This window comes from Vombatus ursinus, unplaced genomic scaffold (genome assembly GCF_900497805.2).
Source record: "Vombatus ursinus unplaced genomic scaffold, bare-nosed wombat genome assembly UNPS02014782.1, whole genome shotgun sequence".
NCBI lineage: Eukaryota > Metazoa > Chordata > Mammalia > Diprotodontia > Vombatidae > Vombatus > Vombatus ursinus.
The window spans coordinates 989,472-1,061,560 of record NW_020954560.1 but is presented as its reverse complement, the minus strand read 5'-3'; the positions used below and the strand labels follow the sequence as shown (position 1 = coordinate 1,061,560).

At 42.3% G+C, this 72,089-nt stretch overlaps 1 protein-coding gene and 1 pseudogene across 2 annotated transcripts; both read left to right on the top strand.

Moving 5' to 3' along the window:
* Nucleotides 1-16,013: 16,013 nt before the first annotated feature.
* Nucleotides 16,014-60,271, top strand: ZNF697 (zinc finger protein 697). Of its 2 annotated transcripts, XM_027866785.1 has the most exons (4): nucleotides 16,014-16,159; nucleotides 45,425-45,519; nucleotides 55,010-55,270; nucleotides 56,812-60,271. In XM_027866785.1, exons 3-4 carry the CDS (start codon nucleotides 55,045-55,047, stop codon nucleotides 58,215-58,217), a joined length of 1,632 nt encoding a protein of 543 aa, XP_027722586.1. In that variant the 5' UTR covers nucleotides 16,014-16,159; nucleotides 45,425-45,519; nucleotides 55,010-55,044; the 3' UTR covers nucleotides 58,218-60,271. The 2 variants fall into 2 exon arrangements, with proteins under 2 accessions (XP_027722586.1, XP_027722587.1); XM_027866786.1 differs by lacking the exons at nucleotides 16,014-16,159; nucleotides 45,425-45,519; nucleotides 55,010-55,270 and adding an exon at nucleotides 55,395-55,554.
* Nucleotides 60,272-66,815: 6,544 nt separating this feature from the next.
* LOC114046403 lies at nucleotides 66,816-68,203 on the top strand (annotated as a pseudogene).
* Nucleotides 68,204-72,089: the final 3,886 nt, after the last annotated feature.

Below are 72,089 nucleotides of genomic sequence, written 5' to 3'. Positions count from 1 at the left end.
TCATTTCTATGAGAGATGACAGCTAGGATTCTATTTTTTCATGAGTAATCAAGTGGCTGATTATTCATAGGGATCATAGAATTCTGGTTATCAAGGTGTTTTGTGCTACATAGTATGCTTCGAAAGATTCCAGCAAGTTCTCCCCTCCTTCACCTCTACCTACTTCTGTGAAATTCTGCCATTATAAATTTATGCCTCTGGGTATGAGTGACTGAGCCTTGACATGCACTCTAATAACTCCCAAGTGGGAAGTATGACCATTTGCTGAGAAAGCACAGCCCTGAGAGAATGGGGGAAGAAGAGGAACATGACAGAAAGAAGGAGTTGGGGAAAGCCGAGAAGAGGTTGTGGAAGGAGTCAGATGAACTTTGCGTACTTCACAATTTTTGCATCAGACTTGACAACTCTGGAAATTCTTGAATGTACATGTAAGTAGGGAAGAGGAAAAGACTTTTAACAACATACACTCTTGTTCCAAAACCTTCCTGCCATAACCAATCCTGGCTTCTCTCTGTGTAGCATTCCATTTTTTCACCCAATAAACATATATAAAACTTTGCTGAACGACCAAGATGGAAAATGTGAAATCTGTTATCTTTTTTCTCAGCGGAAGGGCAAAAAGAACCATGGGAACATGTTGGTCCAATGTCCTATGTTCAAATGCACATAATAATAAAGGCTAAGAGTTTTGAAAAGGTGTTAGTCAACTCTGCCACCCTTAGGTACCAGCATACCTCCTTTTCTTGGCTGTTCTCTCCTCTTTTGATTTATATGCACTACCTCTGCTTATCTACCCGAGCTCTGGCTCAGTCTCCTTTGCTGGATCATAAGCCATATAATTCTTCCTAACTGTGAGTGTGGTCCAAGGTTCTAACCCATGACCTGTTTTTTTCTCTACGCTTTATCACTTGACAACCTCATTGGCCCCCATGGGTTCAATATATCACTCTTCAGATGAATCTTACATCTAATAGGTTCAACTCTAGTCTCCCTCCTGTGTCTCACATCACCAACTGCACATTGAACATTTCGAACTGAATTATCTCAAAGCAACATGTCCAAGATGAAGTTCATTATCTTTCTGACAAAACCTACATCTCATCGGGACTTCCCTATTTTTGTCAATTACATTACCATCCTCCTAGTCACCTGGGTTCTGAACCTCGGTGTTATTCCCAGGTCCTTATACTTATTCGCTCTATAAATCCAGTTGCTGGACCTTGTAATTTCTATTTCCATGATGTATCTCACATCCTTTTCTCTGCTAGTGTTGACAATCCCCAGTGGCCTGAACTACTCCAATAATGTCCAATTGAGTCACAATACCTCACATGTCTTCCCTCCCCAATTCATCCTCCTCACAAAAACAAAAGTGATTTTCCTAAAGCACAAGTCTGACAATATCAACCCCTACCCCCAATAAGTTCCATTAAATCTTAATTATCACTAGGGTCAAATACAAGCCCCACTTGTGGAATTGAAAACCCTTTCCAAGCTGGCCCTAACTTACCTATCCAGCTTTATTATATGGAGCAGAATGGAGTGGAGCCCCAAATGCAGTGAAAGAGGGTAGTGGGTAATTACCCTCAGCTCAACCAAGAGAGAGAATTGATGAACCTTTACAACTTTTATGAACCTTTAATAAACTTAATTGGACCAATGCTATATAGGAAGTGAATTAAATTTGAACTTAATCTCTTCCCCTACCCCCAGTTCCAAATGGAGGTAGTATATGGCAGGAATTATGCCTGCAAGGGGATGGGGGAAGTGTTTGTATGTTTATTCTTTGTATATCTTTGAAGCAAAGGGCCCTTTGTATAATAATAATAATAATAAGTGCTTAAATGGAACTGGCATGCTATTCATTGGTTCCATAATATAGCCAGTGGGGCTTAAGCTGCTACCAGAGAACAAAAACATTCCACCAAATCCTCAGAGTACCAGGACATCACTAGGGGGAAATGCAGTCTCCCTATCTCTGAGAAACTAAGGCCAGGACACATACTACATGCATGTGTGTATGTGTGTATTATAGATAGATAGATAGATAGATAGACAGATACACACACAGAGACACAAAAATACACTATATTGTATTGTGTGTATGTATATGCATGTATATATGTACTGCATACATGTGTATACTATGTGCATACGTATACTGTGTTAAATGGTATATGTATGCAGACTTAGATAGCTATATCAATAGATACAAATGGATGATAAAAAGATAGATCCCATTGGTAAACATGTAGTCTAAGTAGTTCAAAGATAGAAAATAAGAAATGTGTGAATATGTGTGTATTATGTATGTAGGCCCCAAGTATACATTATGAAAAATTCATTCCATCTATATATTCATATGTATTTGCACTTTATGTACCTACCTATGTATATATGTGGGCAGTGGAAATGTGTGTGTGTGTGTGTGTGTGTGTGTGTGTAAAACACATATGGCACAGTGGAAAGAGAACCATATCTGGAGTCAAAAAGACTCATCTTCCTGAGTTCAAATCTAGTCTCAGACTCTTACTAGCTGTGTGACTCTACACAAGTCACTTACCCTGGTTTGTCTCAGTTTCCTCATCTGGCAAATAGCTAGAGAAGGAAATGGCAAACCCCTCCAGTGTCTTTGCCAAGAGAACCCCAAATGGGGTCAGAAAGAGTCAGACACAAGCAAACAACAACAAATGTATACATACATACATATGCATAAATGTGTATACATAAACTTCATTCATGGGTCTATGTACTCCCAGAGACATGTGTGTATATATATATATATATATACACACACACATATATACACATATATACATATATAATTAAAATATTTAGCACTCTTGTAACAGCAAAGAAATATAAACAATAATTAAGGATCATAGTACGTAAGTATAATAGAATTTTACTACATCACGATAAACAGGTCATATGAAGAATCCCAGGAAGCAGGGGAAGGCTTAGAGGGACAAAAGGGAGTTAGCAAAACCAAGAAAATAACCTACAGGACTACTACAACAATGTAATGTAAAGAACAACAAGAAAACAAGCCAAACTCAGTATTTTGTACTTTGAATGATCACTCTGGATCCCAGAGAAGAGGTGAAAAAAATGAGCCTTCCTCCCTTGCTTGCAGATGTGAGGTGCCATGTATGGGAGACACGGTCATAGTCACTAAACATTTATTATGCTCCTACTAGTTCTCAAAGCTTTTAAAGTTGTTTTGTATAAATTGTTGTTGTTATTGTACAAATTGTATAAATTACTTTAACTCCACATCAGTTTATAGAAGTCTTTCAAATATCTTTTTGAAATTATCTGTTTATGGGGCAGCTAGGTGGTGCAAAGGATAGAGTATTTGGCTTTGGAGTCAGGAGGCCCTGAGTTCAAATCCAGCCTCAGATATTTTATACTTACTAGCTGTGTGACCCTGGGCAAGTCACTTAACCCCAACTGCCTCACCAAAAAAAACAACAACAACAACAACAAAGAAATTATCTGTTTCCTCATTTCTTACAGCATAAAGTGCTCTATCACATTCAAATACCACAACTTATTCATACATCTCATCATTGATGGGCATCCCTTTGGTTTCCAGTGTTTTGCCACCACAGAAATAGCTACTATAAATGTTTTCCTGCATTAAAGACCTTTTCCTTTTTCTATCATCTCTTTTGGGTATAGACCAAGCAGTGTAGGCAGCTAGGTGGCAAAGTGGTTACAGCACTGAGCCTGGAGTCAGGAAGATTCATCTTTCTGAGTTCAAATCCAGCCTCAGATACTTACCGGCTGTGTGTGACCCTGGGCAAATCACTTAACCCTGTTTGCCTCAGTTTACTCATCTGTCAAATGAGTTGGAGAAGGAAATGGCAAACCACTTCAGCAAGAAAACCCCAAAATGGAGTCGTGAAGAGTCGTGAAGACATGACTGAAAAAGCAACTGAACAAAAACAACCCACAGTGGTAAAGCTATATCAAAGTATCTGCACTGTTTTAGTCACTTTGAGTATATAATTCCAAATTGCCTTCCTGAATGATTAGATCTATTTACAGGACCACCAATAGTGCAAATGTGCCTGTTTTCCCACAGCTCCTCCTACACTGATCATTTTCCTTTTTTAGTTTTCTTTGTCACTCTGATACCTGTGAGATGGAATTTCCCAATTGCTTTAATGTGCATTTCTCTGACTGGTAATAATTTGGATCTGTATGGCTATAAATAGGCTGGGTTTCTTTCCTTGAAAATTGCCTGTTCATATCTTTAGTCCATTTAGGAATTGAGGAATGGCAAAGATGTCTCATAATGACAAAGATGTCTCATAAATTTGAACCAGTAATATCTTAGAAATGAGACCTTTATCAGAGAGACATGCTGCAAAGTCTATCTTCCTGGTTAATTTTTCCCCTTTTAATCTTAGTTTGATTAGATTTGTGAGAAAAAAATTTTTTTTAAGTTTTAAATGATCAAAATTATCTATTTTGTCCTTTGTGTTACTCTCATTCCCTTATTTGGTTATGATTATTTTTCCTACCCGTGGATCTGATAGATATTTTTTTCTGTTTCTCTAATTTGTTTATGAAGTAAATTTTTATATTTAGGTCATATCCCTATTTGGAGCTTATCTTTGAATAAGGTGTGACATGTTAGTCTAAATCTAATTTTCTTCCATACTGCTGTATGATTTTCCCAGCTGTTCTCTCCCCGCTTCCCCCACAAAGAGTGAAACTCTATCCCAGTAGCTGAGGTCTTTCCACAAACGTGACATTCCATCTCTCAGCTCAGGGTATTTTCTCTGGCAGTCCCCCATGCCTGGAACACTCTTCTTCCCCAATAGTGAATATTGACCTCCCTTGCTTCCTTTAAGTCCTAACTAAACTCCCACCTCCTACAGGAAGCCTTTCCCAAGTCTACTTATTTCCATTGCCTTCCTTCTGTTAATTATTTCTCATTTATCATGTACATTAACTTGCTTTGTTCATTCATATGCATATTGTCTCCCCTATTAGACTGTAAACTCCTTGAGGGCAGGGACTGCCTTTTGCCTCCTTTGGAATCCCCAGTGCTTAGCACTAAATGTGGCTCACAGTAGACACTTAATGAATGTTGATTGAGTTTATCCAATACTAGAGTATCAGATATATTTGTTTCTGCTTGTTGTATATCTGATCTGTTTCATTGTTAGATCTATTTTTTTCTGCTAGTCCCAAATTATTTTAACAAGTATTGCTTTGTAGTGTAATATAATACTGAAGAGGTGTAGAGGTTTTGGGGTGCCTAGCAGCGCCAAGTCTGCCTGAATGAATTCAACCCAAATCTTCTTCCAGTCAGAAAAAAAGTTTATTAAAGATAAATCACATATAGGCCAGGTTAAGCCTGTGAGGATGAGAGGGCATGAGAGTCTCAGCCTCTGGGCGTGAGAGGTTCTCAGCATCAGAATGGGGGCAAAGGTGAATCTTAAGTACAGAAAGACTGTGGGGAGGGATCTAGGAGTGGCCAATTAGTTTGGAGTGACTGGAGGAGGGATCTAAGGAGATCTGGATGGGAGTGGTTAGCAAGCTGGGGTGAACAGAACTCCTGGGTCCTGGACCACATAGTGCCTAGCTAGGATTGAGGGTGGGAAATGGCCAAGGGCCATAGGAAGGTAAAACAATGGAGGGGAGATTGGGTGTAGCCACAATGAGAAGCCAGTTGAAGGGGGGGAGGTGGTCAGGAAAAAAGGGTCTAGGTGAGAATTCAGTTTGGAAGTTCTGAGAGATTTGAACAGACAATGAGAATAGATAATGAAGGGAACTGGAAGGGGGAAGTTTGCTTTCAAAGGGAGATAAAGAGAGACAAACAGGAGCCAGGTTCTTTCCAGGGCCTGGGAGGTAAGATACATATCAAAAAGGCGAGGCTGAAGCTTTGGAAGGGAGGTAAGGGGAATCTAAAAATCTAAGGGTTTTCAAACTGGATAGTAGGCCCATAACCCCATCAATACCACACTGGTAGGCCCCCTTCATTCCCTTCTCCTTTCATTATTTCTCTTGAGATTCTTGCCCTTTTGCCCTCCAGTGAATTTCTATTATTTTTCTAATTTTATAAAATAGCCTTTGGTACATTGATTTGGTATGGCATTGAATAAGTTAATTGATTTAGGTAGTATTGTCATTTTAATATATCGACTTGTCCTACCCATGGGCAATAAATATTTTTCCAATTATTTAGGTCTGTCTTTATTTCTGTAAACAGTTGTTTATTGTTGTATTTATATAGTTTTTGTGTATATTTTAGAAGGTAGATTCCCCCACTGAATACATTCAGTGGTAACTTTAAATGCGATTTCTCTGTCTCTTCCTGCTGGGTCTTAATATAATATTATATAAAAATGCTGTTGATTTTATGAGTTTATTTTTTTATCCTTCAAGTTTGTTGATGTTATTGTTTCAATTAATTTAGTTGACTCTTTAAAGTTCTTAAAGTATAACATGATACCATATGCAAAATGTGATCATTTTATTTCTTCTTTACCTATAGCTATTTTCTCAGTTTATTTTTCTTGTTGTATTGCAACAGCCAGCATTTCTAATACTACATCAAATAGAAGTGGTGACAATGGACATCTTTGTCTCACCCCTGAATTTATGGGAAAGGGTTCTAGTTTATCTCTGTTGCAAATAGTGTTAGCTTTTGATTTTAGATAGATACTATTCATCATTTCAAGGTAAAGTCCATTTTTTCCTATGGTTCCTGTTATTTTAATAGAAACAGGTGTGGTATTTGGTCAAAATCTTTTGATGCATCTATTAATGTAATCATATGATTTTTTTATTAATATGGTTAAGTTTATCATTTTCCTCATATTAAAACTACAGGCTCTCTTTTATTTCCCCTTTTCTCTCTTCCTGTTCCTGACTATATATCTCTGTTGAGTTGAATGTGTTTCTACATCAAACTCTGGGTGTAAGTCCATGTGTGTGTGGGAGGTAGGGGGTAGAGGGGCGGTTCTGGTCTCTTGACCAGTTAAGATGAAAGTCAAATTCAAATGATGCCCACTCCCTTCACTTCTTTCATGTTTGCATAGGTCTACTTGCATAACCTGATCATACATCTTAATTCTCCTATCTTTTCTCCCCAGTTTTCCTTAGGTATCCTCTTTCCCCTCCATCTCTTTTCTTTTTTCTTACAATATCTTTAAAATATAACAAGGCTATTTATAGCTATTTGTATCTTCTGTCTCAATTGACTAGTCTTGTGAAGCTTTGTGGCATTAGATTCTAAAAGAACTTTTTAACATCCCTCCTTTCCATTCAAATGTAAACAAATGTTATTTATGAAGACACAATACTCTCTCAGAGGAAATGGTCTCCCAGTCTACCAACTCCCTACAGAATGAACCATTCATAAAATCCCCATATCCCATTACAGAAGATACCTTTCTCCCCCATGGGAATAATATTTAATGGGACACCATCCCCCAGTTGGGTCAAGATTTCCCACTTTCTTTCTTCCTGTTTCAATACCTTCTTTTGTCATTTCACTCATTCTCCTATAGTTCCTCTTCTTGTTGAGGGACTATTGTCCCTTAACCAAGTTCACCTGTGGCCTTGATTAGAGGACATCACCCATTCTCCTCTATCCTCCAGCTCCTGTTCCCCCTTTTTTGTACCCTCTCATTTTCAATCAAGTCACACACTGTTTCTCTTGTAAGGTGGATTGGGATCCATGGTGTTTCTGGTCTGGTAGAACATTGTCCCTTCTCCTATTTCTTTAAATTCTACTGTATCTCTAAAAGGTCTCTGTGTTGTATTTTTTTTTCTCTCTCTCTCAATAGGTATCTTTCTTATTCTAGTTAAAAAAAAATTTTTTTAGTAGTGTCTAGAGAAGGGGAAATTTATTGTATTGACTATTCTTTCCTTAGCAGTATTTATTTATGGTTTTTTGTGCTTGTGTTGTTTGAGGGTATTTGTAAGTTGAATAATCTGTTCACATATTTTGTTTTCTAACAACTGTTCAAATGTCTCTTTTTGTCAAATGTTAATTTTTTTCATTGATAATAGGTCTTAGGTTTGCATGGTATGTCATCTTGTGCTTCATCTTTTTTTTTTTTAAGGCAATTGGGGTTAAGTGACTTGCCCACGGTCACACAGTTAGTAAGTGTCAAATGTTTGGTCTAAGGCCGAATTTGAATTCAGGTCCTCCTGACTTCAGGGCCAGTGCTCTATCCACTGTGCCACCCAGCTGCCCCTGTTGTCCTTCATCTTGATCTTTGCTTTTGGGGATGTGTTATTCCACTGTTTTCTGCAGTGTCTGGTGAGTGTCTTCTACTATTTTAATTTCTTTCCTTACATTTAAAAGCAAATCTCTTAGTTCCTTATAGAATTTGTTACTTGTCATTGAAATCATTAAATTTAACCATCTGGGTTTTTGAATTTGAACTATAGGGATTTTTCTACTGGCAATCTGTGGATTATTTTGATAGGCTTTTTCTTCTCTGTATTCAGAAGCTCTGGTCAGCTTTCTTATCATTTATTGAATTGTATTCAGGTTATCTAACTTACATTTTTCTGGGATGCCTCTGATTCTTAAGTTATCTCACTACATCCTGTCTTTGAGACCAATGTACATTCTTCTGTAAGTCAGTTTTATTTTTTTAAATTATTACATGTTGTCTCTGTTCTTCCAGAAGATTGTCCTTCACTACAGCATATTTACATTCCTAATCTGTTATTCTCTCTTTTGATTTTTTTGAAGAGATTCATCACCTTGGTTTCTAGTTTTTCAATTCTGCTAATTATTTCTGCTCTGAAGAAACAAAGTCTTCCATTTGATCACTCTTATATTTTTCTCCCAACGTTCTAATTTGTCTCTTCAACCATTCTGAAATGGCTTCCTGTGGTTCCAAGTACTCTTAGGAATCAGCAGGGTTTCCTTTTAAATCAGGTATTGGTTCAGTTCCTTTGTCTTACAATATTTGTTTAGATTAATTTGTAATCTCTTATATTTTAGTATTCATCCTCCCTTTGGATTTTAGTATTTTCTCTGTTGATTTCTACTTGTACTCTAGGTTTTTAACTGAATTTTCTTCTTTTTACTCTCCTTGATTTTGGTTGTTTTAGCCTTTTTAAAGTTATAGTGTCCCATTGCTCATTTTCTCAATTCTCTCCCATTTTATTGTGGTTTCAAAACTGTTTCAGCCTCCTCCCAAGTTGGGAAACTTATGGCCTTGGTGCCTGCCCCAAATAGCTTGGGGTGGGGCACAGAAATGGGATATAACTGGCCTTTAACAGATTCTAGTCTGCTTTTCTTCAGCCCTGGTACAGCTGAGTATTCTGGACTTGCCCCAGTTCCCTCTGTTCTTTAGTTTTCTGACTTAACTGAATTAATGCTTGCTGTGTTTCACAAGGTTGGGGGAGAGTGGTTATTCAGGTGGCAGGAAACCCAATCTACTTCGTTACAGCTTCTTGTATACCTCATATCCCTAGGAAGGGTTGTATCTAGAGCTAGATGTAACAGAAAGATTGGGGAGGTATCAGTGAAGAGACTCCAACAGGAGGGAAACACCTGATTGGGTCCAAAAACACAAACCCTCAACTCAATTTGTGCACTAGGCTAGAGAGTAGATACTGGTGGGGGAGAGATATTGAATAAGTTTTAAAGTTTAACATTTTCCACTGTTAATTCATAAGGCTATTATATTATTGGACTTATTATTTTTCTGTCTGTGGGAAGAGATGTAATTGATCTACTTCTAATGAATAATTTTTCTCTTTTTTGAGATTTGATGGAGACTAAAGACAATGCTTAGTTCATCTTTTTGGTCATATGATCAGAAGCCTCCTTTTCTCTTTATTATACTGCCTCAAATCTGGCACTGATGATTTAATGACATTTGGGGAATGGCAAGGAAGAATCCATGCCTGTAGGCATCAGGGACATGGGATGTGGCTTCCTAGATTTGAGGAGTATAAGGATTAGAAATATGACTTGAATTGTACACAAGATTACAAGGCCATTTTCCATTGCTGCTGGTCAAAGCTATTGGTACAACAGAATTACTCAACCTTGGAAAGCAGAGAGAGAGAGAGAGAGAGCAACCTTTGCAGCTCTGCATGAGCTGGGCAAGGATGATTTATTTATCAATAGTCAAGGCAAGCAATAGCTCCCCAGTACCAGCAAATAGTACATAAACTTGAGACCTCCCACTCTTGGTCAATTATCCTTTCATTAACATGGTCCCTTTAGGTCACTGAAGTCATCTGTCACATTTGGCCTGAATCCATGGCCCTTCATTCACAGATTCCTGTCTTCCTTACCCCAGTCAGGTATTCACTATTCTATTCCAGTTTAATCTTGGAGGGGGGAAAACCATCCAGTGCTTCACCCAACACAGTAGCACAAGAGTTGGATTAAAGGTGAGATCTCATGGGATAATACTTTGCGAGCCAATGTTTGTATTATACACCGTCGTTGTGAGCCAGCTCTTATTATATACTATCAGCCAAGGCAGCATTATTCCCTGAGAACCTTTCATTTCAAACAACAGGAGTAGATCATCAGAGCTTCCAAATAGCTTCTTGTATCCCTAGGGATAGTATACTAAGTGCTGTTCTGAAGTGATTACTGTAGCTCCTAACTCTAGAAGAGGACAGTTACAATTTATACTCAGGGAGAGGAAAATTCACCCCTATTTGCCAGAGCAGTATCTTGTTCAGATGTAACTGTCCCATCTTCTCTGCAGGAAAAGCCAAATATGCAACAACTCTGGTTGTTCTGAGGAGTGTTTCCTCTCCTGCCTGTGTTTGAGACTCTGTAAACAATTATAGCCCCTTGTATATGGAGCATTTCCCCTTGTGTGTGTTTCTGTATATCATTTGATGCATGGTTCTTGGTTTTTGGATAGAAAAAGGACCTTGAGAGCTGTCCCAACTTCAGGGCTGTTTAGGGATAATGACAGTTATTAAAATTCAGCTCTTACAACTGTGTCAGGCTACCTGTTAGTTTTCTTGGTTATTCTTAACACATCAAAATTCTCTTTCCCTCTAGTTTAGAGTTTTATTTTATTACACACTGACTGCTGTGCACATTTATTGCAGGTCTTGCTTATCTAATGAGTTCCACTGATAAACTTTTCCACATTTTTTTAATCATAAAAAATGGGATGGGAGAAGAGAATGAAAATTGCCTACTAATATGCCAGGTATTGTGCTAAGCACTTTGCAAATATTATCTCATTTGATTCTCAAAACAATCCTTTGAGGTAGATGATATTATTATCCCCATTTTACAGTTGAAGAAACTAAAGTAGACAGAGGTTAAATGACTCACCCAGGGTAATACAGTTAGTAAGTATCTGAAAGTAGATTTAAGCTCAGGTCTATTCTGACACCAGGTCCAGTGCCCTATCCACTATACCATCTAGCTACCTCTAGGCCAACTTCCTTTCTGGTAGCATTTAAGAACTCATATCATTGTTCCTTGGAGTATAAGAAGCTACTTCTTCCTCAGATTTCTATGGAAGATGGGATTTTAGTTGGGATTTAAAGGAAGCCAATAAGCAGAGATGAGGAAGGAACGAATTCTAGGCAGGGGGACAGCCTGTGAAAATGCCCAGTCAGGATATGGAGTGTCTTGTTCAAGGAACAGCAAGGAGGCTCCAAGTCATTGGACTGCAGAGGGGTGGGAGATTTAAGAAGATTAGAAAGGTAATGGGGGGCCAGGTTATGAAGGGCTTTGAATGCCGAACAGAAGATTTTGTGTTTGATCCTACAAGACAGGGAGCCAGTGAAGTTTGAGTAGGGGGTGGGTGGTGGATGGAGTGACATGGTCAGAACTGTGCTTTATCTATCTATCTATTTATTTATTTATTTTTGGGGGGAGGCAAATGGGGTTAAGTGACTTGCCTAGGATCATACAGCCAGTGTCAAGTGTCTGAGGCCGGATTTGAACTCAGGTCCTCCTGACTCCAGGGCCAGTGTGCTATCGACTGTGCCATCTAGTTGCCCAGAACTGTGCTTCAGGAAGATCACTTTGATACTCGAGTGGAAGATAACCTGGAGCTTGAATGACTTGTGGCAGGGAAATCCACCAGCAAATGACTGCAATAGTCCAGGTATCAGATGATGAAGACCTGCATTAAGATGGTAGCCATGTTGGAGGAAAGATGTTCCGAAGGTAGAATCAACAGGATATGGCAAGAGATTGGACATAGGGGTGGGGGTGGAGTAGAGAGAATGAGGAATCATCCATGACACCCAGGTTTGAAGTCTGGATGATTGAGAAGATGGCAGTACTCTCAATAGAAACAGGGAAGTTAGGAAGAAGAAAGGATTTGGAAGAAAGGATGAATTCAGTTTTGGAAATAGTGAGTTTAAGATGTCTATGGGACATCCAGTTGAAGATGTCTAATAGGCAGTGAGAGATGATGGACTGGAGATCAGCAGAGAAGTTGGGCTGGATATGTAAATGTGAACATCATCAGCATAGAGATGACAAGTGGATCCAGAGGAGCTCCCCTCATCACCTGACTCAATATTTTGTCTCTCCCCCACTTCCCCATACAAGACCTCTTACCCTTCCTTCTGTTCTCTTCTGTGCATTAAAAATGCTTCAACAACTTTTAAGTTTCCTTTCTTTTTCTGGTCAACCCTATTGAAACATCCCTCTCCTTGCCATTTCCCCCCAATGAAAAGGGGAAAAAGTACAATTCTTATAACAAATATACACAGTAAAGCAAAACAAATCCCCACATTGGGTATATCAAAAAATAGATGTCTCATTCTTCACCCTGAATCCATCACCTCTCTGTCCAGAGGTGGCCAGCATGCTTCATCATCCATCCTCTGGAATTGTGGTTAGTCAAGGCACTGGTCAGAATTCTTAAGTCTTCCGAAGTGATTTTTCTTTGAAAATGTTGTTGTTATTGTATAAATTGTTCTCCTGCCTCTATGCAGTTCCCTCTATATCAGTTTAATATGAGTCTTGCCAAGTTTCCCTGCTACTATCTAAAGGCAGCGGCTTTAGGGACCCCCCCATTTTGGTGGCAGGAGGATGACAAACTATCAGACTACAAGAGGAACCGGAGAAAAAGCAACCACATAAGTACTGAGAAAACTAGAAGAGAGTAGTGTTACAGAAGCCCAGGTAAGGAAAGCATATCCAGGACGAGAGAGTTTCCAAAATAATTGCTTAATGAATGCTTAAATTTAATCAAATTTATTCAGTTGAATTGAATTAGGTTGGCCAACACTGCAGGAAAGTCAAGGAGGGTGGGGACCAAAAAGATATGTTGAATTTGGCAATAAGAAAGTCATTAGCTTGGGGGGAAAAGTGTTGGAGACAGAAGACAGATTGAAAAAGGTTGAGGAGTGGGTGGTGAGGAAATGCAGGCATGGTAGTAAATGGGCGAGGGAGGGAGGATAACAACTTGAAAGGATTGCAGAGTCAAAGGAAGGTTTTTCTTTCTCTTAACTGAGAACTAAACACGTTTGTTTGTAGAAGGTAAGGAGCCAGTATAAAGGGGATGATCATGGAACAAGGTCAGAAGAAATGGGAGAAGATGAGATCAGTGGAAGCATCCTCCTTGATAAGGAGGAAGAAGGCCACTTTCCTCTGAGACAGGAGGGGAAAGAATGTGTCAGAGCCAACGTGATTTCCCCAAAATTTACATTTGACCCTACCAACCGCCTCTCAATAACTTCCACTGGCTTCCCATTACACCCAGTATCAAATATAGTCATATCTAAAGCTCTTCACAACCTGATCCCTTCCTACTTTTCCAATTTTCTTCCATTCTACTCCCCTTCACAACTCTACAACTCAATGGTGACTTGGCACAGCCCTCCCTCACTTAAATCCAATTCACTTGCATGTCCTGGCATCACATCCCTGACATCATGGTCCTCTTTTCAAGGGAGGACAAACAACCACAACCACAACAATGAGCCCTCTCTCCTCTAGGAACTCTGTTCCATTCCCCTCTGCTGCTAGTGCCATCCCCTCCTCCATCCACTCTGTGTTTGTCTTCTCTGTTCTGATTCATATATGCTGTTTCCTCCGGTAGAATTGTCCTCCTCGAGGACAGACTGTTTTTGCCTATTCTCTCTTTTGTATCCCCAGGGCTTAGTAAGGGCTTAATAAATGCTTGGTGATTAATTGATTGAAGTGGGACAAAGTTATTACTGGAGTATGGTGAAGGGAGGTAAGTTGACAGAAATTATACTCCTTGGGCATCTAGAACTTCTAGAACCAATTAAGCATAGCACCTACACAGCAAGAATAGTTAATTAAGAGGAGTATCACCAGATGCTTCTTCAGGCTACGTGAACTCTCCCACCCCAACTCAGTGGCCTATAATGGGTCCAGCCTGGTGGCTTGGTAGTCTTTCCTCAATTGAACTTGTCTTTAAAAGTTGATTTGAGGGTGGTTCTCATGTTGTTCACATGTTTTGTGAAACTCCTCCTTTCGTGAAAAATGCTAGCTAAGGAGGAGTGTTAGAAGGGACTCAAGTCCCTTTCCATCCATGTCATAAATAAAGTAGGAATCAGGGGAGGAGAAAAAGAAGGGAAAGGGAAGGACTTTAGGATTGGAGAAAATGGCTAAACTTTGTAACTGGCACTGTGGGCAATCTGATAGAAAGCTGATCAGAGATGAATAAAAGGATTGCGTTGTTACTAGGAGAGCCTAGTATAGTAGATACTGGTGTTCAAATCACTTAGATACTACTAACTGTGTGGATCCCCAGGGCAAGCCACAGTTAACTTCTCTGTTCCTCAGATTCCTCATCTATAAAAGGAGGAGACTGGATTCCATCCAGGTCAGCAAAGCTTTTAATCCATGATCCCAATTTAGGTTGGCACTAATTTGTGTGTAGTCCACTGTAAGATTTTTGTGATTTATTCCATATGTTTAATCAATCATAAAGCATTTATTAAGTAAACCCTTACTGGGTGCTAAGCATTATGCTAAGGGCTTGAGAATATAAAGGAAGGGGGGAAAATACCATAATCTCTACTCTCAAGGAATTAACATTCTAATGGGGGAGCCAGCATTGAAGTAAATGGGTGAATATATGTATAGGTATGTGTATACATATACTTGTATATGTACATACAGACATACACACTCTAAGTGACTAGAAGAATGCTCTAGAGGAACAGGACAGCTTCTCAGGCCCCTCCACTCTAAGATTCTGTGATTCATTCAGCTGCCATCTCTGCCTACTCACCCTCTCCCTACCCTTCTTTAGAAGGCACTCCCTTCTGCCTTGGTTTCTAACGTTCTGAAAGGGTAGTAGGTCTATTTTTAGGGGTGAGACGAGTAGGGGCTACCACAGCCATACACAGAAGGTCCCTCAGCATTCCAAGCCATCAGCATTCTTGAAAACAGCAAAGATGGGAATGTCAGAGGGTAGGAGTCCGAAACCAATCAGGTTTGTTTGTCAAAGAAGGTGAGGAACCAGGAGATTCCCGAGACTGATTCCTTTAGATTAATCTCACAAGTACATTGCTTTTAAATTCTTCATGACAGCTCCACCCCCCTCCTCAAGCAGGATTTCTGCGTCTTTAATGTCTTTAATAGAAAATAAAATATCAAAACTCTAGAAATCAAGCCCAAAAAATAACACCCACATCCCAGACACCCCATCTTTCAGTCCCTTAGGAAAGAAAGAAAAGGCTTCCTCCAGTACACTGCGACAAACCCCGCAGCTTGACCCCCTAAATGCTGCGCTCGTAGGGGTCCAGGTAGCGGTGTAGGATGGTGTGGCCACGGCCGGCCGGCCGCGCGTGGCATAGAGGCACAGACTGACGCAGGGCCGCCGCGCTCGGCTGGGGAGGCGTGCGCGGACTGTCCCTGCGGGAAAGAGAGATGCGGCGCCGTGGGGGGCTGCGGGGGGCTGCGGGCAGGAAGTTCCCGGGAACTACAAATTGAGGCATGCTGGGAGCATTCCCACGCCCCTCCCAGGAAATGTCCTTTGTCCAGCCGAACAGGAAGCCCCAGTGAGGAGTCAGCCCGCGGCGGCCGCTGCAGCCGCTGCACAAGGGCAGGAGCTCGGCTGCCGGGGCAGCTGTGGGGCACTGACTGCTCAGCCTCACCTTCCCTTCCTTCTCTCTTCCTCCTCCTTCTCCTCCTCCTTCTCCTCCTCCTCTTCCTCCGTCTTCTGCCCCTGCCGCCTCCGCGCAGGTAAGCGCCGCACGGTCCCCGCGCCCGGGTGGGAGCCCATGAACCCGCCACCCTGGGTGGGCACCGCAGCGATCCCAGTGGGGAGGGGGCGCGCGGAGCCTCCCGACTGCAGGGTGGGGAGGCGGGGTTGGGCTGGGCTGGGCTGGGGGGGGGGCGAGCCCCAGAGAGATGGGAGGAGAAGGGGGGCACCGTGCCGAGGACCACCGAAGGGGGCATCCGAGACCCTTTCAAGAACGGAGCCCGGGGAGGAGCTTGGAAAACAAGGTGAAGGGCTTTGTGTGCGCCTAGCTCTGATGGAGGACTGGCTGCTCTGCCCTTGTCTCACCTCCAGCGGGGCCGAGGACGGCCCTAGGGGAGAGGGCACGGTGGCTGCATTGCAGGGTCCTTTCTCCGTCCCACCCTCTCTGCGCGCTTCCCTTCGCCCCGCTGTGATGTGGCTGTCTTCTTGCCTTTCATTGTATTCTCAGCGCTTGGCCCGGTACCTGGCACACGGGAGGCGCATAATGAATGCTAGTTGATTGTCTGGGAGAACCGTGCAACGGGCACAGGAGCCCGGAGTGGGACGCGGGGGAGAGGGATGGGGCAAGGGGGCAGAGGGCACCTACGCATTTCTTTATTCCAGGTGGGTGCCTTCCCTCTCTGGGAGTGGAGCGTGAACCCTAGGGGCAGAGCTGGGATCTTCACCTTGGAAGACAGCTGGGTTTGGGGTTTGGGGAGTTGGGAACTATGTGGGGAGACGAATGAGGCAATAACTTCATCTCAATTTAACAGATATTGATAAGTGTCTCCTATGTGCCCCAGGAGGATGAAGGGACAGAGTAAACATTTTGCCCGGACTTGACCATGATTTAATCTTCCAACCCTCTTCCGCCCCATTCGTTTATCTTAACCCCTTTTTTGGAACTCTGCGGCTCTTATTTAAATTATTCTCCCTAACTGGACATTGTCTTTTTTAAATTATTGGTTTCATGATCTTAATTTGAAAAAAAAAAAGTCAGGTGATTTTGAAGACTTTGTTTTGGGAATGGGGAGGAAGAAAAGAGAATCTTTAGATTGGATCTCTTCCCTTTTTCACTCCCATCCTCATCCATGGCCCTGATAGAAAAATGGAAGGTTCCACACTGAGGTCTGTTGTGGGGAAACAAAGGTGCCTCTTTGACTTTTCTTGGATGGACCAAGTGACTCTGGGTTGAAAATAGATTCCAAGGAAATGAAGCATTTCAGGCTTTTCCCCCCTCCCTTTTTGCAATGATGGAGGAGTGGATGGGGTAGAGGGCTATTTAGGCTAGAGAAGAGACCCTGTACACGTGAAAGAGGATTGATTTCTTGGCTCGTTTGGAGAGGATCTGCTATGAAAAAATAGGACTTATTCCTGCACCGCAGGAAAAGAGGTAACCAGAAATTCAGTGGAGACAAAATCTAAAATGAAAGGAAACAGCCTCAGATGTCTATACACAAATGTAGAAGTATGAGTAATAAGCAAAATAAACTAGAGTCTAATGCAAGAAGGCAAAGAGACTGAAAATCCTGAGAATAGGTTGGGCTGGGCTTATGGCTGGGGGAGCTGAATGGAAGGCGGTGGATCGAGGCACTAGGTTGATCGCTGCTTAGGTTGTAGTATATAAAATCAACAAGCAGCTAGTATATACCTGGCACTTTGCTAAGGGATGGGAAGACAAAGAAAGACAAAAGATAGTCACTGGTCTCAAAGAACTCAATCTCAGGAAGGAGACAGTGGACTACAGAGGGAAGGCCCTAGCTTTAAAACGGACCAGAAAAATCTTGTGGAAGATGGGATTTTAGCTGGGACTTGAAGGAAGTCCGAAGAGATGAGAGATGAGGTAGAGATGAGAAGGGAAGTGTTACAGGCATGGGGAAATATGAATGCTAGGCCAGAGAAAACCTCTTGTGGGAGGAGCAGCAAGGAGGCCAGGGTCACTGGATCACAGAAGATGGTAAGAAGATTGGGAATACAGGAGGAGGCCAGGTGTGAAGGACTTTAAATGCCAAAAATTTTATGTTTTACATTTGTTCCTGGACATAATAGGAAATTTATTGAAATTTATTGAATGAGGGAGAGACATGGTCAAAGCTGGATGGGACCTTATAGAGGTCTTAGAGGCATCAAACTCGTAGCCCTGCAAGCCACGTGTGACCATAACTCCTGTGCAATGGAACCAGATTAAGATGTAATTGGGAAATATTTAGTAAAATAGATAAAAATACAATAAAACATAGATAATATTATTATATGATTTTCTAAGTCATCATGCAGCCTGCAGGGATCCTCGGTATGGTTTTGTGGCCCTAGATTCAAGTTTGACACTACTGATCTAGGCCAACTTTCTCATTTTACCTCATAGATGAGAAACTGATGTCCCAAGAGTTCAAAGTGTTTGGTCAAGGTTGAAGGTAGTAAGTAGTGATAGGGTCGGGATTTAAACTTTGGGCCTCTTACTCCCAGATCTAACATTTTTTCTTGTGTATCACCAACCTCTTTCATTTTACATGTGAGGAAATTGACTTCTCTGTACCTAGAATTGTCTTCATTTACATAGTTCATATTCTTCCTTGTACTTGCTCCCTGCAGTAAAGTTTTATTGAACTCAATACTGGCTTGAAAGTTTTTCCAATGTCAGATAGACTGGAAGCTTCCTGAAGGCAGGGATCATGTCCACACCTTAAGTTCTAGATTTGTTCCTCAGGATTTACTAGGTAAGGGTAAGGGGTAGGGTAAGGAGAATGGGACTTAATCTTTCAAAAGCCTTTAGATGGTAACCAGCTCTCTCTCTCATCCCCCCCTTCACTGTAAGCCCAGGTAAATCACCAGGGTTTTGGGGGTTTTTTTTTTCCGGGGGGGGGGGAAGCGGAGATAAGGAGGCTACCAGGACATCTTTATTTTCAGACACTTTTTTCTGCCTTTAAGGATCATCTGACCTTTCTTCTGAGTTCCTGGAATCTTTCTACCTCCAGCCCCTTCACCTCCCTCCACCCTAATAATAGTTAACATCCTTTGGTGGGGGAGGTGCTATGGTGGGAAAAGTGTGATCTGCCAACCATTTTCAAACCTCTACCAAGTTTGTCATCTGAACCATTCTATGGGTCTAGTTGGATGGGAAGATAATCATTTCCTTTCTAGGGCCTGTGTTATTTTTAGCAACAAATGAGGGATTTCTGTTTCCCTCAACGCCCCCTCACTCTAGCTGGTAGTTGGATGAGAAACTCTACTGGCCCTTTGTAACTGTAAGGGGTGGGCAGCTGTCTGGTGCTGTCAGGAAACAGAAAGCAGTAGTTGGCCCTAAATCCTTGTGATTGAGAGTGACGGACATGAGGAGGCTGGAAAAAAAACCAGATGGTTCAGTTAAACCCTGCTGAGGGATGACATTCCCCCATACTGTATGGCTACAACTGGTAGGATTTCATCATTGCCGCCATTTCCCTCCTCCTCATTTAACAAATGTGTTTCTTAAGAATCTAAACATTTGCTTAATTACAAGAGTCCATTTAGGGAAAGGGAATAGACAGTTTCAAGTGAAGTCTCATTCTCTCCCCCTCCCTGTTGCTAGTACCCTACTCCAGGAAATTCCTTGTTATATATTTTGTATTTAATTGTTTATGTAGATGTTGCTGCTTCCTTCCTATAGAATAAGCTCTCTGATGTTGCGGTCCATTTCGTTGCCTTCCCGGCATTTGGCCAATTTTCGTCAACTTTGCTGATCTGATAAGTGCAAAGTGACTTGAAAGTTAGAGTTATAAATTTAGAGGCTGCTCACGTGGTAAAGTGAATATCTTACTGATACTGGAATCCCAAAGACCTGAATATGAAATGAATTCTGCCTTACATGCTGACAAGTTGTGTGACCCCCTTCGCAAGTCACTTAACCTCTCTTGGTCTCAGGGTTAATAACATTCACACCAAAGGGTCCTTGGGAAACTCCATCTTTAAATTACTGGAGCACCCTTGGAGTATTTGCTTTTAATTTGTATCCCCAGCATTTGCACAGTGCTTAAATGCTTATCAACTTATTGTTGAGGGGCTTTGTAGACCTGGGAGAGCTCTAGGGTTAGTTACTTTTTATCTGGCTGAGTGAGACCCATAGAAGGTATTTAGCCCATCTCCTCTCATTTTGCAAATGACTGGACTTCCTTGAACGGAGTAACTTGCCCCTGGTTACAGAAGTGATTGAGCTGGGATTTGAATTTGGGTTCTTGGTCTCCACCCTGGCCACTCCTTCTCCACTGAGAGGAAAAACAGCTGTTATCTTCCTCTTCCTACTCCCTGAGCTTTCATTTTAGTCCGAGCCAGAAAGCCCATCCTGTGATGATCCCAAGAAGGCAGGCACTTTGGTGTATTTATTCTCCATGCTGGCCATTAGCACACTTTAGTCAAGTCATGTAACTGAGGCTCATCTGTAAAAGGAAGAGATAGGACTAATGACCCTCAAAATTCTTTTTTTTTTTTTTTTTTTTTTGGCTCTGTAATAATGTGACTGAGAATTGGGAGGTAGGGCAAAAATGCCTTCCTAATGAGAATAGACGCAGTAGACTTTTTTAGCATGGTGTTGGAAGGTCAATGATAGTCCCAGTCTTCGAGGTGTCTGGTATTTAGGAAGTATGAATTGATGGAACAGGCAATAATTAAGCATCCAGGCAGTGCAAACCACTTATCTGTTCCCTGGTATCTGATGCAGCTCACCCAAAGATACCAGTGGAGGTGAACCTGAAGGGATCTGCACATTTTCTTGGTGTGGAATCCAGGTGAATTGGAGACAATTGTCTTCTCAGCTTCTGTTCATTGCTATCTTACCTGACTTTCAAAACAGGTCAGTCTGTGCCTTCTGGAAATCAGCCGGGAAGCATCTGCCACAGTTTCTTGTCTTGACTAATATGATCAAGGAGCATGAATGGGAAGTTTCTGTAACCAAGCAGTGCCTTCGAGTAGGAAGCATGTAGTTTCCACATATTGCGATTATATTCTCCTGCCATTTATTCCAGGAAGGGTCTCTTTGAATTGTGCCTGACTGGAAGGAAGAGAGGATTCTCTGACCCTTCCAAGTGTGGGAGGTTTCAAACCACAGGGGTGGGGAGAGGCCTTGGGAGGGAGAGGGGGAAACATCTCATTGGTTTCTCCTTGAGCAAACTAGTGAGAAAGACAGCTTCTCTGGCTTTTGTCCAGGCTTTAATTGCGGTCATATGTCATGACAGAGGGCTGTTGGGGAATGGTACAGAGATGTATGCTTGCCCTAAATCTTCGGTCGGTCAATCATCACACATTTATTAATCACCTTATACATGCCTGGGCTGGGGGTACAAAATACCAGAAATAGACTCTACAGGAGCTGTGCTTTAAACAGTTTCCTTCTCTTCCCAGTTGCTGTAGATGATGACCAGTCCCAGCAGCCCTGACTGCCTGAGTCAAAGGCTTAGTGGCCCCTGAACAGTTCCCTTTGGAAGGGAATCCAGGAGACTTTTGGGGATGCCTGCCTGTAGGACCGCATGAGTTTCTTGAGCCCTTGAATTATAGGAAAGGGAGTGGGTGGATGGATGACTGCTAAGGTGACCCAGATGCCCCGAGGACACAGATTCTGTTTTTACTGGTGATGAGGCAGGCTCTACTTTACCTCCTGGGCCTTTGGAATTTAAAAGGAAGTAGATTTCAGTATTTGGGTAACAATTCTATTTGTACACATCTTCAGGAAGTTTCTCCTGGATTGAATTAGGGCTTGGAGAACAAAGTCCATTCTTTCTGTGATTCTAAGTAAAATGCTTTCCATATTCCGGTATTTTGTAAATATTGGTGATGATTTAAGGAAGTGGGGGGGGGGGGAGTGCTTAAAAGAAAAAAGAAATTGCCCTTTGTGCGTTACTTTTACATGTCTATTAGCTTGCATGAATTTAAAGAGTAATTTTCATTTTCTCATAACCAATCACATTGCCTAAATGTTATTTGTATGTAGTACCAAATTCTTTTAAGAATCAGTATATATAAAAAAAAATTTTTTAAAAAATGGGGGCAGCTAGGTGTCTAAATGGATAGAGCACCGGCCCTGAAGTCAGGAGGACCTGAGTTCAAATCCGGCCTTAGCCTCAGATCAAACACTTGACACTAGCGTGTGACCCTGGGCAAGTCACTTAACCCCAATTGCCTAAAAAAAAGAAAAAGAAGAATCAGTATATAATCTCACACTAGTAGGGAATGTCTATATAATTCTTATTCACACCTTGGTTAAAGTTGAGGCCGCATTAGTTGTTTAGGATGGAGTTTAGTCAGAGAAGGTTTATAGCATTTTAAAAATCATACAAGTAGGGAAGGAGGGACAGAGAAAGTTTTTAAAAATCATTTACGTGAGTGATTTTTTGATAGAGAGATGAAGGGAGAGTTCCTTTAATGGAAAATGAATAGATGAATCTCTAAATTTAAAGCATTTGATGAGTAGAGACTTGAAAAATTAACTGTTTTTGAGGGGGAGAGCCAGTTAAAATTAACTAAGACACTAATATTTAAACATTATTACTGAACTTTTTTTGTCAGATGGAAAGTACTTTTTTCTTTTTTTTAGAAATTATTTTTATTCTATTAAATATTTCCAATTATATGTAAAAGAGTTCTTAACAATCATTTTTAAAAATTGAGTTCCAAATTCTCTATCTTGAGAAGGCAAGCAATTTGATATCATATGTATGAAGTCACGCAAAACATTTCCATATTAACCATGTCACAAAAGAAAACATAAGGAAAATAAGACAAAGTTTTTTAAGAAGTAGGCTTCCATCTGCCTTCAGAGTTCATCAGTTCTCTGGAGGTAGATAGCATTTTTTTATCATGGGTCTTTTAGAATTGTCTTGGATCGTTGTCTTAATCAGAGTAGCTAAATCTGTCAAAGTTAGTCATCACACAATGTTGCTGTTACTGTGTACAACGTTCTCCTGGTTCTGCTCACTTCGCTTTACAAAATCATCTTGGTCATGGTTTCTTTTAGCACAATAGTATTCCATCACAATCATAGACCGCATCTTGTTGAGCCATTCTCCAATTGATGGGTATCTCCTTGATTTCCAATTCTTTGACACCACAAAAAAGTTGCTGTTATACATATTTTTGTACAAATAGGTACTTTTCCCTTTTCTCTGATCTCTATGGGATATAAATCTAGTAGTTTATTGCTGGGTTGAAGAGTATGCAGTTTTATAGCCCGTTGGGAATAGTTTCAAATTGTTCTCTAGAATGGCTAGATTAGTTCACAACTCTACCAACAGTACTTTAGTGTCCCAATTTTCCCACATCCCCTCCAGTATTTGTCATTTTCCTTTTCTGTCATGTTAGCCAATCTGACAGGTGTGAGGTGGTATCTCAGTTGTTGTAATTTGCATTTTTCTAATAAGTGATTTAGAGCATTTTTTCATGTAACTAGTTATTGACAACTTTGATTTCTTCTGAAAACTTCATATTCTTTGGCCATTTATCAATTGAGGAATGGCTTTTAATTTATAGTTTTGACTCCTGTCCCTATATATTTGAGAAATGAGGCTTTTATCAGAGAAACTTGTTACAAATTTTTATTCTCAGTTTTCCTATTTTCCTTCTGATTTTGGCTGCATTAGTTTTGTTTGTGCAAAAGCTTTATTTTCATGTGATCACAATTACCTATGTTACTTCCCTTAATCCTATCTCTTTTGTTGTATCAAAACTCTTCCCTTATACATAGATCTGACAGGTACATTTTCTCATGCTCCCTTAATTTACTTATGTCAACCTATATTTCTAAATCATTTATTCATTTTAACCTTATCTTGGTGTTGGTCTATGCCTGATTTCTGCCAGACTGCTTTCCAGTTTTTCCAGCAATTTTTATGAAATGTTGAGTTCTTTCCCCAAAAGTTTGGATTTATCAAACACTGGACTTTGTTTAGTTTCAGTCGTGTCTGATCTCTTTGGGTCATTTGGGGTTTTCTTGGCAAAGATACTGGATTAGTTTACCATTTCCTTCTCCAATTCATTTAGAACATGAGGAAACCGAGGTAAATAGGGTTAAGTGACTTGCCTAAGGTCACACAGCTAGTTAGTGTCTGATGCCAGATGTGAACTGGGGTCTTTTTAACTCCAGGCAGGACACTGTATCTGCTTCACCACATTTCATTTATTTCTGTGTATTGTGCACCTAATCTATTCCCTTGATTCACCACTTTATTTCTTTAGCCAGTATTAGATTAGTTTTTGAACTTAAACTATTAATTCTGTTTTCTGGATCTCATTTCAGCGAACATCTATTACATAGCTACATCAATAGACCATTGTGTACTAGGCTCTGTGAATGAATGAAAAGCATTTATTAAAGTGTTTACCAAGTCCCAAGTACTCTACCTCACCTTAAGGAGTTTACATTATAATAGTGGGAGACAATACATAAAGGAGTGGTGGCCTGGAAATCTTGAGGATGCTAACCAAGCCATAGAGGAACTGATTGGCAAGCCTTTTCCCAGTAGCATTGATGGCATTAATTTGCAATATGTAGAGGGGAACAATGACAAGAAGATGGCAAGATTGAGTGACTGGATGGCATGTGAAGACAGCTAGAGGAGAAACAGTAAGTTGTCCTCCAGCCTTTGCTTGAAAACTTACAGAAAGGGGGACCCTGCCACTTAACTAAGGCAGCCCACTCCATTTTTGGATAACTCTGCTTGTTAGAAAACTATTCCTTACATCCAGCTGAAATCTGCCGCTCTTGGGGCTTGTATTCATTGTTAATAGTTGTGTCCTTTGGGGCCAAGCAGAAAAAGACTAATTCCCCTCTCATATAACATACATTAAATGTTTGAAGACATCTATCACAGTCACCTCCTTCTCCTCCTCACCCCACCAGCAACCTTACAGGCCCAGCCTTCTGTGGATTAAATATCCATATTTCTAAACAAAATCCCAATGTAGCATGACCTGAAAGTTCTTCATCATGCTGGTTGCATAATCCGTAGTTTGTCAGTGACCTTGCTAAGACATAGTACCCATTATTAATCAGTGTTTCAGATTTGATCTGATGGGCCATTAATCAGATTTTCATTTCCCTTAGTCCTGTATGCTATGCCTCTCCTAATGCACCCTAAGTTTGCATCAACGTTCTTTGCTGCCATATTGCATTGTTGACTTATTGAGCATGCAATTAACTAAACTCCTCAGGTCTTTTTTTTTTTTTTAATTTTTTTTTTAATTTAGGCAATTGGGGTTAAGTGACTTGCCCACAGTCACAGCTAGTGCATATCATGTGTCTGAGGTCATATTTGGACTCAGGTCCTCCTGACTCCAAAGCTGGTGCTCTACACACTGCGCCACCTAGCTGCCCCTCCTCAGGTCTCTTTTAAGATGAATTTCTGTCTAGCCAAATCTGCTCAACCACGTACTTCTGAAGTTTTTTGTAGAACTTTATATTAATCCCTATTTTATATAATTAGAGTTAATCCCATTATCAGTCTTGTCAGATATTTCAGAATCCTGACTTGTCTGTCACCTGTTAATATAACAGATAATATGTCTGTCCTTTGCAGATTATGCTATGTGCTTATTTGATGATCATTTTTCTTAAGCCTTTAAAAAGTCATTGGTCTGATTTTTAACCCAGGAATGAGTACAGATCCCCAGGATACTTTGATAGAGACCTTAGACATTGAACATTAATGGACCAGCTTCCTCATTGACTGGGCTCAACCAGTCAATCAACAAGTATTTATTAAACACATCCTATGTGCTAGGCACCAGGAATGCAAGTACAAAGAAGGAAACAGTTTCTGCTAGCTAGGATCTTACACTGTAGTGGGTAAAGACACCAAGAGTCCTGGGCTCAACCAATCAATCAACGAGTATTTATTAAACACATTCTCTGAACTAGGCACTAGGAATGCAAGTACAAAGAAGGAAGCAGTTTCTGCTAACCAAGGGTCTTAATGTTCTGATGAGGGAAGACACCAAGAGTCCACCTAATTGTACTGTGATCTAACCCATATTTCTCCGTATTTCCCAAAAGAATAGCATGGGAGGCTATTAGATACTTTGCCAAAATCTAAATAAACCATATTTCCAGCATTCCCCTTATTTCCTAGTTTAGTCATCCTCTCCAAAAAGGAAATGAGGTTAGCCTGGCATGACCTGTTCTCAATTAAGTCATGCTGGCTCTTTGTAATCACCGTTTCCTTTTCTAGATGGTCACTTCCCTTTAATAACACGTTTTAGAATTTTGACAGGACTCATAGTCAGACTCACTGTCCTATAGTTGGAAAGTTTCCTTCTCACCTGCGGTTTGGAAAATTGAGTGATAGTCCCCTTTCTCTGGTTCTGTGGCAATGGCCCACAAGCTTTCAGAAGTCCCCAGGAGTGGCTCAGCAGTTGCTTTCAATACCCCTGGATTGTATGTAGTTCATCAGGGCCAAGGAACTTGAACTTATCAAGGACAGCCAGGGGTTTTCTTAATATTTTCCTACTTATTTTGGCTGTCAGCTCCCTAATGGCCATTTTTATTTCACGCTGTCCAGTGTAAAGATCATTCTCCTTGGAATATGACACAAGCAGGTTAAGACCTAAGCTGTTCTGTCCCATCCACTTGGAGCAGCAGCTCCATTTTTTCTTAGATGTTCCTTTCGTCTATAAGATAAATTTATTATATATTATATTTAATAATATATTGTGTATTATATAATGATATATAGGTCAAGAAGGAGCAAAGGATGCCTCCATTGTCCATTTCTATAAAGGAAAAGATTGTCCTCTGACAGTCACGGGGGTGGGGATCTTTCTCCTAGTGATTGCTAGTAAGATTCTTGCCAGAGTCTTCTTTAATTGGTAGATTAATCATCTGGAAGATGGTCCCCTGTTGTAGAGTTCACTGTGGCTTCAGAAAGGGCCAAAGAACAGTCAACATAAAGCTTGTTGCCCAACAACTCCAGGCAATAGTCCAGGAGCAGAACAGAGATCTGTATACAATGTTTGTCAGCCTGATCAAGGCCTTTGATATTGTCACTCGTGAGGGCCCATGGAAGATCATGGAGAAATTGGGTTGCCCAGAGAAGTTCATCAATATTGTACACCAGTTTCATGATGGCACACTTGCATGGGTTCTAGATGAAGGACTATCCTCTCATGCTTTCCCAGTCACCAGAGGAGTGAAGCAGGGTTGTGTGTTTGCTCCCATGCTCTTCAGCAAGATGTTTTTGGTGTTGTCAGACACCTTCAGTGAGGATGAAAATGGCATCAGGATCATCTTCTGCACTGGCGGTAAACTAACTTGAAAACAGGCTACAAGCCAAGACCAAAGTTCAGGGAGAGTTGGTACACGACTTTTTGTTTGCAGATGATTGTGCACACAATGCAGCCTCTGAGGCTGAGATGCGTGTGACAGTATGAATCTGATTCTCTGCTGTCTGTGCTAATTTTGGCTTGACAGCCAGTGCTAAGAAAACAGGTTCTCCACCAGCCAGCACCACACCATCAATTCATGGAATTGTTGGTCACAGTAAATGGGGAAATTTTGAATGCTGTGGATAAATTCACTCACCTTGGCAGCCTGCTCTCCAGGGTTGTCCACATAGATGATGAGGTTGATGCACATATTGCTAGAGCTAGCTTGGTGTTTGGGAGGCTCCGAAGGAAAGTGTGGAGAGAAGTATTACATTGTCTACCGAACTAAAGGTGTAGACCTTAAGCCATCGTGCTGACTACCCTCTTTGTGTGCCTGTGAAACCTGGATGGTCTGTCACCATCCAGGTCAGATAACTGATCCTCTTCCATTTGAATTGTCTCAGGAAGATTCTGAAGATTACCTGGCAACATACAATACTGAGATCCTCACTAGAGCTGAACTGCCAAGCATTCAAACCCTGTTGCAGAGAGCACCACTCTGATGGGCCGGCCATGTAGTTTGAATGCCAGCGTATGCTTACCCATTTTGTGGCATTCACATGGCGGTCAGAAGAAGTGGTTTAAGGACACTCTCAAGGTCTCTCTTGTGAGCTTTTGTATTGACTGTGAGGCATGGGAAATGATGGAACAAGACCATCCAGCCTGGTGTGCCCAAATCAAAGAAGGCAGGTGTGGTTTCGTCCAAGAAGGCACTGGGCTGTACGAGCAAAGCACAAAAGAAACGGGAGCTGCGTGAATCCAGAGCCACTTTTATCCTAAATGTTCTAATGGACAACTCCTATGCCGTGCAACAGACCTTGCTTGGTTTTCCTTTCCTCTGTCACATTCTAAGATAAAGTCGCCTTTCTTCTAAGATAAAGTCGTCTTTTCTGTCTGTGCTTGTCCAGATCAAGTTTAGAATAGCAGTTTTTCTTATAACTTCTTTGGTCTTTTGAAGAAGGAAGACAAGGATTATCAACAGCTCTGTTTTTGGCAGAGAGTTCCAGCAGGTATAGGGCGGAGAAAAATGAAGAATTGATAGAAAACCTTGAACTGTATGCAGGCTCTCTTGTGGGCCTCCCGTCTCCTACAGAAAGGAGTGGGTGCTTGGTAGTTTGTATTCAGGGAAGTGCTGCACAGAAGCTTGGCATTGTTATGGGTAGCAGTACTGAGTCACGAAGAAATCATGACGAACCATCTCATGCTAGCAAGAATTTTTGTCTTGGGGGAAGTTGGAGGTACCTGATAGTTAACCACCAACCAGTAGAGCCTTTCTTCTCTTCATTGTCTCTAATTTATCCTGCCTGTATCTGGCTTGTACATAGTTGTTTGCATGTTTTCTTTCCCATTAGATTGTGAGCGCTTTAAAGTCAAAGATAGTCATATACCTTTCTTTGTATCACTAGCGGTGAGTGACCCATAGTAAATGCTTATTGACTGACTGACTGACTGACAATGTCACTATCTCTATGTGTGGTTAGCATCATTATTGGAAACAAGCAGCATAGTATAGCCTTCCCATTAGAATGTAATCCCTTCTAGAGCAGGAATATTTTGGGATTTTGGGCTTCGTATTCCCAGTTGCTCAAAAAACAGGTCCTTTTCAAATGTCAGTTGTGTTGAATTGACACGTGTCTGTAAGGATTTTTGGGGGAGGGGGTCCTTCCTTTTTCAGAAAGGTAAGGTTAACTTTTTATAAGCTAAGTGTTCTGCCGTTATGTAGGTTAGTGCTTAATAAATATTTGACTGGCTGTTAAAATCTGTACCTAACAGGAACTGGAAATCAGTTTTCAGATACAGCCTGGAGAGGTTCACACAGGGATTTGAGCCCAAGCCTAGGGTCCCAGTTGTATAATGAATAACTATGGTGGACTGAATAAGTGAAATAAAGGTATTGGGAAAGCTGATCCTCAAATTTGGTTTTGCAGCCAAGAATGCTTTCATAGTGGCTTGTGTCTGCCGTCTTGGAAAAGTGGACTGAACTAGGTGGCAGGGAGTTCTAGTCTCTTGTCTGCCAGTTCAATTACTCTCACGTATATTAAGCTGCTACTCTGTGCAAGGCCCTGGGTTAGATGTTGGGGAGGGGAGCATGTATGGATAGGAGCCATCCCGTGATCAAGGAGGTTATGGTCTGATGGAAACATTCAGCATGTGACATGTGCACAAATAGCTAGTATACAAGGGAGAATGTGCTAAGTGACATGAGGAATTTAAAGAGGGAGAGATTACTAAGCAGCTATGTGACCTTGGACAGATACCTCACTTAGCTCTTTTCTAGCCTATAGAGGTGAGACTTCTATCTAAAAGGCTCCTTCAACTCTATGCAATTCTGTGATTTTCGATTTCCAAGCTGTATTTGTAGTCCTAACTTTCAGAAGCTTCCTGGGATTCTGGGTGGTGGTGGGGGTGGCATTTAAGCTCCAGGACAGGACCTCTTTTCTCCTCTCCCTTCTCATTCCCCCAAAAGTGAGGGAGACAGAAAAGGTTGAGGACTCCTGTTATATGTAAAATGTTGAAGACCTGAGGTTGGTTCTGAGCATCATGCAGAAGACATCTTTAGACGAAAGATGATCTGAAGTTTCACCAAGTAAAACTAATGAACCCAAGTGGGTGTATTTGGTATGAGGACTCCTCACCGGGAGACTAAAATGTCTTCATGTTGAAAGAGGAGAATAATAATTCCTCATGTGTGTAGTTACACACATGTAGTTACACACACTGTAGTTACCTACAGTTTGTAGGTTTACAAAGCGTCTTTGACCAGTACCCCACAAAAAGTGCCTTTTTTTTTTATTTAGTGAGAAAGAAACCGGGGCCCTGAGATGTTTTATGACTATTTTCTCTGCACCATATTCCCTTTCCTGCTGCTGTGACTTTTCCAAGCTGCCATGTCTAGAACCAACTCAACAAAAAGCATTAAAGTGCATACCAAATGTCAGGCAATATCCTGAAAGATGGGCGGAGAAGGTGAAAACACTGCCTGCCCTCAAGGAGTTCACATTTTAATGGGGAAAACATGTTAACAGCTGTGTCTAAAAGATACATACGGAGGAGACCTGAAGTAGTCTCAGAAGGGCAGGCACGGGCTCATGCCTCTACTCCTCACATCTTTGTCCTGGAATCCTTAAGATTCTTCAAAGACCACCCACTTCAAAGGTCATTTCCTAAGTCCTCCAGTTATTAATGCTCTTTATTCCCCCACATTTTTTGGTTATCTGTGCCAATCTCTCTTAACTGCCTTCCCCTTCTTGCCCCCAATAAAATATAAACTCTTTGAGGACAGGGAAAGGCTATTTTGTGTCTGTATTTGTACCTACAGTGCCTGGCGCATAGTAAGGGATTATATAAATGTTAGTTATCATCATCATCATCATTATTCTAGGTCTCTTACTTGTAAGTGATCTTTGTGCTCTAGCATAATGCCTCTCATAATTTCCTGAACAAAACAATGAACTCAAACTGTAAAGTGGAGATAATGGCAACAGGGTTGTTAAGAGAATCAAAAGAGGTAATGTTTGTAAGGTATTTACTTGGCACAGTGTCTTATAGGTAGTTGGCATTATATAAATGAGTCATCACCCCTCCCCCCCAAACTAAGAGTTGAGTTCTTTCCACCACTGACTTGCTGTGTGCCCCTGGATAATGTATTGAATGTGTATCAATCTCTTACTTTAACTGTAAAATGGGGGAAATAGTACCATCTTTTGTATGAATGAAATTGGTCAGTAGCTTGAAGTCCTTTGAAAGAGGCTCTGTATAGAGACATTTGACTTGGGCTGGATTGTTCTTTATGATTTTTTTTTTATAACCTTTTTTTTTTAAGGCAATTGTGGTTAAGTGACTTGCATACGGTCACACAGCTAGTAAGTGTCAAGTGTTTGGTCTGAGGCCGGATTTGAACTCAGGGTCCTTCTCACTTCAGGGCTGGTGCTGTATCCACTGTGCCACCTAGCTGCCCCTGATTTTTTTTTTTAAACATGGAAATTAACTTGTCACAGATCACCACAGCAGTTAGTTCCCATGCTGTCCTCTCTTTCCCCTCACCCACTTTGCATTGATTTGGGATGTCATATTAAGGGGTGAACTGTTAGTAATATACTACATTGGGCTCTTCCATCACTGTGTTAGTTTGATTGTGTCACAAACACAATATTTTACACCATGGCAATGTTGTTGCTAAAGGGCCTCCAGTTTTAATTAATTTTCTCTTGGATTTTGATATTGAACCTTCTGAAATGGAGGTGGACATAAAGCAATCCTTTGAAAGCCTTGCTTCTTTGGAAACAAGAGCAAAAGTAGGGACAGGCTTTTTTTTTTTTAACCTTATCTGTGAGTTAAAACGCTATTGCCTGTCATATGTTTTTAAAACGGCTTGGCTTTTCTCAGACTTCCTTTCCTTACCCCTCCTCCCCCATACCCATCCCACCCCCAAATTCATGTTGGCTGTTGTCATCATTATTTACATCACTTAGTGCCTTTAGTATCCAAGCAGATATTCTAAAAGCAAAGGTGCTTCCTCCACTCTCCGGGAAAATCACTGAATTTATTTTTTATTTTTGGTACATAATTATTAAAAAGCCAGTCCACCGTAAAATATCAGTACATTGCTGCCATACGGTCATAAGAATTGTAGGACTGAAAGGGGGTTAAAGATAATTCAACATCGTGCTGGTTGCTTGGTTGGTCGTGCTTTGTTCTTGAAGAGGACCAAAATGACATCATTATATTGAAGTCAAGTTACAGCGGTCCAACTGGCTGATCAGATCAACGCATTCTCGAGAGGCTCTACCACCGTTCAGGTACAGATGGTCCACATGAACATTTGGAGTGGAGATGTCTCTAACTGTGCATCTCTTGTTTCTTTTGAGCTATTGTGATCCTGCTTTGCTTATAGAACACAATGCTTTCATTGATGCAGGCACGCCACGCTGGCCGGTCCTTTGTCAGTGTCTCCCATATCACGCGATTAATTCCAGAATTCTTCAGAGACCTTGAGAGTGTCCTTGTATCACTTCTTCTCACCACCATGTGAGCTCCTGCCTTGTGAGCTTTCCATAAAATAGTCTTTTAGGCAAATGTAAGTTTGGCATTCAAACAACATAGCCAGGCAATTGGAGTTGCGCTCTCTGCTGTAGACTTTGAATGCTCGGCTGTTTAGTTTGAGAAAGGACCTCAGTGTCTGGTGCCTTATCCTGTGAGGTGATCTTCAGAATCTTCCTAAGACAAGTCAAGTGGAAGTGTGATTCAGTTTCTTGGCATAGTGCTGGTGTACTGTCCAGGTTTCACAAGCATACAACAAGAGGTCAGCACAAGGGCTCTGTAGACCTTCATTTTGGTCGACAGCCTAATTCTCTTCTCTGTGGCAGTGCATGCATCAGCCTCATCATCCCTGGAAAGTATATTGCCAAGGTGAGTGAACTTATCCACAGCATTCAAAATTTCTCCAATGGATCTTATATGGATGATGAAGTGCTGGCTGGGGGAAAATCTGTGTTTTCTTGGTGTTAATTGTTAGGCCAGAATTAAGCACAGGCCGCAGAGAATCCATCCATCCTTGGTTGCACCTTGCATTGAGCACACAATTACTTGTGAACAGAAAAGTCATGTACCAACTCTCTCTTTAGTGAATGACTTTGTCCGAGGACCCAATAAAGCTAGCAAGATGGAGGAATCAGGTCAAAAAAGGACATAATAATAATAATAGATAACATTTATATAGCACCTGCTGTGTTCCTCATGAGGTTACCTTCGAATGGCTATATTGGGCTCTTGCATCTATGTCAGGTTGCCTGTGTCATGGCCACACCATTTTCCCCTGGGCAGCGCTGTCACTAAAGGGAGCCTGACCAAAGCTCTTCCCTATTCCTCGTCGTTTTCGCCAGATCTGCTTGCCATTTCTAATACGTCATGCTGTATTAATAACCCAATCAAAATTAAAAATGGAATTGAATGGGAATCCTCATTTCGAGCTGAAAAAATCTGGAAAGGGGGCTTTCATCAGGACTAATCCACCTCATTTTACAGGTAAGGGAAACTGAGCCCTGGAGAAGAGGAGTGATTTGGCCCAAATCCATATACCTGGCTATCCTCGGTCCTGAACTTACTCATAACACAAGAAAATCCAGGAATTGGGAGACAACTGTAATTTTTAAAATTATAGCTCTCTGCCTCTAGGATACTCTTGACAAAGCTGTCTGTAGAGAGGGATCACTTACCTATTGCTGGAATGCATTGGGCTGGAACATATCTGCCATTCTTCTCCAGCAAGGCTCCATAGTTATTTTAAGCAGGGACTTGGAAGAGCATTTTCTCCAGTTGAAGGTACAGTGAGGGAGCTAGGTCAGCTGAATATGTACTTTTCAGATCCTCTTCTCAGTTTCCCTTATCTTCCTCCTTCATGAAAAAAAAAAAAGCTAGTTGTATATATATTTCTGTCCTCTCCCTGATGGTGCTCCTTCTCCTCTCTTCCCTCCCCAGCCAGTAAAAGTTGTCTTTGGAAGCCAGTCATTCCAGCGGAAATCTGATCACCGAATCTTTTAGAATAGAAAAGACTTCCTGAGGTTGCCTAGTTCTGTTTGACAAGATCAATTCCCAAATTATTCCAAAACAAGATGATTTATTAAGGTTATCCAAGGAAGCCTCTTTGGTAACAACTTTCTGGGGACCTCATTTTCTGTTGTGATTGAAGCTTGAGAAGCAATCAGCTATGGTGGAAAGAATTTTCATTCAGGAAGATCTGAATTCAAATGCTGCCCCCCCCCATTTTGTTCTACAGTGTGTGACCTTGGGAGAATCACTTAATCATTCAGAGTCTCAGTTTCCCCATCTGTAAAATGTGGTTGACAGTATTATAATACGTATAATAATATAGCTTCCCAGAGTTGTTTGGAAGATCAAACGAGGTAAAGTTGTATACATGGTTTTGCAGACCTTAAAGTCAGCTTTTATTATCTGTATATCTCTCAAAAGTCTAGTGTAATTCCTTGAATGAGTTGTTATTGTTTTTAAAGGCACAGTAGAGTTTTGAAATGATGAGAAATGTTGTGCGCTTCAAGTAATTCCTTTAACTTGCTTAGGAGGATGGCCTCAAAATTACTCCCATGAGACAGCTTACTCATGTTTTTCCTCCTTAACACTGGAAGAGAGTCAGTTGACAGAAAAATAGTATGATTTTACTTTGAAATAAACATTTTCATCCTACTATCTATTTTCTTTGCCTTATGAATTAAAACAAAAAGCAGCCCATCTCTAGCTTGGTCCTTTGAGGTAGCCTTAAATTCTGGGCCTTCTAGACCAGAGAGGAGATGTGTGTGTAGAATAATAGTGGATGAGGTCCAACAAAAGTCACAGGCTATAAGTATTATAAGAGTGAAGATTCTTAGGCTTTTGGAATCTAGTATATGCAACCCAGTTAAAACTTCCCTGTCCATAGTCAGTAGCACGTAGGGATGAGTAAATGCTGTTTTCATGGATGTGAATGGGAGACTCCAGGATGTTGCAGCTTCTCTGTAAGCTAGGGAGTAAATTCAGTTCTTTGTAGTATGGGGCCCTAGGAGTTAGAGGGTGGAGACTTGGCAGCTGTGACTGGCTGGGGCTTCAGGCCAAACGGAGGAGCCTTAACCCAACCAATCTGAACCTCAAAGGCATTGTTGCTGTCCCCAACCAGAGACACTTGGAAGTTTAATTAAAGTCAGTGACCAATTAAGCTATGAATCGACTTTGTTGTTGCCTTGGAATTGAGTCTTTCTTAAACATATATCTGGGCCCTCAGGTAAATGAGGGAAAACCACCAAGAGAAGGGCCATCTGAAAATAGAAGTTTTCTGGGCCTGAAGTTTGGTAAACACCTGGCTGCCGCAGAATGCCCCTGGGTGACCCGAATGACGGTGCACTTCCCTATCTAGCCTTGCCCAGCCATTCACTGGACAGAATGGGTTTGTGTCTGAAGGAAGAGTTTTGAGGAAAGCCCAGCTGCCATTTTTTGAATGTTAATACCCAACATGATGAGAACAAAATAGCACTTATCTAGCACTTTGTAGTTTGCAAAGTGTTTACTTAAGTTATTTCATTTGGTCCTCACAACTCCGTGGTGAAGTAGGAGATATAAATTATTCCCATTCTACAGATCAGGAAATGGAGAAAGGTACAAGTGAGTTGGCCAGGGTCCCAGAGTCCCTTAAGTGTCAGACCAGGATTCCAGCTGGGGTCTTCTTGACTCCTGTGTCAGACAGAATAAATAGTCCTCTATTCTCTATATTCCCTATGTCACCTAGCATAGCATATAAAGCGGTCCAGATCCCTGAAAATGTGGGGAGGGTGCTGATGGGATGAATTAGCCTTTCCTTTGTAGCTTCTCTTCCTGACCCTGTGGGTGAGAGTCTACATGATGGAAGGAGTGGCCTAGCCTGGAGACTAGGCTGGGTCTCCTTTTGTCCTCACAAAGAACCAGTTCGTTTTTTTTTTTCTTCTTTAAGTCTCAACAAAAATCCCATCTTTTACTGAAAGCCTTTCCCAGCCCTTCTTAATTCTAGTGCCTTCCCTCTGTTCGTTATCTCTTACTTATCCTGTGTGTGGTTTGTATATGTTTGCTTGCATGTTGGCTCTCCCAGTAGATTGTGAGCTCCCTGAGGGCAGGCCTGTCTTTTGCCTCTCTTTTGTGTCCTAGCTTGATTAGCAAGCAGGGAGCCAGGCACATGCTTATTGGTTTGATTTGGTGCTCCAGAAATGACAGTTGATTCAAACATTGTCATCCCTCTCTGGTCAGAGTGAGCTGCGATCATGATTCTATTTCCTGAACTGAAGGCAGGAAGTGGTGATGATGGGAAAATAATGTGAACGTACCATCTATAAAACAAATCTAGCATGTAAGTGTCCAGGTTTGCCCAAAAGATGAATCAGAGTTTACTGTTGCTGTATGGAAGGATTCTCCAGTTTATGGAAAGAACTCCAATTGATTTCCTTTCAAAATAAGCATCTTGTGATATAATAGGAAATATGCCTGTTGTACCCAATAAGGTATACTGGCCTTTTTATATCATTGCCTTAGAGAGGCATCGCTGTGTGGTTGGTGCAGTGGATAGAGCACCTGGCAGAAGACCTGAGTTCAAATGTGGCCTCAGACACTGAATAGCTGTTGTGACCCTGGGCAAGTCACTTAACCCTGTTTACCTCAGTTTCCTCATTTGTCAGATAAGCTGGAGAAGGAAATGGCAAACCACTCCAGTATCTCTGCCAGGAAAACCCCAAATGGGGTCAGGAACCTGAGGCTCTGAGTGGTTTTTCTTAGGGGTTGCAGACCTAGTGTCAGAGGAAGGATTTGAGCCTGTGCCTTCCAGTGCAGAAGTCCTAAATAAGTGGACTCGTTTCTCGAAACATTGACGTGTTCTTATTTTCACCTTACTTTGTAGTAAGTATGTCCTTTTTCTTCCTCTCCTAAGCAAAGTAATGGGGAATGAGGGGAAGGGCTTCAGCAAGACTAACCGCACGCCAGCTGAGTCTGACTGTGAGCCTTCCACACCCGAGGTTCCTCGTTTGGCAGAAGATGGGAGAAGGAGATGCATGAAGGAAGTATTTGTCTCACACTGAAGGGCTTATTGAGCAGGGAGCAGAAGAGGTGGTCACAGCGCCTGGGAGGGACCATTGAGAGTCCTGCTGCCAACCCAGGAGAGCTCTTCCCCCCGACCCCAGTGAGCCAGCCCTCAGGGCAAGGGGCAGGTAAGGGAAGGGGGAGACTTGGAGCCCTTGGGCTGCTGCAGCTGGAGATTGGAGGCAGGGAAGGGGGCTCCTGGGCAGCAAAGGAGCCGGAGCTGTTTTTGGATGGCAGCCCAGAGCGCTTCCTTCCCCTGACAGCATGGCTCCGCTGGCTGTGGGCCATCTCCCGGTGACTGCGGCCCGAGATTCTTCTCCTTGCTCTCCCTCTCCCTTCTCCACTGTCAGCTGTATGCATGGGCAGGAAGGTGTGGGGAAGGCATCCTCAGTGACTCTGGATTGGCTGAGGAGCTCTCTCCAGCCTCCTGTCTGGGTCACCATGCATCCTTTCTCTTCTCCCTTCAGGTAGAGTCATAATGGTGCTTTTCTTCCATTTGCGTCCTGTGTCCCACACACCCTCTCACTCCCTCAGTTCCTCCCGACTCTGCCTCTCCCAGGCCTCGCCAAAGGACACCAAAGAGTTAGAGCTGAACGCTGCCTCCCGAATCAGGATTCTGAGGCGCAGAGGTCGGTAACCTGTTCAGAGTCACACAGAGCTATAATTTGAACTCAGGTCCTCTGACTGCCAACCCAGGGCTATTTCCACCAGACTGCACTGCCTCTTTTGCTCCTCATGGCTTTGAATGGTTCATCTCTACAATGTTGTTGTTGTTCGGTCATTTTTTCAGTTGTGTCTGATTCTTTGTGACCTCATTTGGGGTTTTCTCAGCAAAGATACTGCAGTGGTTTGCCATTTTCTTCTCCATCTCATTTTGTAGAATGAGGAAATTGAGGCAAACAAGATTAAGTGATTTGTTCCCAAGGTCACCCAGCCAGCAAGTGTCTGAGGCCGGATTTGAACTCATAAAGATGATTGTCCCTGATTCCCAGCCCAGTGCTCTGTGCACTATGGCACCACCTAGCTGCCCACCTCAGAAATAGAGAGCTCCTACTAGCCACCCCATAAAAGAGGTAATCTTTATTTGGGGACACCCTTAGCTTGCTTTGGGGGCATGAGGTGAAAGAAGATCCAAATTATCTGATGCAGAAGTGTTGGTTCCTGGCTTGTTGTCTCCATTACCATCAGAAGGTAGAGCTGTTGTGTTTCTCCTTTTCTGCTTGAGCATCCTAGGTACCTGATCTGATGAGGATCATCAGAGGGGTTTTCTAAGTGCTTCTAAGCTGGGACCTCTGTGAATTTGATCCAGTCCTCATGTGTCTGAAACTGTCTGGTGTACACTCTATTTTGGTCTTGGAAACTCCATCCTAGGACTTCCTCACCAACCTGTCTTTGAGTTGACTCTTCAATTAAAGGAGTCAGATGCTGTTTGTTTTTTAATAAGACAAAGGGCCAGATGGACCTTTGCGGTGATTATGGACTATTGAATGCAGTCACCATGCGGGATAAGAATGATTTCTATTGATCCCAGACCCTGCTGAAACATTGGCGTCAATCCATCTATGAAAATGGATATTCCAGGAAGAAAGACAACTAAAATACTTTCTGATACGGTATAGTCAGTTGGAGTATGTTGTGTTACTTCTTTGGCCTATGAAATGCCACCACAATTTTCCAGCCATTTAGGAGCACCATTTTTGATGGTCATTTGGACCAAGTACTGTTAATCTACCAGGATATATTCCTCTAGTTCCAAGCTTCCAGCCAGCACACCCATCTCAACTAGACAATCTTCTTGTTTGCCCTTTGATTTCAAAGAGGACCAGTGCCATCTTGGGTGACGTCTTGACCTGTGAGTGAATTGGATTTAAGTGAAGCAGAGTTGCACTCTCTCTTGCTGAGTCTTTGAAGTCCACTGGCAGGACAAAAGTCAAGAAAACTGGCAATGGCTTGGGATTTTCAGCGTCTGACCAAGTTCTTAAGTGTACCAGTGTCTGCTTCAGCTGCTTCCATGGCCATCAGAATAAATTGTTCTCATCTGCCCATTCCATTGGGTGAGGTCTTCACATGCTTGGAGTAGACATCCCCTAACTCACCTGTGGGGTTGAGTCCTGTCAGTTGCCCATAACCCACTTTAGCCCACCTGTAGAGATAGTCTACCAGGGTGTGGCTGCTGCACGTACTCCAGTTTCTTGGAGCCACAGGTGAGAGTTGAGTGAATCAGGTGGTCAGTGAGCAGCCCTGTAAAGGGCTTGGCAAGCCCTCACACCAGAAGTGCTAGTCCTCCTGAACACCCCATACACCCCCCCCAAAAAAAAACCATATACTTGTTCTACATGACCACAAAGGGATTGCAAACCCTCGATCTCCTGATCCAGAGTCAGGTGCCTCATCCATTAGGCCTGCTCTGGCACCTCATAGAGCACTTGTTTCATATGTCTCCTACATTTGTCATGTGCTGATGTGGGCTTTGTCACTTATGCCTGATGAACTGTCTTAGCCTGATGTTGGTACCTCATCTCTGTACAACACTGGAGAAGTGTCTTTTTGACTAGACTAAGATGGAGTTGTTGGGTCTCTTATGATGGGAACTCTTTTTGTTGTATGAGTTGAACTCAATGGCCTGTGGGATCTCTTAGATCACATCTACTAAGTCTTTGATCCTGTTATCCCCTCTCCCTTTGGAATCCTGACAGTCCCAGTCCTCAAGGCCTACCTAGCTCAGCTGCTGCTGCCTCCAGGAACTCTTTCTGACTTTTTCCCACTCTGGGGTCTCATAGAGCACTTGCTTGTTGTATATGTCTCCTGCATTTGCCATATATGACTTCGTATGCCACATCGCCATGATGACACTTAGTAGGAACTTGATGAATGTTGAAATTGAACCTACTTGCTCACTTGCCGATGACAGCTTTGTCACTTACACTTAACCAAACCAGGGCCATTTTGGAGGCATCACCATCCAAGAAGGGGGCAGGAAAGTATGATACGTGGGTCTCACATCCTGGCAAATCAGTCCCTCTAGAAGTGGCATGCCCAGTTACCTAATTCAGTGTTAAAAGTAAGTCAGACATTAATACGTTGTTGGTGGAGTTATGAACTGATTTAACCATTCAGTAGAGCAATTTGGAACTGCACTCAAAGGACTAAAAAACCATGCATACCCTTTGACCTAGCAATACCACTACTAGATCTGTATCCCAAAAGAGATAAGAAACAAAAAGGAAAAGGACCTATATGTATAAAAATATTTATAGCAGCTTTTTTCCTGGGGCAAAGGATTAGAAATCGAAGGGATGCCCATCAATTGGGGAATGACTGAACAATTTGTGGTACGTGGTTATGATGGAATACCATTGTACTATAAGAAATGAGAGCAGGATACTCTCAGAAAAACTTGGAAAGACTTGAATGGGCTGATGCAAAGTGAAATGTACCGTATACAAAGTAAGAGCAATTTTGTAAAATGATCAGCTTTGAATGACTTAGCAATTCTCAGCAATACAACGATCCGAGACAACTCTGAAGGACTTGGGATGAAGAATGCTATCCATCCCCAGAGAAAGAACTGCTGGTTTCCGAAGACGGATTGAAGCATACATGTGTAATTTCCCTCTATCATAGGCTTTCCTTGATTTCGGCCTGTTCTGGTTTTATGCTGTCAGCATCTCAGGCTACTCAGATGATCCCTGTGATCTGGTTCCTCCCTTTCTGCCCTTCAGCTGCTGTACTCCTTATCAGTTCCTGAGTATTCCCTGGGCTTTAATCTATCTTGAAGTGTCCGCTTAAGACTGACGTCCTCCATTTTTATTGTTGTCATTGTATTGGTTTTTACCATCCTGGTCCTCTCCTCTAGACTCTTAATTAACTGACAACAAAAGAAACACATTCAGAAACCCAGGTTTGGGGCATCCTACCTCTTGCAGCATCTGAGTGTTAATGCTTTGATTTGGCTTCCTGTCCACAGGATAGAGTGAGTCAAATTTCTGGCCTCCACAGATGAAGCATGTTCATAAAGGTCTGGTGCTCTGATGATAGAAGGATGGTTTGAGCAGGGTTAGGTGGTGGAAGGCTTGGGTATTTATTGTTTCTGGCTCCTTTACAATCCATCTTTTTGTGACTCCCAGAAATTTTAAGTCATCTCTCTGTGCCCTGATTTCTCCTTTTTTCTATAATGGAATTGGTAGTGGTTTGTTGGTACCCCTTTGGGGACAGTAGAATAAGCATTTATATGGCACCCATTATGTGCTGGATATGCTAAGCACTTTACAAATACTATCTCATTTAATCCTCACAACAACCCTGCAAAGGTGCTGTTATCCCCATTTTACAGGTGAGGAAACTGAGGCAGAGGTTAAGTGACTTGCCCAGGGTCACACAGCTAGTAAGTGTCTGAGGCTGCATTTGAACTCCAGTCCTCCAGACTCTGGATCCAGAGCTCTGTCTACTGCTAACTGCCTCAGTAGATAATATTTACACAGTAGACAATTTAATTAAAGAAAAAAAAAGTTGATGAGATTTGTTAGTTGGCACTCTTGGTAAAAAAAAAAATCAGAATTCTTTCACTCTTCAGAACGGCCTCTCCTATCTTAGAAGGCATCTGGGATGCCCTGGGCAGGGATTCTTAGCCCAAGCCCCATATCACATTCATTTCGAGGGTATGTGGGGTTGGCGCGGCCGCTGCAGTGGTGAGCATGAGACCAGCTCAATGCTCATAACCCGGAGACACATTGATGGGGCGGGGCGGGAGACAGCAAGATGGCAGAAGCTCTGTTTATTAAGTGCTAGTAGCTTTCTTTTGTATCCCTAGTGACACCTGATCAAAGCATGATCTCCATGTGATAGCCAATCACCAAGTCTGCTGGACACCTGCAGCCCTCATGTCAGGGGTACGAGTAGGACTTTTCTCCCAATGAGAGGAGAGCCGAGCCAACCGTGGGAGCTGCGTGTCAGCAAAGGAGAGGTCTTGTGAGACTTCCTTGTTTTTGCCATGCAACAGGTTGTGACCCTCAGCTTCTGCTGAGAGAAGCTAGAACTCCCATGAGAAAATTACCCTGACATGGGGTGTTGTGTGTATGTGGAGGGAGGTTGTTTGAGAGAATGAAGGGGAAGGGGACGAGCTGGAAAAGTCTCAGAAGTGGCATCTCACCCCTGAAAATTTACTTGTGGTTGGGACTTTCAGAAATGTGTCCAGCCTGCCTTGTGTTGGTAGTGATGGGTCTGCCTAGGCAAGCCAGGCATATCCCTGTTGACCACTGGGCTCATCCAGTCTGCCTGCCCATCAGTCATTCATCAAGTGTTTTTTAAGCACCTTTTATTCACCTGGCCCATTACCTGGCCAATAATAGGCACTTACATAGGGATGGGTTACAAAGCCAAGAGTGAGATAAATCCCTTTCCCTCACGGAACTTAACTCCTACTGTGCCCATTGGAATTTGTGTTCTGTTGTTAACAGATGCCCTTTGTATATCTTATATTCCTTTTAGCTCTATTTGATTAAAGGCTGCTGTTTTTTGTTTTTTGGCGAGGCAGTTGGGGTTGAGTGACTTCCCCAGGGTCACACAGCTAGTGTCAACTATCTGCTCTGAGACCAGATTTGAACTCAGGTCCTCTTGACTCTATCTACTGGGCCACCTAGCTGCCCCAGACTGCCTTTTTCTTTGAGAGCTCTACATCCCTGACCACTTTGTCCAGCACTGGCCTCGCGTTGCCATACTTTCCCAGTGTTATTCCCAATCTCTATTTCTGCAATACCTTTCCCTCCTTTAAAGTTTATCATTCTCATAAATCACAATATTCATATCCTTTTTTTTTTTTTTTTGAGGCTTTTGGGGTTGACTGAGTTGCCCAGGATCACACGACTACTAAGTATCAAGTGTCTGAGGCCAGATTTGAACTTGGGTCCTCCTGAACCCGAGGGCTGGTACTCTATCCGCTGCGCCACCTAGCTGCCTCCAAAGTAATTTTTTCCAAAGGCCTTCTTCATGCCGCTCCTGTTCGTCAGCGCTAACGCTCTGTTGTCTGGCAAAGGAAATCAATCCTATCATCTGGCATGTGTGAGGTTACGATCATAGAACTGTAGCCAGAGTGACCTCAGAGCCCTTCTGATCTAATCTCTTCATTTTAAATGTGAAGAAACAGGCCTAGAGAGTGACTTGCCCAAGGTTTTGAGCGCCAGATTTTTAAAATTTTATTTTTAGTTTTCAGCATTCACTTTGATAAGATTTTGAATCCTAAATTTTCCCCCTCCCCAAGACAGCATGCAATCTGATACAGGCTGTACATGTACAATCATATTAAACATATTTCCTGTGGAGAAAGAAGAATCAGAGCAGAAGGGGGAAACTACGAGAAAGAAAAAACAACATCAAAGAAAATAGTACACTTCGATCTGCCTTCAGACTGCGTAGTTCTTTCTCTGGATGTGGGCACATCTTCCATCATGAGGCTTTTGGAATTGTCTTAGAACATTTAAGCACGAGATTTAAAATGGTGGGTGGAAAGGGAGCAGGAGGGGAAACGGACGAGAGGCTGATGAAGAATTAGAGAGGAATGCAGCCACGTGGAAATAAAGAGATGCCTGTCCTGAGCACCCTTGTTAAAGTCAGAGGGAGGGGACCCAGGGACACCGAGAAATTCTTGAGGTGCCAGTTACAGGGCTGACATGATCTTTGGGATAAAAAGATTTCTGGGCCGTGATGGAGAAGTCCAGAAAAGTCAGGTAGTCCAGACTCATGGTAAATCTATTGAAAAAGCAGTTCTTATTTTGGTGCAGTTGGACTAGACTGTTTCAGAACTCCCCTTCACCTGGGCCCCCATGCCTGCTGCAGTGAGCTTTGACCTCCATTTATCTGGTAGCTCCTCCCCCTGACTTGGGTACAGTTTCCTGTCTTCCTTCCTAACTCTGCTCTTTGCCTCACCTTGAAGCGATCCTTCCCTCCTCCGCTTCCTCCCAGCACCTTGGCTAGATTTCTGTGCACTTTTCAAATTTTGCTTTGCATTTCAATTGTGTATTCATATCAGAGGTGCTAGGTTGCTTAAGAGCAATGACTAGGTCTCATTTGTGGAATTTTATCAGCATATATCCAGCCGCATTTTAGAGTAGGTGCGGTGCTCCCATAAAGCTAATTAACCTTCCATGGGTGAGTGGTTGCTTTCACTGGGGTCAGGGTTTTTTGTAGTTTTAACTTGCATTGAGCTTCCCTTCTGGAAGCCATGTTGTCCATCCTATTGGAAGGTCATGCTTACAGTTCACTTTCAGTAGTGCTATCTGTGTAAACCTCAAAATTTCTGGGCAAAAATCCATCTTTTGACCTATACTGTCACATATATGTCCTGTTCTGTTTGGTGTACTCAATTGGCCAAACAACTAACTCTTTCTTCCTGTTCGTTTGCTTCCCCACAAAACTGCTGCTTAATTGGCTGCTGATGAATCATTAAGACCTTGGTCTCTATCCTTGCCTTTGTGATTTGCCTTTAATAGCTGCTATATGGATTGGTAAAACAGCTGCCACAGTTGATAAGTCTGGCTCCAGCTGCCCACATTATTTTCTTCTCTCATCAAAGATGGACATAACTCAAATAATAGACTACTTTCCAAGTTTAAATATGAGAAGCAGTGGCTCCTAGCTTTGTCCCCTCAGATTCACCAAGCTGCCAATCTTTTGTTCTGATTTTAATTTACCTTACTGGAGTCTCTTCTCTCCCCGCCCCCCACCCCCACCCCCCCAACTCTTTCAGGTAATAATAGTTTACTTTATTGCTGGCAATCTCCCAACCACTTCATTAGACAAGAAGTAAAAATGGTTGTTCTCATTATTTATAAATGAGTAATTGTAGTGAGATCCAGAGAAGTTAAAAAACTTGCCTGTGGCCACAGATCAGCATTACCATCTGAAAAGGACTAGCTGCCCCCATACCTTCTGCAATTCAGCCAAGTCTCTAACGTTGACCTGGTGGAGGGTGGCCCATGGATTGTAGGAGTCCATGCCCCTCTGTACCTCATTGTGCCTTCTATTCTGCTGTTTTCTTAACGACAGTTTCTGTTGTTGGGTGGAGTAGGTAGAGCAAGGAGATTCCTAGTTCTTACCAACTTGCCATTACACTAAATCTTATTTACTGTCTTGGGAAGGAGCAGTATTGATTTCATCCAAGTATTGCTCTTGCTGACATTACTTTGCTTAGCAAAAACAATTGGTTAGACTTTGCCTGCCTATGCTTAGCCTTTAGCTTGGCCAAATGATTTTTGAGAGAACTTACTTTCTTTTCCCCTTGTTTTTGTGTTTTCTCATTAATGCAGCTTGTGAGAAAAGATTCCCATCTCCCAGAAAACAGACGTGCAGGCATTAGCAAGCCAAAGGAATCACTCATTGCTTCTAAGAGTGGAGCACACAGGTAAGCATATGCTAGATAAAACTGATTCTAAGTCATTGGTGGCTCCAGTGAAAGAGCACGCAAAATTCACGTGGGCCCTAATGTAGTGTTCTTCTAATGGAGATGAAGTTACAGTCTAATGCAAAGAACATGGGACTGAGAATTGAAGAACCTTTACCACAAGTGTGATCTTCAAGAATTCACTTCCTCTTTATGGGCCTTGATGTCTTCCCCATCTATTAAGGAGAGGGGAGAGAAGGAATAAAGGGAGGGAGAGTTGGACTAAATTACCTCCAAGGTGCCTTTTAACTTTAAAATTCTTTAATCCTGAGAAAGACTTTATGAGTCCTTAAAACTTTAAGTCTTCATAGTACAAGAGAACTCAGTTTCTGACACTATTATTAAATGGGTTATTAAAAGTGGTTTATGAGCACTTTAGAAAATGTTCGTTTTGAGCCAGCAAGGGGTTCACTAAAGAGAAAGTAAGATTACAATATTCTCATTTCCCTAATTTATGGCATTTTTAAACTCATTGAAGGGAACACTACTGACCTAGTATATCTGTAACAGAGTCCCATGATACTGTTGTGAAGTGGGTAGGGAGAAGAGATCTGAGTAGTAACAGACTTAATTGAATTGGTAACCAATCAGGGACCAGCAGATCAGTAATGTCAACCCAGAATAACATCTTGAGTGGTTTGCTGTTGGACTCTGGGATGGCCCTCTTCTGTTCCTGTTCAACACTTATCTACATTGTGCTTTTAAATGACATATAAAGAATGAAAAGATTTATAAATCAAATTCTTACATGGCATGAATCTGAGAATGATGACTCATAGATTGGATGAAGTCCTTGATTTTATTTACTGATTAGAGGAAGACTCATGGGAATATCTTGACCAAGAGTGTGGGCCCTGTGAAAGTCAGGTCCCACTTAAAAGTATTGTGTTCCCTTTTGAGTACCTTTTTAAAAGGGACATTGACAACCAGAGCATGTCCAGAGAAGACCAGCTAAGGACAATAAGAGCGTGTGTACGTGAAGAATCCTTGAAATTCTTAGAGAGGATGACTTAGGGTGAACATGACTGTTGTATTTAAATCTTTGAAAGGCTTTCATGTGGAAGTCAGTTTACTAAACACTTACTGCGTGCCTTCTAAGGCTCTGGCCTACAAAGATGAAACAGGTTCTGCCTTCATGGAGCAGGATTCTGTTCTCCTGGGGTGGAAATAATTTCCAGAAGGGGAGAGCACAACAGCTTCAGGCTATAGGAGAGGCTTCATTTAAGAGGTGGTACCTTCAAGCAAGTGAGGCAGGGATGAGATGGAAATGTGGCCCAGGCCTGGGGGCTGGCTAGCATATCCAGAAGCACAGAAGGGAGTGATGGGAAGCCACGGTCAAGCTCTTCACCTGAGCTTCTGACCAGTTTGGCTTGAACCCTGTGTGTCATGGTTTGAAATAGGGCAGAAAGGCAGAAAGGAACAAGAGGTAGAGGGGCTTTAAGCCGTTAGGCTCAGGAGTTGGTAATTTTTCTTTGAAGCAGAGGAGAGCCCCTGAAAACTTTTGAGCAGGGTGAGTGACATGTTCCAGGTTGGGGTCAGATGTGTTCCCAGGAATTTTAATTTGGCAGTCATGAAGAGGATGGATTGGAGTGTTGTGAAACCACAATTGGGCAGAGCTTTTAGTTGATTGTGAAAATAATCCGGGGGAAAGATGATTAGAATCTGAATTAGGGTTGTGGTTCTAACAGAGAAGAGAGTGGATGAGATACTGTTAAGGCTGACCCAACAAACCTTGGCAGATGATTTGTGTGAGGGATAGTGAAGCCTCATGGATGACAGATCTGGAGCACTAGAAGAATGCTGGTATCCTCCAGTGCTTGGCACATGATAAATATTTATTGAATTGAAGAATAGGTAGGTTTGGAGGAGGGTAATTAATGGGTTTTAGGGGAAATAAAATTCTGTTTGGGACATACTGAGTTTGATCATGTCAACAAGACATCTAATTGGAGAAGTCCAGTGGGAAACTGATATAGGGCTGGAGTTGAGGAGAGATTAGAACAGGATACATACATTTGGAAGTCGTTTGTACATAGGTAGTAATTGAATCCATGAGAGCTGGTGAAATATCAAAGAGAGAGTATGTGTAAAGGACAGGGGCAGAGGAAGATTTAGAATGGTAAACAAGTGTTGATGAATTGACTAGGGGGTGGTACTAACAGGGCTAGGAAAGAGTGTGTGGGGAGAACATAGGAGGGAGGAAGAGTTTTTATCTCTGCAGACTGGGAGCTGAGAGTTTGCCCACCATAAATAGGGGAAGCACCAGTGGACAGGGCTTCCATATCACCGGGTTCTGTAATGACTGAGCCCAGAATCAGTATCACACAGCTGGGTAAGCTTCCCAGGCTGGTCACTTCCTATACAGAGGAGCCTACAGGTAGAGGTAAAATATTCTCCAGGTACCTGGGTCAGGGAATAATTGGTTCGAACAACTCATGGTTGGAAGAGAAACAAGCTCTATTTTTTGGCCTGTCTGGCCCTGGAGCAAAAAGTGTTGACATCGATGGGTTATAGAAACAAGGGCATGATTTTGGCTTAATTATAAGGAAGTGCTTGTCATCTGGGAAGGGAATGGACTGCTGCCTTTTCACAAGTAGGGTAGAACAGATGGGCACCTCTTGGGATGCTTAGGGAAGCTTCAAGCTTCAGGTAGATCCATTCACACCAAAGCTTGGGCTTCTCTTCCTCTACTCCTTTCTTGGGTGATGACTACTGGAGTCTCAGGTCTGTGCCATTTAAATATGCAGTCTCTGTAAAGGGGCTTCTCCTTAGGGCCACTGAAATACTGGACTCTATCCAAAGAGATGGGCACTAGGACCCCAGGGCTGCTCAGAGGTTCTGCCCAGGAACACAGACAACAGGCTTCTTCCTGGCTCTAGAAAGCACTGTTCTCCATGCACGCAGTCATGCTGTTCACAGAATTAGTTCTGAGGGTTGTTCACAGTTGTTCAGTACCCATCCTCCATCCTCACTCTCCTGCTATAGTGAGAACTGGGGATGGCAGGTGTTTGCACCCAGAGACCTACTTTCCCTCATACATATTCACTCCCTAGTTTGCAGCTCCCACTCTGAGGGCATGGGTACCTGGCCACTGACTTAAGCTGCCTTCTGCTCTCCTGTTCAAGAAATGCCCCTTGCCCTCTCATAGACACACCCAGGGACTGGAACTCTTTTCACTATCCCACCAATTCCTGGACATGGTGTCATCTTGCCAGTTTTTTTATAGTCCTACTGTTTAATCTGCATCAGGATGTAGCTTTGTTTCTATATCTGTTTAATCTCATAAATACAAATGTATTTGTAAATCACAATAATGATTAATTATTGATTATTAATAATTAAATATTAATTAACTTCCTTTCATCAGGTTGCCAGTCAAATAGCATTTATTAAGGGTTTAATATGTACTAGGAATTGTGCTTAATGCCAGGAATACAGAAACAGCCTCTGTCCCCAGGAAGCTCACATTCAGATGGGGGAGGCAACTTGAAAACAACCCTGGACACACAAGATGTGTGTGGGAGTGTGTGGTCTACATGGGAGGGCATTATCTAGCAGTGGAGGGACCCGGAAAGGCATCTTGCCATGGAAGGTTGACTCTGAGCTAAGTTTTGAAGGAAACTAGTGGGGCAGAGGTGAGGAGGGCTAGAATTCCAGAAGAGTGTTCTTTGTAAGGACATAGCCAGTTAGGTCTGGGTAGCTAGATAGTGGCCTAGGTGGAGGGGTGGGGGGGTAGGGAAGGAACGAAACTTGGAATGTTGTAAAGGCCTTTAAAAGCCTTAAGGAGGGTGCTACATTTTAATCCAGTGGAGGGAGCAAGTGAAGTTTATTAAGAGTGAGGGGGTTGGAAGAGGGTCTGGTCTTTAGGAAAATCAGCTGAGTGGAGGGTGGACTGGACTTGAGAGAGGCTTGAGGTGGGGAGTCCAACTAAATGGCTACTGTATTAATCCCCAAGAGTGAGGTGATTAGGGCCTACACCAGGTTGGCAGTTGTATGGAAGATCCAAAAGGTACCTAGGAGGAGGGAGGGATGTCTTGTAGGCAGAAATGATAAGCTTGGCCACAGTGACTTCCCTGGGCTAGGGAGCAGCAACCTTGTCAGGTTCAAAGTCTCTGGGATAGGTTAACCTTGGCTGATGACTTATTTCTAGAGGAGAAGCGCCCTTGCTCTGTACTTGCCACTGAGCTATATCCTTTCTGTCCTGGTGTCTGCAGCAGACGTCTCAAATGCCTTTAACCAGGAGAACCGTGGCCCAGAACTTGCTCTGCTGTCTGCACAGAGTAACAGGTGGCAGAAATAGATTATTTTTGCCTCTACTGCTGGGCACTCTTCACATCAAGCCCATATCTTGGAAATGGCAGGCTGAGGGCAGCCATCAAAGTTTGGGAGCCTGTGGTGTTATTGTAATGTGTTTGTTTGTGTGTTTGTTTTACACAATTCATGTGCTGGTCACTCCATGAGGCATTTGTTGTTGTTGTTGGGAAAGCAAGGTAAATGGGGCCAAGCCTGATTTGAGAGAGCAGAAAACCTGAATAAGGAATGATAGCACTTAGCACAGAGTCTGGCACAGAGAACATACTTAATAAATGTTTGACTGACTCACTCACTCATCTACTGCTGTCCAGTGGGAACATGCAGAGATATAGGAGCATACTGAGGATTCCTGTCAAAGGCGTTATGGTTTCAAGATGCTGTAGACCTAGTATCTAGGTGGCACAGTGGATAGAGCTCTAGGCCTGACCTTAGAAAGACCTGAGTACAAATCCGGCCTCAGACACTTCTAGCTGCTTGACCCTGCACAAGTCACTTAACTCCGTTTTCCTCAGTTTCCTCATCTGTCAAATGAGCTAGAGTAGGAAATGGCAAACCACTGCATATCTTTGCCAAGAAAAGTTGGACACAACTGAAATGACTGAACAACAACAAAAATAATACATACTAGATGCCCAATACATTCTTATATTAAGCACCTACTATGTTCCAGGCACTATGCTAAGGGTTGAGGATACAAAGAAAGGCAAAAGGTAATCCCTGTTCATAGTCTTGAGTGGCGGAGAAAACATGCAACTAGGTACAGACAAGCTATAGACAGAATAAACTGGAAATAATCAATAGAGGGGAAAGCATTAGAATTAGGAGGGATCAGGAAAGGCTCCCTGTGGAAGTTGGGATTTGGGCAGGGACTTGAAGGAAGCCAGGAGGCAGGGATGGGGAGGGAGAGAATTCCAGGCATGGAGGACAGCCAGTAAACATGCCCATAGTTGGAAGATGGCATGTCTTCTCTTGTTTGAGGAGCAGCAAGGAGGCCAATGTCATGGGATCACAGGGTATGTGGAGGGGATCAGTCTCATAGAGCAGGGATGTCAGACTCGCTGCAGGTGGCCCGCAGAACTCCCAAGTGCATGCAGCCCAAGCCCCATTAAGCTGTAATTAAATTGTAAACTGAAATGTTTAACAAAGTAGGTGAAAACACAATACAACTAATCTGTGGTTTTCTGAGTCAGTATACCAGCATCGGGGGAATCTGTTTCTATTTGAGTTTGACACTGCTGCATAGAGTGTATGAAATAGAAGATGTAAGAAGATTGGAAAGCTGGGGGAAGGGGCAGGTTGGAAGGGCTTTAAATGACAAATAGAGTATTTTATATTTGATTCTGAAGATGATAAGAAGCCACTGGAGTTTATGGGGATGGGGTGTGACACAATCAGACCTTCAGGTCTTTAGAAAGATCACTGTGACAGCCGAGTGAAGGGTGAATGGGAGCGGGAAGAGATAAGTCACCTCCGACTCTTTGTGACCCCATTCAGGGTTTTCTTGGCAAAGATACTGGAGTGGTTCGCAATTTCCTTCTCTAGCTCATTTTACAGATGAGGAAACTGAGGCAAACAGGGCTTAGTGACTTGCCCGGGGTCACAGAGCTAGTGAGCGTCTAATGCCGGATTTGAACTCAGGAAGATGAGTCTTCCTGACTCCAGGCCTGGCACTCTATCCACTGCATCACCTAGCTGCCGCTAGCTGTCAGAGGATAGAAGGGGGCTTATATGAGAGATATTAACAAAGGTAAAAATCAAGGTCTTGGCAAAAGATTGAATATGGGGTGGGGGGAGTGTGCATGAGAGAGAGTGTGAGGAGTCCAAGATGACACCTCGGTTTCAAGTCTGAGTGACTGACGGGACAGTGGTAGGCTCAACAACAAAAGTGACGTTAGGAAGAGGGAACGTTTAAGGAAAAGCTAATGAATCCAGTTTTGGGCTTGTGGAACTTAAGTGATCTACTGGACATCCAGTTGGAGATATCCATTCGGTGGTTGGAGATAAAGAGACTATGGGTCAGCAGAGACAGCAGGGCTTCATAAGTAGATTTTGAGAATCATCAGCATAGTGGCAATAACCAAGGGCAGCCGATGTCACCAAGTCAATTAGTATAAAGGGAGAACTACAACAGAATCTTGTGCAACACCTACCTTTCGCAGGCATGACCTCAATAAAGATCCAGCAAAGGAGACAAAACAGAGCTATCTCATATGGAAGAGGAGAATCAGGAGAGTAGTGTCATGAAAACTTAAGAGAGAAGAGGGTGAGCCTGCAGTATCAAAGACTGCAAAGAGGCCAGAGAGGACGAAGATAGAGAGGGAGAAGAACTTAGATTTGACAATTAAGAAATCATTGGTAACTTTTGGAGAGAGCATTTTGGGTTGATTGAGGTTGGAAGCCAGATTGGAAAGCATTAAGAAGAGAGAAGAAAGGAAGCAGAGGTACATAGCTGTTGTACAGAGGATTTTGGAAGGAATGTAGTGTCGAAGAGGAGAAAAGATAAGAATCAAAGGCTAGCAGAGAGGGATCAGTCAAGTGAAGGTTTTTTGAGAATGGAGTAGACATAGGCAAGTTTGTAAGGCATCAGGCAAATGGCCCTGTCTACAGGAGGAGATTGAAAATAAGTGAGGGTGGAGATGACAAAGGGGGCCATGTGCTGGAGAAGATGGGATGGAATGGGGTCATTTATGCATGGGTTTACCTTGGGAAGGAGAAGGGCTGCCTCATTTTGTGAGATAAGTGAAATAGTGGCAGAAAGCCTCTGGATGATGGGAAAAGTAGCCTGACCCAAGAATCTTGTGATTTCTAGGTCTGTCACTGACTTGCATTTACTCTTGCTGAGATAACTTCCCTAAGAAGTAACTGGGTGGGGTTAATGCTTTCAAGTCCAGTGAGGTGTAAACTGTTGTGCCAATCTGTATAAATACTAGCTATCATTATTTTTATTAATTCCTATGTTTTTATTTTACTCTCAATTCCTTCCACTCCCAAGTTTTCCTTGCTCCATTAATCATGGCCTCCTTCTCTTTTATATCTCTTTTGCCTTTCCTTCTTTTAATTAGACCTTGCCTTCATACTATAGAATTACTTCCCCTTGCCAAAAAGATTTTCCTTGCCTGTTCTTTGCTCTCAAATTATCATCTTGTATCCTTCTCCTCTCCTTTACTGCTAGACTTCAAGTAATAATACTCTACACCAAAGGTTCCCAAACTTATTTGTCCCCTTTTCAAAAAAAAATTTACTGAGCACACCTCTGGAAATCTACTTTTTTAACCTTTAATGATTTTTTTTCAAAACTTTGCATCATTTAAAAATTGTTTTAAGACATCTTAAATTTAATAATTTATTGTAAATTTGTGGGGGGTTTTCCCTGCATTGAAATTTTAGTGATGCAATATTGCATCATGTAACCACATAGTATCATATTATAAAGTCATTACACGCATATATTTTTGCTAATGCATGCTGGACTTCTTGATGCTACGAGCAACACTTGCCTGCCAACACTTGCTTGTTAAGACCTATCAGCGGACTTGACCACTGTTGCGTTATAACTTGCATTTTGTGTGTTTATTTGGAAAATAATGTAATCACTACAACTTTAACTCTGTTACACAACAGATGAAACATGTACAAATGGTTTTTCAAAATTTCTTCTCTTCTTTCCTTATGCTCCCACACCCTTATTTTTATTCAGTGCCCCCTAATTGCACTGAAGGCTACTGCAGCACCCCACCATATCATACCAGCGCCCTCCAGGAGGCAGTGTCCCCCACTTTGGGATCCTGTACTCTACACTTACTGCCCCTACTTCCTTAACATCCTTGATGTCTGGCTTTCCACCTCATCAGCACCAAAAGATTTTTCCCAGTAAACTCATCCAAAGGTCTTTTTTTTACTAACCTCATCTTCCTTATCCTCTCCACACAGTGCTTGTATCATACTGCATTTTCACACTTCTTCTACCTCTCTGACGCAAGTACTCCCTGAAGATTTTGTCTTGGACACTTCTTCTTTTCTCTCTTTACATTGTCTCGTTTGGTAATCTGTTTTGGTAACTTTTTCCCAGATACCACTCCCATCTTTCCAACTTACTGCTGGACAGTTCTACCTTGGTGTGCCACAGATCCATTGTATCCAAAACAGTTTATCATCTTCTCAAGACTGTGTCTCATCTTCTCAACTTCTCCATTTCCCACCATCCCCCCGGTGTCCCAAACTTATAACCTTGGAGTCATCTATTATTATTAATTCCTTCTCTCTTCCATATGTCCCTCCCCTCTTCTCAGTTTCATAGCCCCATTATTATGTTTTGAATCCATTGTGGCACTTCATTCCCACTACAGCCATACTTGCTTAAGCCCTCGTCTCTTTTCACCTAAAATATTAGATTCTTAGCTAGACCGATTAGTCTCCCCTCCAATATATTCCTTCTCCCATCCATCCTCTGCTGAAATGATGCCTGAATGTTCTTCCAAAACATCTCTAGGGTCATGTCATTTTGCTATGCAAAAACCTTCTAGACTTTTTGTTGTTTACTGAATAAAGTGCAAACTCCTGACTGGACTCCAAGGCCCACCGTGATCTGTCTCCAGCTTACGTCTCCAATATATTCTCAGACTATTCTTTGTTACATACTGTACATTCTGGCCTTATTCCGTATCTCTATCTGGCCTATCCCTTCCCTGTGACTTTGCTCACTTTTCCCCAAGTCTAGAATGGACCTTCCTCTCTGGCCCCTATCTTCATCTGCTCAGGACAAACCCAGACGCCATCTCTTCCAGGGAACTTTCCCTCACACTCTCCCTTTCCTACCTTCCTTTTGCCTGGAACGTGAGCTCTTCCTCCTCACATTCCTAAAACATTTTCCACACATCTCTCCTTTGCGCTTTTCTTAACCTCCCTCATATTATAGTTATTTACATATTTGATCTCTTCCTATCATCATTAATTTGTATGTTCCTTGAGAGCAGGACCCATGTTCTATCTATCTTTGCATCCCTAGCACACTGCCTTATGCACAGTAGAGTCTTAATCAATGTTTGTTGAGTTGTTGAATTGAATTAATGAAATCCCCCACAAAGTCATTTAAACCTTTTATTTTTGTGTGTTTGTGTGTATTTTCGTCTGTGAGCAGGACTCTCTGATCAGTTCCTGGCCTGGTTTTCCTGGATGGAACAAGAGGAAGAACTGGGTGTGTCTGAACTCCAGGACTCAGGGGACAGGGGGATGGGCTCAGATATCGAGGACTCGGAGAGGGGGATGGGTTCAGACCTGCAGTACATGGATGAGAGAGAGGACGACTCGGAGGAGAGGGAGGTGGGCTCGGACCTGCTGGACGAGAAATTCAGAGAGGAGAACTCAGAGGAGAGGGAGATGGTGACAGACATCTATACAGGTGAGGAGTGCATTATATGTAAAGCTGGAATTTCCGTTGAAGCTGCCCTGAGTATGTTCAGTTCTAACTCCTCTAGTATTGTAACCAGCAGTTGCATTAGGTGTTGAATGAGGCCTCTGGGGGAGACTGAGGCAATATGGGCTACAGTACCACCAACATGCTGTGGAGACCCAGCTTGGCATCTCCTTCCGTAACACCTGGATTCTGCAGTTTCCTAGCCCTTTCCAGTGTCGGGCCGAGAATGGATCCTTATCCTCAATCCAGACCTGATTGAGGTGATGCTGGTAGGTATGGGGGAAGAGCTTTGAGTGGAAGGAAGCTGTGACTGCTTCCTAGATGGAAGGGGGTACGCTTTGCCTTAGTCTTCATAAGTTTGTGTCTTTGAATACTGGCTGGCTTTGTTACCCCTCCTGGATTCCCAGGGTATGGAAGTAACCAACATATCTCATGGCTGGGATATTAAGATTATGTTCTTTCCTCTAACCCACCCCCAGCCTCTTCTTCCAACCCCTACAATGCAGAGAGGCATGCAGCTTTTCCTAACTGAGCAGCCTTGGCCTTAATTCTTGTAATACCTTCTGCTTGGGAATAAGAAGCAAGAAGCTGGATGAAATCTGGCCTGCACCTCTAACGTGGGCCTTTAGCTTTGCTCTTTGTGTTCACTTTCTAGCTCTGTTCTTCCCCCATGGATGTAGCATTTTGCAAAATATGCTTCACAGTCATGTTTGGTTTTGTAATGATGAGGTCAGTTATGGGAAGGAGACAGTTGCCTAGGGTAAAGTTGCTCAGCCCCATGATTATGCTTACCAGTAAGCTTATTTCTCTCTCTCCACCTCTCCCTTCCCCCATCTTTGGGGGTGAAGAATTGGAGGCACAGGAGCGTGAAGTGACTTCCCCAAAAGTCACCCAGCGTGTGAAGGCCAAAGACTTGGGCTTAGATTTTTTTGGCTTTTCAATTCCCTGATTCTTTGCTTGGTTCATTGAGACATTACATAGAAGGACTAATTGTATTTTGCAAAGTGCTTGGTACTTCCCATGGCTTATTCGTCTGTTATGGTTGAGTGGGATAGTTGTATTTTCTGATCCTCAGTGTTGGGACTACCTTGGAAAGGTGTGGAGAGGCTTTTTGAATGGCCAGCTTCTTCCTCTGCCTGGAACTCCCTCTCTACAGCTGCTCCAAGAGCCCAAAAGAGGAAAAATATAAGTTGAGTGTCCTTTAGTTCCCAGGGAGAGTGCGGGGACTCTAGGGTGGGTGGGGCATAGCAGTTATGCAGCATGACATCACCTTGATTGAGTGGGATGGAGGACCTTTCCTTGGGTCTCATTAACAAATGACGCCAGTCTTGTCTTCCCCCAGGACCTTCTTCTAAAGGATTTGATGGGAGGTTGATGTTGAGAATAGTACTCTGGAGGCAGGGTTGAGATGGGATATCATGCACATTTTTTGAAGACGAGTGTTTGACTTTGTTTAGTTTTACCAAAAATTCCCCTAAACTCAAAAGAAAAATAAATCCTACCTGCATTCTTTTTTTCCCTAACAGATGACAGGCTGCTCAGTGAGGGAGAAGAGACAGCTCTCCGTGAGGAAAATGAAGATGATGTGGAAGATCCTGAGGTGGTTGAGATGGGGATGTTCTCAGGACTCTCTGAGTCAGAGAGCATAACCCAGAGTCCCAGGGAAGAGGAGGAGAGTGCTGGAGAGAGCCGACTGGAGGAGGAAGAAGAGACCCCAACCCTACCCTGGAGGAGACGCCTCTCCATAGGGAAGTACCACCGGGAGGGCAGCTCTGGTCAGCACCGTTTCCATCCTCTCCATCACCCAATGGCTGTAGACTTTGGGGAGCTCAACAGTTTGATGGCTAGCATCATGGAAGCCCCCACCATCTGTTCAGATTGTGGTGAAAGCTTCAGCCCAGGCACAGCCTTCATTCAGCACCAGCGCATGCATCGCCTGGCCCAAGCGGCTGGGGTGGCTGGTGTCCAGCCTTATGGCTTTGCTTCAGAATGTGCAGGAGTAGTGGGTATGGTGGGTTTGGGAGGTACAGGAACCTTGGGCTCTGTATTGCCCCGGACCCCAGGAGAGAAGCCATACCGATGTGGAGAATGTGGTAAAGGATTCAGCCGCAATACATACCTAACAAACCACCTCCGCCTGCATACAGGTGAACGCCCCAACCTTTGTTCTGACTGTGGCAAGAGCTTCAGCTGGCGTGCAGACCTGCTCAAACACCGACGTTTGCACACAGGGGAGAAACCTTACTCGTGCCCCGACTGTGGGGAGGCCTTCAGTCTCAGCTCCCACCTTCTGAGCCATCGGCGGGCCCACGCTGCAGCCAGCGGAGCTGGGGCAGCGGTGTTGCGACCCTTTGCTTGTGGGGAGTGTGGAAAGGGTTTCATGCGGCGTTCTCATCTGGCCAACCACCAGCGTATCCACACTGGGGAGAAGCCACATGGATGCGATGAGTGTGGCAAGCGCTTTAGCTGGCGTTCAGACCTGGTGAAACACCAGCGCGTGCACACCGGAGAGAAACCCTACATGTGCTCTGAGTGTGGGGAGACGTTCAGTGTCAGTTCCCACCTCTTCACCCACAAGCGCACTCACTCAGGTGAGCGCCCCTACGTGTGCAGTGAGTGTGGCAAGGGATTTGGGAGGAACTCACACCTGGTGAACCACCTCCGAGTACACACTGGGGAGAAACCGTTTGGTTGTGCAGAATGTGAGAAACGCTTCAGTGACTTCTCTACCCTCACCCAGCATCAGCGCACCCACACTGGGGAAAAGCCCTATGCCTGCGTTGAGTGCGGCAAAAGCTTCATCCAAAGCTCCCACCTCATCCGCCACCGCCGCATCCACACTGGAGACAAGCCGCACAAGTGTGCCAGCTGTGGGAAAGGCTTTCGCTACAAAACCCACCTGGCCCAGCACCAAAAGCTGCACCTCTGCTAGGACCAGCAGGGAGTGGTGTGGGTGGGGTTTGGAGGGGGGGTGTAGTTAACCATTTTGGGAGTAAACGTGGGAAGGGCACATATTCTCCTCCAAAACAGGGAGTCCCTGAAAATTGGAAATCCTCTGAGTAGGCTTTTGGAGTAAAGTTGAGGGATAAGGCGGAACCCAAGAGCATCTCTTGGGGACATTCAGGGATGAAGGGTTGAGTAGGGGTTTTTTTCTAGTAGTGTTCTAAAAAATTCCAGGAGTTTTGTAATTGCCTCTTTGCTCCCTCTCATGAGAAAAGGCAGTTGGAGTGAACCACCCAGTCCTTTACTGAATACAGCCTTTCCAAGTGGTTGTTTTAGGATCACCAAGAAAGGGGTTGGGGGTGAGGAGAGGCAAGAGAGAAATATAGTATTGAGAGGGAAGGAGTGAAAATAGGATAACAGCAGATAGGGTCTTAAATCAGGGAAGTGTGTGGCCCGTACCATGGTGAAGAGAGGGAGAGATAAAAACTACAGGAAGGGAAATAGAGGCAAGGACTTGTTTCCTGGTTTAGGATCCTCCTGTTATAGGTGCTCTAATTAGTGGTCCATCTCCATCCCCTCACGACCCCCTACAACCACCTACAAATACTTCCCCTTCAAATTTGTCTCTTAAGCCAAGGAAAGGAAAGTGTCCCATTGGGACTGTGGAAGGGAAAATTTCATTTTCTCCACCCATCCCTTTTTCCTCTGGGCCATATTTAGCTGCTATTTTGAGGCTTCGAGGGAAGCTAGGGTGGAAAGTAGCACATTTGAAGGGAGAAGTGTCTGTAGAGAGGAAGCCTCTTTATTACTTGCCTTCTGCTTTGCTTCCAGTTTTCTGCTATCCTCACCCAGTCCTCATGGAAGCCATCTCCTCTACCCCATGTACCAAATATTCCCATCCTCTGTCCTGGAGTTTGAGTGCTAGGTCCATGATTTATATTATATTAGACCACACACGTGTGACTTTAAAAAGAAGGGAAAACAGCACTAGTCTGGAATTGTGGGGTGGTTCTCCCAGTATGGTGTACTGCTTGCTTCCTCATGTAAACATCAGATAGTCTTTGCAGTGGAAACCCAAATGGCTTTTTCCACTAATTTTGCTGACCCCGTCTGAGGATTTCAGGGAAGTAAATACATCGAGTCCATTGTCCTTCGGTTCCTGTCTCATTTTGCTTCTCGCTTCCTACCTTCTTCATTGAAGGTGAAGGAGAAACACTGGGCTTCAACCTCTCCCCAATCCAGCTTTCCTCCATGGTTAATTCACAGAAGAAATTGGAGGCTGTTCTCTAAAAGAAAATCTTATTCATGGTATCCACAGTAGGCAGTGGTTGGGGAAAGTATAAATGCAAACACTTACCTAGCACCAGCAAAGACTGCATCCTGTAGGTGCTGATAAGAATGCCAAATAGCACTTTTGTACTAAGAAAGGTGCGTTATCATTTTTATTATAGCCACTCATCACATTGCTGGTGAGATCCTTCAGTATTATGGCCTCTATCTTAAAGAAGACCATTGAAAACTGGTCTAAAGAGAGGCTTGAGAGTGTCAGATAGGTCTATTCTGGCCTCTTTGCTCTGTGTTTTGACTAGTGGGGCAATTAATTGTTGCCTAAAGGGCTGTTTCTAAATTCCTACTTGTTGGGAAAAATTAGGGCTACTCTAGAAAGGAGCGGGGAAGGTATGCCTTCTTTTGTAACACTGGCCTTTGTTAGCCATGTGTTAACACTAAAGGATTGTGGATCAAGGGTCCACCTTGAATGCTAGAGTCCACCAATTCTCCCTTCTCTTCCCCAGAAAAGCCTTTAGAATAGGAACAAGAAATAAAATGCGGCTTCTGAGCTAATACCCTGTATCTCCCATGGACCTACTTCACAGACAGACTCTGATTGGGAATTCCAGCCTGGGGGAAGGAATCTCCAAAATTGTCATTTCGGCTCTTTACAATGGATTTCCTATGAATTAATATGGTCAGGAGCAGCTAGGTGGCAGCGCAGTGGATAGAGCATTGGCCCTAGAGTGAGGAGGACCTGAGTTCAAATCCAAGTTCAGAGGCTTACTAGCTAGCTGTGTGACCCTGGGCAAGTCACTTAAGTCCCATTGCCTCCACAATTAAAAGAAAAAGAAAAGAAAAAGAGCATTAATATGGACAGTTCTATCCTGGGAGAACTTTGGGGCAACTATAGGAAAAAGGCATGTTTACACTGCTACAAACAAAAAAGATCAACTTAAAAGGCATTTCATTTTTAATTGAATTCTATTGAGAATTCTGGTCTGTTACACATGCCCTGGTGACTTTGTACCACTTAGGTCTCACAGATACAAATGAACATTTGAATTGTGAGTGTAGTTTTAGAATGCATTTTTCTCAAAAAACAAAACAAAGCTAGGGATAAAAAAGCAAAACATGTCCAATGATTATCTTGACTTAACGGTCTAATTTATAGCTTTAAGGGGGAAAAAAAAAACTTCATTTCTGGATACCTGTTGGTTACATTGCTTATTACTATTTAGTAACAGGCCTTCTTGATCATGGGCCATTTCTCCAGTTTAGGAATCAAAACATCCTTATGCTTCTCTTTCTAGCATTAATATCTCTGTTTGAAAGGAGGTGGTCAAAAGATCAACTCCTATCTCCTTCTCTGGGAATTTTTTTGGGGGGGGAGGGGGGAAGGTAGGGAAGAGGGAATAGAGATATTGGAAATTTATCATTGAAATAAGTTAGGGGGGAGGTTGCTTTCTCATTTACCTATACTTGTCTCATTCCCATAGAATGCTGTTTCACCCCACTTTAAATAAACAAAACATTATAACCAAAAGGGGTAGGGTGGGGTTGGGGTGGGGCAGGGACAAAGGTGTAATAACTTCTTCCCTCCTGATTGATTCTATCATGCAATCGATGGAACCTTTCAGGAACTCATCTGTATAGAGTATGCCTACACTCAGTCCTCCCAAAGTTTTCAGTTTTATGTCTCTAGCTTTCTTCTAGAATATTCTTGAGCATATACCCTCTTTGTGGCACCCTTGAATGTGTTAAGCAATATGAAAATAATTATCAATCCATTTGTCACCACAGGGTCACATTTTTTTTTTTAAATCTGGATTCCTTAGTTTGCTCAAGTAGTTTTGACTGAGATTAAGTGTTTTTTTTTTTTTTAAATTTGTGCATGGATTTGGAAACAAACAAGATGAGAATTTGTACCAGTACTCTAAGCCCGCCAGGAGCTGTTGCATAGCCCCTCTGTGGGATCTCCAGCTTCATCAGAGGCTATGCATGTGTCATTTAAATTAAGAATTTCTTTTTTAGACAATCTGAACTGTCATTTTTGAACTTGTGCACATTTGAATGCAGTGTAATTTGTGAAAATGATAATTTAAAGAGATTCAGGGTAACAAAATTTTGTGTTTTGGATGGGGGGGTGGGCATGGAATTTCCTCACTGTTTTCAGGTTGTTTTTATTTAATAATGGTTTTCTGGACAATGCTCTGGTATTTGGCTACCAGTACAATGTATTTGTCATTAAATTGGTAAGATGTTGACCATGTGACTCTCCAGCTGCAGTATTTGTCATTAATAGTGCCTATTTGGATCAATCCAGATAAACCTGTTCTAAGATGCTCAAGAGGACACCATTACTAACAAGTAGCCAGTGCTTTGGAGGATTCCAAAAACATGTCATTCAGTGTCTCACTCTTGTCGCAAACAAATGTGGAAGAGAGGATAAATGCTAACTGAGTTCGTTCAGGTCAACAAATCCATGCATTCACTGAGCCCCATACTCTATATGAGGCACTCCACAGTATCCAGGTGCAGCAAAGATGTCCTTTAAACTCTTATAGAAGGCGTGTTGAATATTGAATGACTGATGTTCATTTTTTAAAGATCTCTTGTCTTTTACTGTAAGAATTGATTAGGGTGAAAATGATCCCAGGAAAAGGAGTCCACATTGTGCATGCCTTCCTTAGCCATGACCTACGATCCACGAACTTCCTTTTTCTGAATTATTTTCTCTTCTTTAGGCTTACAAAAAAAAAAGTAACTACAGCCATAGTTTTCTGATATTAGAAAAATCTCATAATCTAGAGAGAATGATTTATTATTCAAGCTAATAGTGTGAGGTTAGGCCTCTCCAAAATGAGCCAGTCCTCTATGTCAGATGAGATGAACTAGGTATTTGAGAAGTTAGGAAGGGACATTTTCCTACCAACCTCAAGAAAACTCATGAAAAGTTTTGGGGTTGGGGATGTAGAGAGAGTGAGGAGTGGTGGAGCCAAGGAAGAATGATATGCTCTGTCTCCCTTTATTGGTAAACATTTTAATGCTCGACATGAGATCCCAACGAAACTAGCCAATGTTGGTCAATTCTAGATCCAGGTTGAATCCTCCTTTGTGACAGAAAAAAGCAATTCAATACTCTCCCTGTAGTCTGATGATCTGTAAAGGCTCTGGCCTTAGTCTCCCTTCTCCCCCCTGTGGGATAGGAGGTTTTGCTTACCTCTTTGGGAACTTTAATATATGAGTGAATCTTTATTTACATTGTTATGGTTATTGCGTATATTCTTTCAGTTCAGCTTTGCTCAGCATCATTTCATATAAACCTCGTGTTTCTCATTTCTTAATTGGTCATTTTATATTGTACAACAATATTGTATTTATATGCTATAGGTTTGTTAGCTATTCCTCAGTTGAATGACACCCACTTCCTTTCCAATTCTTTGCTATAACAAAGAGTGCTACTATGAATATTTTGGTATATGTTGGACTTGTGTTTCCATAGTTGACTCCCATAGGGTATATGCCCAATAGTGAGATAACTGAGTCCAACTATTTGGACATTGAAAATATTTTAAAAACTTTTTATTGATGCCTTTTTACAAAAATGCCACCAAAGTTTCCCCTCATCTTCCTCTTCCACCCCTTTCCCAGAGAACCATCCCATATAATAATCTTTTAAAAGACAAAAAAAAAAAAAATCAACAAAATGATCTAAAACATTGAGGAAATGGAAAAATATGTACCATATGCCACACTAGTGGACCTCCCACCTCTACAAAGAAGAAGAGTAGAAATGTCTTCTTAGATCTCTTTAGATCTCTGCTTCTTCTCTGCAAATTTTTTTAAGCAGTCACTTTTAGCCATTTTACCCATTTACATTAGAATAGCCATTGTGTATTTATTTCCTGGTTCTTTATTCTGCATCAGTAATCTCTGCTTCTCTGTGTATTGTTTCTTACAGCCCAGTAATAATTCATTACATTCATGTACCACAACTTGTTTAGCCATTCCCCAATCAATGATCACCTACTTTAGTATCACAAAGAACAGCAGTTTTTAACCTGTGTCTTGACAAACCCAGCATTTGTTAGCATCACGTGGACTTAAGAATTCTAGAGAAAGGTGAAAATTGCTGTGGTTTGGGATATTTTCATTTTTCTATAGCCTAATTTTATTTTAGGCTGACAGGATTTTCAGACTGAGTCTATGCCAGTTTCTGTGTCATGGTTACAAGGACACTGGAAGATGTTTGATGAGTGCTCCTTGGGAGAAGAACCATGCACTGGACCCTCAGGGATTACAGTCATTTAGTCAGTAGTGTCTGCCCTGAGGAGGCCATTATCTAACATTCATGCTCCTAGACTGATAGTGGCCTGCAGACATCAATTGTTGACCAACCACTGCTATCACAAGTTTTTTTAACCTAAATTTTGTTTTCAGTGGCTTCAGTAACACCTTGGATACCTGTAATTTGATCAACTTGATTCCACCAAAGCAGATTACAACCTCTATGACTCTTGGTAGGTGGTTTTGAGGAGTGGCTGAGGCCTCAAGTTTCATCACTCTGAGACTAGCCTATTTGATGTTGAGTCTCTGACCATAGCTAAGTTGGTCCTCGGGTGACATAAGTTGTCATTCTACACCTCACAGCTGACATTGCCTTGGTGCCTGCTGCCATGAGATAAGTGACTACCTAAAGAAGCTTGGGCCAACCTGATTGGCTTTCCCCCCTTCCAGAACACAAACTGTCCATGAATGGAATGTTCTCAAGGGGTGCTAGGTACTTTTATCATTGGGGATCTTCAGGCAGGTTGAGTAATTACTTATAGGTTGTGTGGTGTCTTTCTGAAGATAGTTTAAAGCAAAAGGCCTCTGAGGTCTCTTCCAACTTTAAATACTTTGTGGAGAGAGTGCCCTTGACAGAATGTTGAATAATGTTCCAAGCTGCAGAGTTTTGAGTGGAAAAGGCCATTGGATTTAGCAGTGAATAGATGGTTGGCAAACTTGGATTTGAACAGTTTGACAGTTAGTGGGATTGGAAGGCAGCCTGCAAAGAATTGAGAAAGAGAGTAGGAGATGAGAAATGTCAGTGATGACATTTCCTTTTCTAGGAGTTTGATTGTGAAAGGTAGATGAGATGGAGGATAATAGCTTGACCAGATTGTAAAGGGATAGTAGTCCAGAAGAAAAGCTATGAGTGGATGGACTGGGTGTTGCACAAGATGAAGAATGTGTTTAAGAGTAGAAAGGCAGGGTCCTATAGGGAAGGCAGAAGGACCTGGGCCTCTAGGGCAGCAGCAGGAGGGAGAGAGTCCACGGGTGAAGAGGGCTTGCCTAGACTCCCCTTTTGGAGGCTACATTCTCTCCCCTTCTGTCTTTACTGCCCTGTTTCCATTAGCCCTAAATAGACTGAGCAGAGCCATACCCCAGGACCACAGGAGGTCTTTGGACAGAAAGGGAGGCTCCCACCTGGCATCTGTCATTTGTAGAATGAGAGCATTTTCTAGTGAGAGGACCAGAGGAGGACGCCCAAACCGCTGGGCCAGAGGCAAGGCAGTCACTTCCACTATAAACTCAGAATTAACTGTGATGGTACATGACGATACAGGACAATGCTAGACACTGACCTGTCTCCTGACGTCCTTGCTTGTTTGCTTCAAAGTATGTAGTACTGGACTGTCCCTCACTACCCCTTAACACTGATGTGACTGTTGGCATCCAGGAGATGTATGCTGGGTGCAACCTAGGCTGACCTTGACTGATCCCCAATGAATCCCAAGAACAGAGACTTTGACTAGGATTTCTTTCCCTGGTTAGCCCACCCTAGATCCCTGCACTACCCAAAATGTCTCTCCTGTGGGCAGAGGGGTGGCACAGTGGAAAGAGTTTGGGTCTTGCAGTCAGGAGGACCTGAATTCAAATCTGGCCTCAGACACTTGACACTAGCTGTATGACCCAAGGCAAGTCACTTAACCCCGATTACCTCACCAAAAAGCCAAAAAAAAAGGAAAAAGAAAGTCCCTCTCCCCCCATCCCCCAACCAGGTGAGAACAGGGTTATTTCTTGCAACCCTGCTCAGTATGGGAGACTTTGACTCTACCTCAGCCTTGTTTGCCACTCTCAGATTCCTGCTATTTCCAAGTAGAAAATGTGTGGAAGGTTGCAAAGTTGATGACTTACGGGAACTTCCCCATTACAAGAACAGCACCAAAAGAAGATTTGGGCCTATTTTTTGCAGGCCTCCCTCTATATCCCTGCCTTGCCCTTGATGCCTGCTTCACCCAAGGTGCTCTTTGCTCTAATGCTCTGAAAATGTTCTGTCAAAGCTACCAACATTTCTTTTCTTTTATTTGTTTGCTAGGCAATGGGGTTAAGTGACTTGCCCAAGATCACACAGCTAGTTAGTGTTATGTGTCTGAGGCCGGATTTGAACTCGGGTCCTCCTGAATCCAGGGCTGGTGCTCTATCCAATGCACCACCTAGCTGCCTCCCCCCCTTTTTTGTCCCCCCCCCCAATTAGCAAGCATTTCTTTTCCCTCTCTCCCACCACCTTCCCATTGTCACCAAAAAAAGTAAGGCAGAGGGAGATATTAAGATTGTGATTGAAGAGAAATTTCAGTGTTCTCTATCAGATGAAATAATAATTTGGCATTCCTATATAGTGCTTTATGGTTTGAAAAGCACTTGCTGCTTTAAAAGAGATAACAAAAGTGTCCCTTTATCCTTATAACAACCCTGGAAGGTTACTGCTATTACTATTCCCCAGTTTACAGAAGAGATAACAGAAAAGTCAAATGACTTGCCCAGGGTCACAGTTAATATGGTCTGGGAGGTCAGATTTAGATTCATCTTCCAGATTTCAGGTCCAGTGATACAGTGCCACCTAACTGTCCAATACCACAGCAACTAAAGGTGACAGCTAATTCAAGAGTATGACTGTCCCATTGTGTGGCTGATAAGAGTGGAGCTGAAAGTCATAGGAGTTGAAGTTGATGACCTGCAATATGATGTTTGAAGGAACATTGACATGTCCCTAATACATGGGTAGAAAAGACTTGAGTGAGAACTTGAACTTGAGAAAGGAAGGCATTTGACCTGTATATCTGTGGTAAGAATTTGAATTTACCCATAATCACCAACCTATCATGTCAGATGGGATTTGAACCCAAGTTTATGGCCAGTAGGGAGTGAGTCAGGTGACAGGAAAAACTTCAAAATAAGTGATCAGTCACTTCTCCTGAGTGTAGAGATGAATCCCATAATGCTCCATGGCACCAATTCTGTCTTATCACCAAGGCCTTTTTTTTGCTGAGGCATGAGTGACTCATCTTCCATGCTAGGTAGTGGTGGCCTTCTTCCTTTCCCCCATTCCCAGTTGGCCCTCGTGATGCAGTGCCCTGAACCTGGGCTTTCTCTGCGATGCCCCCAAAGAAACAGGCTCAGGCTGGGGGGCAACAAGAAGGCAGAGCAGAAAACGGAGATAATTGGGGCAGCTAGGTGGCACAGTGGATAGAACACCAGCCCAGAAGTCAGGAGGACCTGAGTTCAAATCCGGCCTCAGACCAAAACACGACACATACTAGCTGTGTGACCTTGGGCAAGTCACTTAACCCCAATTGCCTCACCAAAAAAAAAAAAAAGGTAATTGAGGGCAATGCTTTTGGCTTGAAGGGGCAAAACAAGCTCATCAAGTTAAATTTGATCAACAAAATCCATGACAGGCTGCAGAAAGTGAAGGTGACAAGAAATTAAAGACAAGAAGAAAGAACTTGAAGAACTAAAATGAACTGAAAATAATGTGCAGATCATCAATCAGTAGGATACGCATTGTCCAAGCAAGGGCAGCGAACTAAAGGAGATAAATGTAAGTTCTCCCATGATTTGCTTCTGGAAAGAATATCTGAAAAATGAAGGGTTTATATAGTGAGATGAAGAACACGAAACAAGATACCATGGATAATTGGGACAAGAAAAAGCTGGAAGAAATGGTGAGTAAGAAACATGAGCAAATAGTGTGCATTTTCTTGATGCTATTGAAAACCACAAATATGGCTGGTTCAGAATTTGCCTTGGAAGGGTTGATAACTATGTATTGCCACCATGCTCTTCCTTCTGGTTTTGTATTTTTTTTAAAAAGACAGTTTCATGTTTTTATTAGAAGATCTAGGACCAAATGTTACTAAAATCACTTTGGAGTCTTTTCTTGTATGGAAGAAAAGGAAAAGACAAGAAAAGACTGATATGCTTAAGCAAGATATGGAATGAAGAAAAGCAGCCTTTGAGGTAGAAAAAGCACTAGTGATCAGTAGCCTGAAAGTATTGTGAATTTGTTCTAAGCTGGGTGATGATGATGATGCAGATTATATTCGGTACACTCAGGAAACAGGTGGTGACAAGGTTGAAGATCTAGTAAGAGTAAATGATATAAATTCCAGCCAGTATTTCCCAAAGGATGAGGATGAGACTGGTATTACTGTGGCCAGTCTTGAAAGATTCAGTGCATTATATTTTAGTAGAGAAGGATGATAAGAAATTGAGTAAAGCTTCAGGAGATGGGGCATAAAGTGGAGCACAAGTAATTTGAAAGAAAATAATAAAGAACAAGAAAACGAAGTTGGTGCTGTTCCTATTGTTGAAAACCTTTTTACTGGAAAAGATTTGGGTGAACTAGAAGAATTCAACATACTTGATTTAGAGGAATGACAACAAGCAAGTCAGATGGGAAAAAAAATTGTCAGTTCAATGTAAATTGAAAATTGAGGAAATGAATTTTTTCCCACCTGCCTTGAATTCTTAAAAAGAATGTTTATGATTTCTCATACTGATTGTAGGAGGGCATCATTCCCACCCTCCCTCCAAAAAAAAAGGAATATTCACCCTTATTGCCTCTATTCTGACCTGACTATGCCTCATATTAAGTTCAGAGTGGGTCATAAGTAATCTGAAATATAATGGTTACAGAAAAGATTTTGTAAATTGTTAAAGTAGGAAGTATAACTTTTTTTTCCCCAATTTGTGAGTTTCATTGGGTATGTGTTTGTTACCAAGTACAATATACATGTCGAAAATATCCCTTATTTTAGTTGCATCTTTTTAACGAGTGGCTTGGTTTACTTTGTATTTACACATACAGATATAGATATATAATTTTTTAAAAGATTGCCTAATATAAGAGCACCGAACTTCACAAATAGATTACTGATGCAGATTCAGTGTTGTGTTTCTTTGGATTTTGATTAAGTGGACATAAAAAGTACAAGTTCTTTGCCCTCTGGAATGCCCTCTGTAAGCCATTTAAAATTTTCCCTCTGCCTTTTTGCCAACCAAGTTGTAAAATAAAGACCACCAGATGTTAAAATCAGAAAATGAAAAGTGATAGAGTATTGAAAGTAAAAGATCAGGCAAGAGGGTTTTTTTGTTTTTAATAGAGGGTACAGAACTTCCAAGTCATATGAGCAGCAAGATGGCAGTCTAGACATTTTCTCCAATCCCCATGACCTCTCAAACCTCCCCAGAACAGAAATTATGTGCCAAAGACAAAGGAACTTTGCTATTTCCATGGTCTCCAAGATACCAGTGAATCCAAAAGCAGGTTGTAAAAAACAGACCAACAACCCAGTAACTGATGCTCACTAATCTTGAACTCATTCGTGACCCCTCCCCCACCTCTCTCTACCAGCATTGAGGCTGCAATAGCAAACCCAGTAACAAAACATAGGCCTACATCAAAGCCCCTTCCACGCATATCCCTTCTTCTAGTGCCCTGGAGATGCAGCTCTTGGCTATGGAAGGTTTCTGGCGCCCTCAACAGCCAACTTGGCCTCAGCCCTTTAGGAGCAAAAGCCTGCCCAGGGCTGCAACTCAGAAGCACCAGTGCTGCAGCATCTCTGAACTGCTGGTGCCAGGTCAAATAGCTAATGAACAGAGGGAGTGGGATAGGTTACCAGGACAGGTGGCTGCATGTAGGGAACTGTGCAGCACTCCACCAAACCTGAGGAAAGAGCACAACATCCAATTAGGGCCAGTTCTGATCACCCAAAAGTCAGTTGGGACAGAGACCTTGGCTGGTGGTCCATGAATAGCCTAGTATACAAAGAGTCTAAGACACTTTTGAGATCTAGTCCCGAAGGAAACTTCAGTGGTTGGGTAGGGGGAGTCGAAAGTCACTGACAAGGAAAATGAGGTGGGAGGGGACTGAAACTACCAAGGATTCCAGGAAGAATTCTCAAAGGCCTTGAACATATTAAAAGGAATATTATTATATATTATTATATTAATATTATTATATTCCTTTTAATATTAAACAGAAAAATAGTAACAACAGGAGGAAATATGACTGCCAAGTCTAGAGGGGGAAAATGATAAAACCCAAATATTAGAAAAAGATAGAGGAAAATGTAAACCAAACTTATCATTTTAAATGTGAATGAATTAAGCAATCCAATGGGAAAAAAAGACATTGGATAAGAAAACAAAACCCCAAAATCTATTGCTTACAAGGAACACATTTTATGGGTAATTTTGATTACTTTAGGTCAAAAAGTTTTTGCTCAAAGAAAGAAAAGAATTTTTACAACCAGTGTCTCTGATAAGGGCCTCATTTCTAAAATATAGAAAACTAAGTCAAATTTATAAGAATACAAGTCATTCCTTGATAAATAGCCAAAGGATATGAACAGGCAGTTTTCAGATGAAGAAATTAAAGCTATCTATAGTCATATGAAAAAGTGCTCTAAATCACCCTTGATTTGAGAAACAAATCAAAACAACTCTGAGTTACCACATCACACCTATCAGATTGGCCAACATGACAAAACAGGACAATGATAAATGAAGAAGATGTGGGGAAAATTGGAACACTAATGCATTGTTTGGTGGAATTGTGAACTGATCCAACCATTCTGGAGAACAATTTCAAACTATGCCCAAAGGGATATAAAATGTTCACACCCTTTCACCAGCAAATGGCACTACTAGGGCTGTAACCCAGAGATCATAAAAATGGGAAAAGGACCCACGTGTACAAAAATATTTACAGTAGCTCTTACTGTGGTGGCTAAGAATTGGAAATTGAGGGGATGCCCATCCACTGGGGAATGGCTGTGCAAGTTCTGGTATATAAATGAAATGGAATACTATTGTGCTATAAAAAATGATGAGCAATTGGGACTTCAGAAAAACCTGGAAAGACCTATATGGTCTGATGCTGAGTGAAGTGTGCAGAACCAGGAGAATGTTGTATACAGTAACAGCCACATTGTGTGATGACTAACTTTGATAGATTTAGGCCTTCTCAGCAATGCAGGGATCTAAGAAATCTCCAAAAGTCTCATGGCGGAAGATGCTATCCATATCCAGAAGAACTATGGAGTTTCAATGCAGATTGAGGCATACTATTTGCTCTTTTTTTCCCTTCCGTTTTGTTTTGTTTCTTCTTTTTTGTGGTTCCTCCTATCAGTTTTAATTCTTCTTTACAACATGACTAATGTGAAGATATGTTTAATAGGAATGTGTAGGTAGAGCCTATATCAGATTGCACGTCATCTCGGGGAGGGAGGTAGGGAGTGAGGGCTAGAAAATTTAAAACTCAAAAGCTTCTGGAAGTGATTGTTCAAAACTACAAATAAATCAATTAATTAAAAAAAAGAAACATTTTAAAAGCAAAGACAGATAAAATAAGTCTGAGTGGATGGGAACAAAATTACCACGCATCAAATAAATCCTAAAAAGCAGGAGTTGTCATGCTGTAATAAAGCCAAAAAAATTTTTTTTATTTTAGTTTTTTGAAAACAAATTATTTTTATTTTTTTAACATATATTTTTTAAAACTTTGGGTTACAAATTTGCTCCCTCCCTCCCTACCCATCCTCATTGAAAGGGCAATCACCTCGATACAAGTTACACATGTGTAGTCATGCAAAACACTTCCATAGTAGTCACATTGTGAAAAACTAAGTATATTTCCCTCCATCCTATCCCACGCCCCCCATTTATTCTATTATCTCTTTTGGCCTTGTCCCTCCTCAGAAGTGTTTGCTTCTGATTATCCCCTCCCCCAATCTGCCCTCCCCTCTATCAATCATCCATCTGCTCTCTTGTCCCCTTTCCCCATTATTTTCCTGTAGGGTAAGATAGATTTCCATACCCAATAATGTATGTTATTCCCTCCTTAAGCCAAATCTTATGAGAATAAGATTCACTCAATCCCTCTCACCTCCCCCCATTTCCACTCTACTGTAAAAGCCTTTTCTTGTCTGTTTCATGTGAGATAATTTTCCCCATTCTACCTCTCCATTTCTCCTTCTCCCAGTATAATCCTCTCTCACCCCTTAACTTTATTATCCAGATATCACCCCTTCATCTTCAACTCACCCTGTACCCTCTATCTATCTATCTATCTATCTATACATACATACGTATAATTTTTTTCCCTCCAACTACCCTAATACTGACAAAAGTCTCATGAGTTACAAATATCATCTTTCCATGCAGGAATGTAAACAGTTCAACCTTAATAAGTCTCTTATGATTTCTCTTTTCTGTTTACCTCTTCATGTTCCACTTGAGTCTTGTATTTGAAAGTAAAATT

What these genes read in the sequence shown, in the direction of transcription:
- ZNF697 (XM_027866785.1), top strand. Translation starts at nt 55,045, where the DNA reads ATGGAACAAGAGGAAGAACTGGGTGTGTCTGAACTCCAGGACTCAGGG. An exon ending in GGTGACAGACATCTATACAG is followed by an intron (nt 55,271 to 56,811) that starts GTGAGGAGTGCA and finishes TTTCCCTAACAG; the next exon opens with ATGACAGGCTGCTCAGTGAG.